General features: G+C 42.2%; 2 protein-coding genes and 1 long non-coding RNA gene across 14 annotated transcripts in view; 1 reads left to right on the top strand and 2 right to left on the bottom strand.

Moving 5' to 3' along the window:
• Nucleotides 1-1,897, top strand: part of DAAM2 (dishevelled associated activator of morphogenesis 2) — a 199,286-nt gene extending 197,389 nt beyond the window's left edge. For all 9 annotated transcript variants that reach the window (XM_035323266.1, XM_035323270.1, XM_035323267.1 and 6 more), the window contains one exon: nucleotides 1-1,897. This exon is cut by the window's left edge and continues 4,177 nt beyond it. The gene's annotated coding sequence lies outside the window, so the exon portion shown is untranslated.
• Nucleotides 1,898-13,178: 11,281 nt separating this feature from the next.
• On the bottom strand, nucleotides 13,179-45,643 carry MOCS1 (molybdenum cofactor synthesis 1). Of its 4 annotated transcripts, none has more exons than XM_035321372.1 (11): nucleotides 45,491-45,643; nucleotides 39,329-39,461; nucleotides 38,521-38,688; nucleotides 32,144-32,308; nucleotides 27,274-27,335; nucleotides 25,883-25,994; nucleotides 25,448-25,560; nucleotides 24,671-24,781; nucleotides 22,192-22,312; nucleotides 20,706-20,753; nucleotides 13,179-16,954 (listed from the first exon to the last, which is right to left on the bottom strand). In XM_035321372.1, the coding sequence occupies exons 1-11, from the start codon at nucleotides 45,608-45,610 to the stop codon at nucleotides 16,083-16,085; spliced, it is 2,025 nt and encodes a 674-aa protein (XP_035177263.1). In that variant the 5' UTR covers nucleotides 45,611-45,643; the 3' UTR covers nucleotides 13,179-16,082. The 4 variants fall into 4 exon arrangements, with proteins under 4 accessions (XP_035177263.1, XP_035177264.1, XP_035177265.1 ...); XM_035321375.1 differs by having other exon boundaries at nucleotides 16,832-16,954; nucleotides 20,691-20,753; nucleotides 45,491-45,641; XM_035321373.1 differs by lacking the exon at nucleotides 20,706-20,753.
• A 19,187-nt stretch (nucleotides 45,644-64,830) lies between these two features.
• The window catches only part of LOC118164749, a 14,139-nt gene continuing 7,290 nt past the window's right edge, over nucleotides 64,831-71,679 (bottom strand). The window contains exons 2-3 of the long non-coding RNA XR_004749650.1: nucleotides 70,718-70,840; nucleotides 64,831-65,394 (exon numbers count right to left, since the gene is read on the bottom strand). This is a non-coding gene — a long non-coding RNA (uncharacterized LOC118164749). The remainder of the gene's footprint in view (nucleotides 65,395-70,717; nucleotides 70,841-71,679) is intronic.

The following is a 71,679-nucleotide window of genomic DNA, read 5'->3' on the forward strand; positions in this document are numbered from 1 at the left end:
GGGAGAGAGACTCCCCACTAGAGAGACAACATGAGCATCCTTCAGAAGCTTTTCTGTAATGTGTTCACAGTGTCTGAGGAAGGGAAAGGAATCATGAGGGGCCCTGATGGAAGAATGTGGGGCAGGTGTTTCCATAATGGTCAGCCCCACTGGCTGAATCTTTCCTCTTTTTTAGGAAAGCTTGCACTCTGAGCTGGGTTGCATGGAGAAGCTTGTGTCAGGAGTTTCTTTGAGGGGAAAGGAAATCAGTTGTACAGTTGATGATGTACATGATATATGCAGTTTTGTTTCTGGGTTGGTTGTTTTGTTGTTTTGTTTTTTTCTTTTTTGTTTGGGGGTTAAATGATTTTTTTTTTTTAAAAAAAAAAAAAGGTTTTAGGAATCTCTAAGGGGAACCTGTAAATCTGACACCTCTATTTATTTTGCCTTATTTTAGTTTGCTATGTTTGTATGTATACACTGCATTACAGCAAAGACTATTGAGACCATGTCAGGGCATTACACCAGCGAGACAGCCGGCGTGGCTATTCGGTAGCGAGCTGAGGCAGGTGAGGGGCTGTGTGTGAGCAGCCTTGGTGTGGGAAGGGATGGAAGGAAAAAATTCCCTTTTGCTTTCATTGTAATCACTCTGCCCCAGTGATACTTGACCTGGGAAAGCCTGGCTTTTAAAGCATGTGGTGGGTTGGATAGATGTGCAAAAGTTGTTTATGCCCTGTAACTTTTCACCAGAGTAAACATGTTGGTGGGACAAACTGGGACAATTCTCCTCCCTCAGAGCTAAGATTTCTTCCCATCTTCAAAGACAAGAAAGAAGGATTTTTGCTACTTCCTCACTCAACTCCTCTATTCCACCTCCTAAGATTATCCAGGTAAATATTTTTTTTGGCAGATTAAGTCTCTAGCAATCAGTACATGTTTAGTGATGGCTCCTTGGCTTCGGTACTGGACTTGGGAGATTTCTGGTTGCCTCCCATCCACAGAGTTAGCCATCATTGGCCACCTTTACTTCTGTTATTAAAGGATGAAGAAGCCAACCTAGGTACCACAATTTGGCTAACTAAAAATGCAGACTTTATATGTATATATTAAAGCTATCTGCTACTCTAAGGAGTAGTTTTGATGACCAGGGTCTCCTAAAGCTGCCCAGATTATGCTCACTATGCCTGCTGAGAAGGGTGCCATTAGTTTAGAAAGGTGTTATGGCACCTCATTTCTAAAGAGGGTCTGGATCAATAGATCTTTCAATCCAGAGTCTTCTGTTACTGGTGTTAATGTAGAATAGCTCCAGGATACCCAGTACAAGTTGCTCTGTGTTTACACCAGCATAATTCATAGCAGCATCTGGATCAAAACTCCCCTTTAAACAGTTTTGGCTGTTCACAAGATGTTCCACAGAGCCTGTGAAGGGCTTTTTCAAAAGTCCTTTCAGCTGTCCACTGCTAGGAGCTCTCACTCAGCTCATCTAGAAAAGCCTCTGTGACATGCCATTCACATCCTACCCCTCCTTCCCCATCTTTACGCTTGCCCCTAAAAAGGCTCTTTAGAAGCCTTCACAGTTTTAGGTTGTAAAGGGACATGAGATACTACACTGAACACTTCTCCCTTCCAAACCATCTCCATCTTCAGACACCCTCCACTCCTGCGAGCCTGCTCAGCTTGAAACTTGCAGGTCATTTTGGGAAGTTCCCCTGCCTGCTGAGCTGGAAAGTACAGTGCTGCTTACTGAGTGGGAGGCTGCTTGCTGCTGTAATGCCTTGGCGTATCCTCATTTCTTAGTCAGTTTAAGACTATAAGTGAATTAAATGTACAAATCCTGTAGTGTCCTTTTTATCTGTATCTTTTTATAAGAATATACTGTAATACTAAAAAAAAAAAAAAAAAAAAAAAGCAAAAAAAATTAAAGATATATTGCCCCCTCTGTGTCTCAGTAATTTCTTTGTACTTGCATTTTCTCTGTTTTTGTTGGAAAGTCTTAAAGGTAAGTTGGAGTCTGGGTACACTTTTTTTTTGCTTAGCTCTGGGTCTTTCTCTTTGGTCAAGAGCTTGTAGCTCTTCAGGTGATGAAGGTGCTGCAGAGCCGGTGAGAAACTTCACAGGTTGTTCTGGCAACAAGGTGGAACAACATAGGCAACACTGGGATTCACACACACACACACACACACACACACACAAAAAGGCTGCTATCTAACAGCTCATAATCCACAGGTGGACACGCTAGTACACCAGCAGGCAAGGCTGCAGGGCTGTCCATAAGCTCACTGCAAGAGTGTGACTGAGAGGAGGAGAGGACAGCTTCAAAGGTAAGAGTTAAATAAGAAAAGAAGCCAGGAGAGCCAACATCAGACCTAAAGCTGTCAGAGATGTGGGAGGTGAGGGGGGAGAGGAGTTAGTTGCAGAACAGCAGGGCAAGCAGGAGGCACATAAGAGCTAGGGCTATTTTGTGTGCACTTGCGTCCACCAAGGCTAATGTTTTAACTGTGAGCTCCGGTGAGGCTGGTGCCTAGTTTTGATGGGGGGCCTCTCTGGCTGAGCAGCATACTCCTGCAGTGCGTGGCTTCCAGGGACCTCAAATAAAGCCCCTGCTCTTAGTTCTGGCTCTCAGATGGGAAGGGCCATGGCAATGAGCAAAAGCAATTGGAATAATTGCTTGCACAAGCTGAGGGCCAATGGGCAGCAGGTGGGGACTCTGAGTGCTGTGTGGGAAGGCTCTTGTTTTGTATTTGTTGAAAGGACTCTCTATTTGAGTAAGGCTTTGCTTTGAGTCTTTGCTACAAGGTTCTTGTTTTACAGATGCAAAGGTAGAGGCAAAGAGATGTTTCTGAAATCCATGCAGGATGTGAGTGGCAGAGAGAGGATTTGCCTGCAGAGATTTGCCTGTCTCCTTTCCTTGTCTAGAAGCTGAGTTGTGGTAAAGGAGGCCAGATCATTGCTTTTCCTCTTCTTGGAGGTCAAGCCCAGCAGCATTTGCATTCTGCTTTGAGCAAGCAGAGACGTGTCCTACTGGAATTATAGGAAAAAGATTTTTCTTTCTTTAATATTTTGACTGGTTTTGGAGCCTGCAGCAAGGGTCTGCTGTTCTGCTCTACAGGATGACTCTCCCACAGAAACCTTGTCAGTCTTGTAAACCTCATTTGGCTTTTCCTGTCCTTGTCATCGCTGCACAGAAGCAAGGTAAGTGCCTCCTGACTTTTTTTCTGAGCAAAGCTAGCATCAGGGTTTAGCTGCCGTGAGTGAGTGGCAGTAAGGAGTATAAGGGGAGCTCTTCTCCCTTGGTGGGAAAAGTCTGAGGATCTATTATTCATTGGTTTCCCCTTTCTTTAACCTTTGGCTTCTCTTTAAACAAAGATGACTGTTATCTCTGCTGTAGCAGATAGGGAATTTTCTGTTAGAAATCTGCTTGGCATTTTGGGAACTGGTTTCTATTGCTTGAAAACAAAATAATGAAAAACTTTGGCCCCCTGCTTCCCTTCCTCCTAGAGCCCAGAAGGTTTTCAAGGTTGTTGTACTAGCTTTTGTTTGTTTATTTCATGTTTATGTAGCTAATGGGCTTCTTTCTGTTGCCTCTGAGACATAGCTGCTGTTTATCTCTACTTTGGTCAGACTCTCACCAGGAGGGACGGTCCTTTTGTCTGTCTTTCTTTTTCCCTGTCTTCTTCTGACTTTTTTCTGTGCTTCTTGATATTTTTTTTGTTTGTTGGGGGGGGCGGGGGCCCCCAAGTCTGCTCTTCTGTATGACCACCAGCCTGTCAGACTGAATTTTCATATGAGATAGTAATGAAAGGATGCATTAAGAAGGCAAAATGCCTTGCTCACATGTGCTTTGATAAGGGAATGAAGCAGAGGAGGAATAAACAAGGGTAGGATATCAGTTTGGCATACCTGGTTTTAATCTGTTTCTTTTAGTCTGTATGTTTCTGGTGCTTTAATATACACACGTGCACATATATATGTGTGTTCTGCCTGTGTAAGGATTTTAGCTTCTTAAGTAGAAGGGGAAGTACCTGAACCTGGTTTTGGAGGACTATTTGTGTAGCAAGACCCCTAGAAAAGCCCTGGTCTTTCATGCTTGTGTTCTGGTGAAGCTGCAGATGGATCTTACTGTGCTGCTGACATGTGTTGGTATCAGCTCTGGTGCCAGAAAAGTGCCTGGCAGCCTAGCCCCACAGAGCACAGAGCTGTGCCACATGGCTTGTCCATGTTTCAAGGCCAACCTTGAACAAGGAGATTTGTGCTAAAACACGTCTCCCACCCCAGGGCCACTTTCTGGTGTTTTCTGTCTTCTTCAGAAAGTGTTGTTTTAATTTGTCTTTACTTTAGTAAATCAAGATACAATCTTGTATCAAAGCAGAATCCAGGCCTCAAAATGACCTAGTAACAGAAATACCAACCTTATTTCTGGTGCCTCTTTGAAAGAAATAATCCTCCTTGAAAGCAAACACAACTAGGATTCTTTCAAAGGGCTAACTTTTGCTTTTTTAAGGACAAATATTTGTCCTCTCCCCTCTTTCTTCCTATGCTTAATTAATGAGGAGGAGCATACTGGTTCAAAAGGGGGAAGAAAAAAAAGCCCAAAGCCCAACCCTGTCCAGCCATGATCAAAGCATGAAAAATCACATGAATGTGGTGAGCTTACTCACCACAGTAAGTGGTGAGCTCGCTTACTGCCTCTCCCAGGGGTTTCCCACTGCCTGTGGTCACTTGGGGCGAGGGCAGGGGTGCCAGGTGCCCCCAGCCTGCCCAAGGGCGCAGCTCCATGCCCACCCTCAGTGCTTTGGGCCAGGGCAGCAATATGTCTCTGCAAGGCTGGGGCTTAAAAGGTATTTACCCAGATACAAATCTGGTGCATGCCATTGCTTGTAAGGCCCACATGGAGTGCCTATTCCTTGAGATACTGTGATGGGTAGCTACTAGTATCTATACTAGTGGCTGTAGACTCCCCTCTTTGTGTGTGTGTGGTTTTAATGGTAGAACTTAAAATGAGCACTTAAATGTGCTGTTTCCATTGTCCTTCCAGGCCAGTCTTTCTTCTCACTTGGTTTTGTAGAACTTTTGTGTGAGTTGGAGGTACCGAGGCAGGCCCTGAAGGCTGTTAATGCAAATCCAAGCAGAGGTCCTGCAGCTGTTGGGCTGTACCTGCAGGCCCGCTTTCACTGGGGTACCCATGGCACCTGGGCCGAAGGCCTGCCTCTGGGCTATAAAGCTGGGGTTACTCAGGGCAGAGCATGTCAGGGTGACTGTGCCACCTGGGCCCGCACATCTGCCTGTGAAGTGGAGGCAGAAGTCGCTGACAGATCATGCTCCTGACAGCACTGTGGTGTGTTGCCTCTGGTACCTGTGCTCTTGTCTTCAGAGATGGCTCGGGTACTTGCTTGGTGGTGGAGATGGGGGTGAGAGAAATCTTCCCTGTCTCCTCACTGTGTCTGCTGAAAGGATTGGTAGGTTTCATGCTGGTCCTGACTTTCTTCCCCTTCACACCAGCCACTGCCTTAGGTTATGGTAACCACAGGCACAAAGAGGGTTTGTGGTGTCCTGGGGGCTTTCCTCTGGGGAGAGTTGCTGCATTTTTCTACCACAGCAGCATCAAACCCTTGGGGTCACAGCTCAAATGCTGGGCTTAAGTTAATGTGGGATCCCAGGGAATGCTTTTTGCCCACTTTATTTTAGATGTGGCGTACTGTAGTGTTGAGGCAAGTCCTTGCAGTGCTCATAAAAGCAGAATGTGTCTGTAGTTACATTAGCTAGAAAAATAACAACCAGAAAATGGAGGAGGAAAAAGTAGGAAGAGGACATCATAACTTATTGAACTGTGCAAGATGTGGAAGAAGGCATTTGTCAGGCTGAAATGTCTGTCAGTGGTATCTATAGTGTCAGGTCTACTGTGTTATATAGCAAGGCCTTTGCCAGTTGTCTGCCATCATGGTGATACAGTGGAAGCAGTTATGAGGGGTTACCATGGTACCTCAGGATTTTAACTGGACAAGAGTTTCCTCAGGTTAACATGGACTCTATTTGTTTTCCCAGGCAAGTCTGGATCTGCTCTTATGTTGATTAACACCCAAAGGTAGTTCTTTTTGGCAGGGTTTTCCTTTCTGCTGGGCTCCCAAACAGGATAACAACTGTTCAGTGCCATGCCTTGTTCTGCCGTAAGCAACCTCTCTGCTCCTGGTGCTCCTTGACATTGGAGCCTTCTTCACCTCCCTTTTGTCTTCTTTGTCACTATGGCCCTTTGCTACTTGCCTCAGGAGGATTTGCTGCCCTTGCTCTGTGACAGTAGTAACTGCTGGAGGTTGGGCTCTGGTTAGAGCCCCTTGCAGAAGATAATCCCTGGTATGAACCTTCTTGCACATGAAATTTGGCTCTCTTAAAATAATGATAACAAATTGTCTTCCCTTCTTCTGGTCTCTGGAATGAAAGCTTGTCCTTTAGCGGAGAGGAAGCTACTTCTGCAGCTGGAGAGCTGAAGCTGCCTCTGGGGCCAGTGGGGACACGTGGCCTTTCACCACAGAAGCAGCACCAGAGCTGAGGCAATATGATGTCGGGACCAAGCTGGCTGTGGCCTTGGGGATCTTGTGCCAGCTCCTGGGGTGTCAGTGCTGGGCTGCATCAGCAGGCATGTCTTGGACTTGCACCAGGGTCAAAGGGGGAGACGTAAGCTTGATCTCAGCTTTGGGACTTGTCCTTGTGAGGCGGCTGCCAGTTGCTGATCTGTTCCTGATTAACCCTCTCCCAGGGGATGCTGATTGGCACATCCCAAACCCAAAATGGGATGGGAGGAGAAAGGGGCTAAATCAGATATTGAAACAATCTTAGTCTTTAATTTTTAACCCAGGCTGGCATCCTAATCAAGACAAGAAGACAGAAGGAGTTTGGACAGGGATCAGTAGTGATGACACTGCTGCACAGAGCAGAACCAGTATAATTATGGGCGAGTGGACATAATCATACAAATAGCTGAGCTCTGATGAGGAGTAGGCTTTCCTGATAACCTCTTGCAGGAGTGGTGGCCGGTTGTCTTCTTTCTTACTCCTTCCAGTACTTCCCATTAGCTCTGCAAGGAGCTTTACCAGTGCTAAATGCCTGTGCCTTTTGCAGCCACTGAAATGGGACCTGGGTTGTTGCCAGTGCAGGTGGATTTTTCTCCTTGGGAGGCAAAGAGCTGAAATCTTCACTAAACAATTGGAAGAAACTGAGGAGCAGAAGCCACATCTGCTAAAAGCAACCATGTTAACTTGATAGCAAGTATTAACTTCTCCAGATATGTCAGATATGAGGAAGGTCTGCAGATCTGATCATGGGTGCTCACTGCCAAGTGCATGGAGCAATGGGAAGGTTGGATTAGTGTCCCCATCTGCAAACAATAATTTGAGTGACTTAGCAAGCACAATGTGTTGGTCTGGCCCAAAGCCCTGTGGTCAGGTCCTCCTGGGTTGCAGTCCAGGCCTGTAGCAGTAGGACAGTCCTCTTCTTCCTGCCTTGGTCCCAGCAAGCTATGTGGGATGCCAGGGACCATTTCCCTGCTCCCTGCCTGTGCCCAGGACAGGACATGGTGCTTGGGCCATGAGGGAACTCTGTGCACGTGGAGGTCAGTGGCTCCATGGGCACCCCAGCATTGCCAGCACTTCCACCATTCCCCTCCCTTGCTCTTTGGCTTCCACCAGCCATCCCTGTCTCTCCCATTGCTGGTTCTGGGCCTGAATTAGGCTTCTCTGCCCTTGCTCTGGGTGGGCCCCCTGGCACAGAGCGGTGAGGTTTGGGGCCGAACCTCACAGAGCTGCCCCTGCCATCCCAGCAGCTTTGCTTCCCAAATGCCTCTGAGCTGCTCCCAGCCCTGATGGGTGCGGGGGCTCAACTGGAGACCAGCCGCTCCTTCAGAGAGCTGCAGCCACGTGTATGTGTGGAGACATCTTGTCTGAGGGGTGAGGCTAAATGTAGGCCACAGTAAAACCCCTGAACAGAAGCTCCAGCACCAGCTGCTCTGACAGGCCCAAGTACTCGTTTCCCAGTTGAGCTCCTCGCTGATGTGTGCACAGCCTCTGTGGACGTGTGTCTGCAGGGGAACAGGTGCCAAAAGTGTGTCTGCAGGGGAAATTCTTGCTGGTGCCAGGCCAGGGTGGAGGAACACTTGGGCTCTGCGCTCTTCCCTTCTATAAATGGTTACGCTTAAAACAGGTTTCTTAACTTAGGTTACAGCAGTGAGGGATGGAGGAGCTTTGCTGTAAAGAGGGAGCTACCAGCGACCCATGAACTGGAGGAAGATCCTGGCTAGATGGGGTAGGATTTGGGGATCAGGAATGTGGCCTGTTCCCACAAATCATTAAAGGACTTCTCCTGGCCATGCTCGGACTTGTGTCAGATGTCTGGCGGGATGTCCGCTGTCCTGTGGCAGAGCGAGAGGTGAAGGGAGTGAACTGCTGCGACTAAGACCTTATCCCACACCGCAGGACGTGGTGACACCCTTGCTCTTGTGTGAGGTGCTTGATCCAAGCCTGGATCCCCTGGGAGATGCCTCACTCTTGGCTGAGGGCATGGGGAGATCTTGTCGAGCTCAGTGAGGGGGGGGAGGCCGGGACGTGGGGAGCCCTGCTCCCGCTGCTGGTGAAGCACAGGAGTGCTCGCTCGCCTGCTCCAGCCAGCTGGGTTTAATTTTAGAAACACAGTGCTATCTTGGGGCATCTTTTTCCACGGAATGCAAGTCTTTAAGTAAATAAATAACAGCTTTGTCGAGGTGGAATGACGGCCCATAACCGCACTGCAAAACACGCACCGAGCGAGTCGAGCCCTATTTCTCTTGCATGTGGAACTACTTTGTGCAGATACAGTGGCTGCATTGCCTCCCTCCCCTACTTCGACCCCCTCCTGAGCTGGCCATGTGCATTGATTAAAAAGAAATAAAAACACCTTGAAATACCAGCCTCGGAGAAGTGGAAATGAAAATGCCTCCAGCTGCTGGGGTTCAGCTAGAGTTCTCTGGAGTAGGTTTGCAACAGCAATGGATTACCAGCGACCGGCTAAGTGTTACTGTCCATGCCTTTGCTGCATCTAGGACATCCCAGAAGGATGTGCTCCAAGGCATCCTCAGTAAGCCTTGGGGGAAATAGCAGGCTATAAAGATGAATGCAAGAAACTTGTGTTTAAATACCCCTCCCAGTCTGGCTGGCCAAGAGCCTTCTGCATGCAGTTGTGTTGCTTATGGCCGAGTGTCCTGGGTGTGTCTGTCAAAGCTCACTTGCTGGCTGGAAAATCCTGTTAAAGCCATTTTACCAGAGCAAGAGCCCATTTGCACTCTCAGGTCCAGCAGCTCTGAGGTGCCTGCATGGCATCTGTTACGTAAGCTGCCTATAACCCTGTTGCCCTGAATCTGCAGGGAGAGTTCTTGGGCTCCCAGTCTGAGCAAGATCTTACTCTGATGGCCTTCCTCTGACGCACCTAAAATCTGCAAGATAGAACAAATGGTGTCAAAATTACCCAGACTGCTGGCTACCAGCTTTGTTGTGGATTTCTTCCCACTGCATGCTGCTGCTGCTGGGACAATTCGGTGGCAGAGCCGACAGGATGCTGTGCTTTTAAGGAAATTAGGTCAGGAGCACCCATCTTGGGTGCATTAGGAGTTGGCAGCAGCACTTTGGGTGCCTCCTCAAAGCCAAAGGGGTGGCTAGACTGTGCCTAATCGCAGAGGTATGAGTGAGCTCTGGCAACAGTCTTTGTAGCGATCGGGTTTGAAATTGGCGTCTGTGGCTTGGAACAAGTTTTATGTAGCATCCTCTTGTCATATGCAGGCAAGGATGCTTGAAGAGGTTTTGCTCTGCCCCTTCCAGCGTAAGAAGACAAGTATATCTTGTCCTTCTTATCCCCTCAGCAGGAGCGTTTCTGTACAAAACTGATAGGTTTTGTGTGTTCAGGTTTAGTATGTGAATTCACTACGGGGCCTGGGGGCTGCTGGCTGCCCCTTGGCTGAGGTGGTGGCTTCCCTTCCCTGAGGGCTGCCAGGACAGGGAGGATTTTCCACAGACTGCTCTGCCTGCTCCTCCTCACGGCTGCTCTGCAAACTGCCTGGTTAAGCCAACTCCTCTCCTCCTCAGCCCGTGGCTCCCACTGATATCACAAGTTTGGGGAGATTGATTTATTTATTTATTCCAAACCCTAGTGAAGGCCCTTTGCTAAGGGGCCAGGCGAGCTCTGCCCGTGTTCCCTGTAAGGCGGGGATCACGGCAGCCCTGGCAGCAGCCTGTGTTTCCACTGAACCCAATTAAGATTCGGTCTTGGCAGGATGGAGCCTTCTGAGCTGCCAGCTGCAATAGGAGGGATGAGGCTTCAAGGGCAGCAGAAACGATTCCCTCCCCTCGGCTCCGCTTATTTCTTGGATCTGGGCTGAGGATGGCCCCAGGAGCTGATCTGCAGAAGCCAAATGAGCCGCACGGAGCTAAAACATTTCCATTCAGCGTCAGGCCTGGGGTGGGGAAGCACAGAGGCTGTGGGTGGCAGCCGGGGAGGTGGCTGGAGGGGAGGGAGGATGCAGCCCCACGCGCTGCCCCGGGACAGCCGCAATTACAGCTCAGCTGCAACTTTGCACATGGGGAGACTCTCAAGTGCTGGAATGATCCCGTTAATTAACCAGGGTGTTCCTTAAGGACTCAGAAAGTGGTGGTAATGAGAGGGCAGAGCTGAAACCCCTCTCTCCCAGGCCCTCGGGAGCAGATGCTACCTGGTAGCAGGCTGCGCAGCTCCGCTGCTGGCGATGGAGCTGTGCCACGACTTGCACCAGCTCCTAACTGGCCTAGGGCACTATTAACGGAGCAGCTGTGTATCTGCTGGCATACGTTTTTTTTCCAAGCATAATATTAACACAACTTTACAGTTGCCCGGCCCTTTTGCTGTCTCCCTCTCTTCCTCCCCTGCCTCCTGTCACTCGGGCACGCTTTGCAGCCAAGCTGCCCTTCCCGGTGGAACCAGAAACCTTGCTTTTGCTGGCCTTGTGTCTTTTCGGGTGTGTACCCTGGAAGTGTCATGGTATAGAGGAGAGAAGTTTGAGACTGAGTCTGTGTGGGAACAGCTTAGCAGAAGGATGGAGATTTTCTGGTTTTGAGCAGGCTGTCCAGAATTTGAGGATAAGCTCCATGCTCTCTTCTGCTGAGGCTATTGAAGAAGCAATTGTATCTGTAAGAGTTGTTGCTTGGGGAAGCCCAAGTTAGCAATACAAGGTGAAGCTTGGCAGCAGCAAGATGGAGCAGAAGTTGTGTGCGTGGCACTGGGGAGAGCCGCAGCCATTGGGCAGGGCCATCATCAGGCAAGCTGCCTTTGCAGTCGGGCTGTGAAAGTAGAGCTGAGCAGCGCTTGGTTTGTCACACAGCTCTGCTCCGAGCGAGCATCCAAGGGCATCCAGCCCTTCCAGTAAACTTGTACTCGGCCCTGCTCAACCACTGCAATTTTGGGTACTTTCTCCTCATCAAAGGAGCAAGTAGGATGAGTACAAAATTAAATGTGCTAAACCCAAGGCTTTCTAAACCCAGCAATGGCAGCATGGAGGGGGAGGACGGTAGAGCTGGCTGGATTTGTGTCTCGGCTACTGCTGCATAGGCTTGTGACCACAATGAAAATGTGTTCTTATTATGACAGCCTGCACTGAGCTCACCCAAAGCCCTTCAGGCCCAGCTTGTGAAAAAGGGTTCAGCCACTCCACCCTGTGCCTTTCCAGGGAGTGTGCCAGATGTGTCAGGGGTTGCCATCATCAGATCACTTGATTTTTGAGACACATTTTGAGGCCTTAGCATGAAGTCTCAAAAAACAAACAAACAAAAAAAAACCCTGCTTAGCCCATTGCATCCAGCAACTCCCGTTTTCACCTTTGCTGAAATGCTAAGCTACTCTTGGAACAAGGCTGTAATAAATGGAGGGAAGTAAACTGTTTCTATTTAACTAATTAGCAGTCCTAGGTCCTGGCCAAAGCACACACACGAAGTTACAGGCATTTTTAAGCTGTAACACGCCTGCATAACTCTTGCTGAGGCAGCCAGGAGCCACAAATGAGCTACGGGCCAAGGAGGGGGTGGGATGTGGGGCCAGATTCTGTTCAGTCAAACCCTGTGTAAAGCTAAGTAACTTCAGGGACTTAGGAAGAATTACTGCAGGTCACCAGTGGTTTAAAATAGCTAAAATTTTGTCCCCATTTTAGTGTTCAGCTGTTGTTATTTTTAGGGTTTGGTTTGAGTGGTTCCTGTTCTGAAAAAAGGTCCTTTTCTAAGGTATTTCGGGCCATGCCTTCCTTCTATTCCCTGCTCTTCTTCCCCCGGCACTTCTCTGAAAGCACTGCTCCCTTTGATACAGCAAATGTCTTCATGAATTCTCAGTGACCAGCTTCTGCTGGCTTCCCTTTTAGTCTTTGCATCCAGTGTTTCCAGGGCAGTCTAAGGGCGGGGTGGCTAGCCTCAGGATGTGGCCATGAAGGAAGATGCAGGCTGGATTGGCAGTGAATTGACAATAAAACACAAATAGGAAATTAGCTGGGACAAGAGACAGTTTTCTGGAGAAAAAGACAAATGGTGCCTTGTAAGGGCTGCCACGATCAGCGACGCTTCTTGGTGTTCCAGCTGGGTTTGGTGTGTACAGTGGTAGTGATGCTGTTGGTGCTCTTAGGGCATCTTCCAGGAGAAGGATGTGGTGGGCTCATGCTTTACCTCATTTCTTTTGATTAAAGTGTCAAAATTCTGGTTCCAAATTAGGAAACACTTCCTAGAAAGCGGGGTGTAGAGCTTTGTGCTATGGTTCCAGGACCTGCAGCATTTTGGGGCCATTTCAGTCTGCAGTTGCTCAGGCTAAGAGGGAGGGCACTGGAGGTGCCAGTTCCTTACATGACTGCAGCACAAAGTAGCGCTGTTTTATGCATCCACTGACTCAGGACAGGCAAGTGGGAGAAGCTGGATTAAAGATGAGAGATGATAAATTATGATGCTAAACCTACAGGATTACTCAACTTAAGAAGGGCCAGATAGAGCTGAATTTCATTCAACAACAAAAATGAAACAGCAAGAGATCAGTCAAGATAACTTACTACTGTAGGGAAGCTACTAATTGCTGCCTAATCATGGCAGCTTATAAGGTCTGTCTTGGTGCTCATCCTCAGTTATTTATAGAAGCTTATGGATTAAAACAAATGTTCCTTTGAATGAAAAACGCATTCACACTCACATGGAACAATTACAACTAGTATTTATTAAAAACAGTGGACAAAAAAAAGCAAGCCTCCAAAAAGTATTCAACATCTTATACCATTGCCCACCCAGCACCACCAAGACATACAGTGCTACCACCTCATTTCTCTTACAAAATATTGTGTTGACTTATGCTGGCTTCATTATCTATAAATGTGCATAGTTTCAAGACTTTATAGTATAACATGAGCATAAAATGGCACCACAGTTTGTTTGTCCGAAGCTTCCAGTCACTCACAACCCAAGAAAGTATGTAGTGAAGTGTGCGTAAGTAGTGGGATGTGCGTGGCAGTCATGCGTGCGCTTTGTAGGGCCTTAAGTCCTTTTGTGTGAGCTTTACAGCATGACAGCAGCAAACTTCTCAGAAGCTGAAGAATCATGCCCCGAAGCCTCATCTTATCACCACTGAGTTGCCTAGTTTCCTTTTAGTTCTCCAGACTAGCTGGAGGCTGGGTGAAGGCAGGGAGGGCAGGGTGTGTTGTGCGTCGTGGGGGTTAGTGCAGTGCCTGCGTGAGGCAGCACCTCAGCAGGTTCCAGACTTGCTTCCTTTTCCAGGGGCTTTGCTTCTGTGCTGAACAAGGGAAGCTGTTGTGCACAGCAGCTCTGCTGATGAGCGCTGTCTCTCCTGGCTGCAGGGTGAGCTGAAATGCTTGGTGCAGCTGGGCTGTGTGCCCTGCAGGGGAAGCCTCCGCAGTGCCCCAGTGAGGCAGGCAGGAAGGTAGGTGCGTGCTGCAGAAGATGACACCTCGCAGAAGGTGGCACGGTGCCTTGGCTGTAGGCAGCCTGAAGTTCTCCACTCAGCCCCTTCATACAACCTGAGAGCTGTGTGTTCCTCGATGCAGTCATAGGGAAGTTGAAGTGTTCTTTCTTCCAATTACTACTTTATAGTCTCCTTCATCAGCTCAAGCCAGTCTGGGTTTCTTGCTCCTTCGTAACCTAGAAGGCAACTGGCTTTTGTATTGTTCTTCAGTTGAGCTTCAGCTAGCAGAGATACCTGGCAATCTCCTCAAAAGCAAGCATGGTTTAGCCTCTTTGGGAGCAAGGACCTGCAGCTTCTTGCCTGGCTTGGTGCCACACAGTGAGATAACTCACTACTATCTCCCGTACAATGCTAAGTTGACTTATTGTTGATTTACAGACAGATCAGTGACACTGATGGAATCAGGACTACAATACTGAATTGTAGGCATACAAATGGTTATGGAGTTGGGCACCTCTCTTATCAGGCTTCCCAGACTGTCTCCTTTTCTGAGCTTGCTCAGCAGCAGCTGTAGCTACTGTGTGCACCTTACTTCAGTAACAATGGAAAAGAATCAATCTGCAATGGGCAGAGCTCCTTCTGTGTTAACTACTGTATGAGATTTGTAGTGCACAAGTAAATACATTTGTAAGGTAACCTATTGCCTCCTCAGCCTAAACCTGTGCTTACTTTAAGTGAGCAGGGTGTGCGTGACTGGTTATGTGCTTTCCTGATGCTCACATTTTAACCTTATTACATGAGAAGCAACTACTTGCCATGTTGAAGACACTTTTACAGTAACCTCTTTAACTTAGAGTTGTCTTTGTGTGCGTATTGAAAGGGAACACCCTGAATCATCTGGGAGATCACGTTAGCCATAAGCACTAAGAAACAAGTAAAACAAGGTTAAAAACATCCTCCTCTTCAGTGCATTTAAGTTAATGTTTTAAAAGGATCCATCAGTATTAACAAAACAATGCTGATTAATATCTAGGATAGTCAATTATCAAAGCTAGAGCTACATGGTATCTCCCCTCCCAGCTATGTAACATGGGGCTGCTTAAATGCTCAAAGGCCAGAAGATTTCATGAAAGCAAGTTAAAAAAAATCATGCAGGAAAACTCTCCAGGTGGGGCAACAGCATCTCTCCTGCTCTTCCAAGCAAGTGGCTACTGGTCTCAGTCTTGGTTTCAGCTGTCAGGACCATGCAGCTTGCTGGCTGCTAGGAGCTGTGTTGGAAGAAGGAAAAAGTGAAACCTTCTGGGGCTTGGTGCAACAGCTTTGTCTAAAGTTAGGGTGAGCTGACACCTACTTCCATGCTTGGTGTAATTAAGCCATCAAGCACGCAGACACAGCACCTCCATGTATTTGAGCACTAAGGTCAAAATGCTGCAATATGCTTCCAACACTGCAAAAATTAGCTTTCAGCTCAGCAAAATAATTCTTCTAACACCAGCAACCCTCTGTTTTACATCATTTCACAGCATTCAAGGCAGAGAGCTGGGCAGCTGCCCTCTTTTTTTTCTTCTGAAACTGACAGGTGGGTATTTCCCAACTGTGGGCAAGGGAAGCAATAGCAATGCAAAGGGATGGGAGCTGCCTCTCTGACCCTGGCTGTTCCACAGCTATAGTTTCTGCTGCGTGGTAGGGTCCCAGAGCTATTTTCTTCTTACTAGCACTATCTAAATTCAATTAGGGGGGATGGAGGCACAGACAGACAGAAACAACTCTGAAATCCTAATCCTTGACTGAAAAATAGTTGTCAAATAACAGGACTTTCAGCACTTCCTTCGTTTCCAGAGCTCACAGTTGCATGGCGTGATGACAGCAGCTGTGAATATTTCACAGCATGAAGAAAAAGAAACCCTCTGTGGTATAACTAGGAAGCTTTGTTCAAGCTCACGGTAAGGACACTGAAATGGAACTACTGGCTGAGTGGAGAAGTCTGTCCTCTAAAAAACACACATCCTTAACAGCTGGGGTAAGTGGTTCCTCTGTTCACTCAGCAGTAAGGTGACAGAGTTGTGTGGTATACCTGCTGAGGTCTCCAAGCCTACCACAGCTGAGTGGCATTGGTTCTGTGAGTGGCTGTGTGTGAGCAGTGGTTACCTGGAGGGCTGGAGGTGTCTGGATATGCTCTATGCCCTTGAGAAGTCTCCCCTCTGCCCACCTGTCTTACTGAGCAACTTCACCTCCTCAATCACGATGTCGTGAGTAACTGCTTTGCACATGTCGTACACAGTCAGGGCAGCCAGGCTGGCAGCTGTCAGGGCTTCCATCTCCACGCCCGTCTTCCCCCAGGTCTGGCAGGAGCAGTGGATCACCACTGCGCACCGGGCCTCATCCAGGCTCAGAGACACCTCCACATGGCTGAGAGGGATGTTGTGACACAACGGGATCAACTGACTGGTCAGTTTGGCTCCCTGAATTCCCGCAATCTGGGCTACTGCCAGCACATCCCCTTTCTTCATCTGGTTCTGCCTCACCATCCCAAATGCCTTCTCACCCAGGCGGACAACAGCACCAGCAACAGCCCTTCTTCTAGAATCTGGCTTCCCTCCAACATCTACCATGGTGGCCCGTCCTTCCTCATCAGTGTGAGTCAAGCTATCCGAGGCATGAGGGACCTTGGAGCAAGATGCTGAATCCCTGGTACAGAATTCAGATCCTGGACTTGCCTCTTGGAGCTGACAGTCCACAGAAACTTGGCCAACAGGAGAAGCCTCAAGGCACTTCGTGTCAAATGTGGAGCTCGGGTCCTTCTGGAAGACACAGAAGCCTCTCAGCTGGGTTTGCAGAATTCCTGTCCTTCTGTAGCACTGTTGCTCTGGGTGAGATACGGGCAGGATAAGCTGTCCTGAAAGTTTATTTTTCATTAATGCTTTTCCCATTTGTTTGGATAAACTTGCTCTCAAAGTTGGCCAATGGCTAGCTGTGTGGCCCCACTGTTTTGAATTTGGGGGATGCTGCAGGGCATCTTGGAGTAGTGGGAGTGACAGCAATGCAAGCTCTGAAAAAGAAGAGAAAATAACATGAGGCTGTATTACTAACCAGGAAGCTAAGTTAAGTCTGCAATAGCTGAGAACCCTGTCAGAGCACTGCCTGGGCCTTCCTGCATTACAGAAACCTGAAGAAGCCTGCAACCATTCATTTTTCTCTCCTTTCTTACCAGTGCACCAAAATTTGCTGTTTTGTTAACACAAACCCCAGGACTTAAAACACCTATTTCATGGTTCCTGACAAGAGGAAACAACTTGCTTTCAAAAAGCATCAACACTTCCTGAGAAACAGCAGCCAAGAAAGCTTAGAAGAATGTAGTCCTAAAGATAAGCAAGTCACGGCATCTCATTTGAGACTCTCCCAGTTCCAGTCTTCTTGTGAAAGCTTGGCATTGTAAGTACAAAACTCTATCCCCCAGGTTCTCGGTTCTTCCTTTCCAAACACCTTCTCCCAGCACAGGCAGATACTTTTCCTGCTTCCTTCTTCTGCAGAGAAGGGTCACAGCACTGCTTGAGGACAGCAGGGACCAGAAGCACCATCTGCAACTGCACCATCTACAGCTCACGGGGTGGCTCTGTGATGGGAACCTTCCTTACTACTGCCAGCTCTGACTGCATTAATGACAGCTGAAGTTTAAGCACTGGAAAATTCACACTCCCCTCATTGACAGATTTTAAATCTACTCAAGAGCTATGTTCCAAGTTGAGCTGGCGTAGCTCCCAGCTGGCAGAGAGGTAGTAAGTCCTCCTGCCCTTTTCACCATTTAATCCCTTGGTTTTGGCATTTGCACAGGGATTAATGCCAAGCATCAAGACAGAAGAAGTCTTTCATATGAAAGAAGTGATCTGTAAAGGAAATACAGAGAAAGCAGTATAGAGGTAAGTGGCTAAGCCCTAGTTTCTCAGCCTTGCTGAGAACCTTCCTTCTCTTCTCCTTGAGCTCCTGTTCTCTCTGCTCTATGGTGAGAAATTTGGAGCACCTTGCTGAATTACCTCTATTGCCCAGACCTACAGCTATTGCCTTGGACTGTCCATATTGCAATAACAATGTGGGCAACGCACCAGCTGTATTCCTCACCTCTTTAGTTTCAAAAAAACGTGTTAGTCCCAGACACTGCCATAGCAAGAGAGTGATGCACTTAGCATCTTCCTCAACTAGAGTACCTTCCAACTGTTGATCTGAAGATGCCAATTATTGAAGTTTAATCAATCATTTTATATAGTTTCTGGCTGTGATTAAAGCATATTTACATTCAGGCAAAGGCACTTTCAGGCCCACAGCTGATGGCCCACCCACCACAATTAAGATTCTTGCAAGTGTAGTGGTAATGTGTTTACCCTCAGAGGAACGGGTTAAGTAACCATGAATGTTTTCAATGCAACGCTGCTCTGCTGTAGAACAGAAAGCTGTGCGTATTGTTCTTTTCTTTCCCTTTATATACAGCAGAGGCTAATCTGAATATTCCTTTAAGAAGCCAGGAACTCAAAGTACTCTGTTCTTCTGGTTTCCATGATTGGCTTCAAAGCGAAACTCCTGCAGAGTACCTTGTCTCCAGGAGAAGCTGGACTGCGAAGGCAGATAAGTACCTAGTTCCACAGGCTAGGCACAAAGCCATGGGACTAGGGAGGAAAGAAGTAAAGTTTGCTCAAGTAGAGTAGGAAGTAAAAACACAGCAATAGAGAGCAATGCATGCAAGACACTTGTTTTTCCTAACAACCTACCTTTTCTTTGTTTCTTTCTCTGTTTTCTTTGTTTCTACAGCAGTAGAAATAGTTTCAGTTGTATAATACAACCGTATGCATCTGACAAACTGCCTGTCGTTGTATCTGACTAATGCACATCAAAGTTAAGTGTGTTAGATTCCAGCTAGCACCATGTCAAGGGTGGGGGAAAAAATCCAGGAGATACTTAGAGATGAACTTCCTGTAACTGAAGCAAACCTGTGAGAAGAACAACCTGCTGAAAGGACTAGTTCAGTGAAGGGAAATACGACACAAACCACATTACAGCAAAAAAAAAGGCCAATTGCAGTGCAGGGAAGAAGTCAGCTTTGGCTTACTGGGACTAGCAAAACCAATCAGTGATTTCCACAGTGTTCATTAAGTTTCTTTAAATGAATTCCATACTCCCCCCACTGACTACTTGCATGCCAGCATTATTTGAAGTTTGTAAGTAATTCAAAACACCATTAGGAAATCTCCTACTGATTCCCCAGGCGGCACAGTGAGAGAGCCTCTGCTCATCTCCAGTTATGGACTCTGCACCACTGATGCAGAGACTGCCAGCAGTTAGTCTCAAAGGGGCATGGAACAGCTGGGGAGGACCAAGACAGGCTCTTTCCTATTGTATGTTAGACAAAGAATACTTTTCAAGAGGCACTTACATAGGTCTGATTTCTACATACCCAAACATTGCTATAAATGTTAATGTTGGAGTGTGTTTTTTCAAAATTTTGTTTCAAAAGCATCTTGTAAAATGATGTGGGTTCCAGTCTACTGTCAGAAATTTAATCTAGTATTTTCTATCATCTTTAAAAAAATAAAGGTTTTCCTCTTGCAACAAGTGAGTATACATTTTAAACAATAGTTCCTCTTTCCCCTTTACTTGGAAGAATGTATTTTCTGAAAAAAGCAACAGAAGTAAAAGGACTAGGGTCTTGCTTTAAAAGACAAGTTATTACAACTCTTGTAACAGAGACCTGCCCATTAATGTATGTTACCCTTCCCAGCACGCTGACTTGTTTTAAAAGCTGTGTTTTTAGCTCCACAGTGGCTAACTTGCTTCACAACATCAATGGGAAGATGAGAGTTTGGGTTTGAAATGTAATGTTTCTCTCTCTCCAACCCTTACTGCATTTTTTCCTTCAACTGATTAAAAAAACAAACACCAGAACAATATCCAATATGTCTCACAGAGCTAGCCCTCACAAGCATTTCAGTCTTCTGAAGATGACAGGTATTTGCAAAGACATAGTACAAAATAGAGAAAAGTTGGCACACAAGAGGCAGAAACACAGTGAAGGGTATTTGCTAAATCTGTAAGAGAATCCTCTTTAGTGCTACTTCAGTCATGGACAGAGCTTGAAGCAGAAGGGACAGTCAGCAAACATCTTTGCTAGACCTAACAAGGGGGGGAAAAAAAAGCTCTTTCCCCCAGGGCTGGTGACACAGCAGATACTACAGTTTAAGAAGTTATGCTTTGAGCCCTTGCAACATTTCAAAATAAAGAAACTGCAGTTTCCAGACTCCACAGTAAAGAAGCAGGGAGATAAGAAAACTCACATTTTTGTCATGTCTCTGCTTCTACATAATGTGATCAAAGTTGAGTTTCTTAATTCAGCAATAAAAGTAAGCCCTGCATCCTTTATGTTCATATTGCAATCTGGTAAATTTCATAAAGCTCACCCCAAACTGCCCTACTAGTTATTATATTATTGTTGTTAAGTACAAAGGAAGCAGACAGGAAATAGGGAGCTATTTCCCTTTGGAAAAAGTAATGCACTTTCAAAACTAGAGAACACAAACTGTGCTGTCAGTCAGAAGATCATATAAGGCTTGGTAGGGGGACACAAAACCTTTCCTTCTTTTCAACTTCAGCTTAATTTTAACCATAACTGAATTTTAAGAAACCCATTTCTCTGCCTAAACCTAAAGCAGAACTATACACAAGTTAGACTCAAAAGCCCAATCCACTCTGCTCCCCCAAAGACATAAACCAAACAAAATCATGGTATGTTTATTACGTACTGATTTGTCACCCACCAATCAGGATCATTGGACGGTTTTTCATCTGGGAAATGTTAAACATGCCTAGAAATAAAATAAGGAACACATAAAAATCCTAGCTTTTTAGGGTTTAATTCATGCATCTGGTTTATATATTTAGTTTTCTGCTCTTCACAGTGCAACCTGCACGCTAGGAAAACCAAAGCTCAATAAAGATCAAGGGAACTGTGGGAGGAAGAATCCAGCATGATACTTAAAAACATAACTGCAACAGTCTCCAAGCATCCAGCTGCTATGTATCTATCTTACTGTAGAACCTTTTCAGAGAAAGGTTTTTCATAATCTGAATTACAGTCTACCTAGCACAGAATCCAAACAACTCAGGACTACCTTATTTCTGAACAAGTTCATTATATTTGCTCTAGGGGTAAGCTGTTAACAGTGTTCCTGTTCAAAGAGGTCTAATCGCAAAAGGCCACAAGGATAATACTGAGATTAACACAAGTTAATCTCTTAAGGAAGAAGTTAATCTTTCTTAAGGAAGAAAGAAAGTGTCAGATAAACATTGCTGATGGCCAAAAAGCCTTTACCAGATGGGAGAACACTCCCCCCTCCTTCTCAAATCAGAAATTCAAAAATGAATGGTCTGAAAAGAAAGGACTCAATCCTTTGAAGGCACTATTTTACCCGGGTAAGAGCAACCCATTTTGCAAGCAAATCTATACTTGGGCTTACAGACTTCTTTTAAATTTGTTTGACATGTAACTACCAAAAAAGCAAAAACACCTGCTACTAACCTGGCAAAACTTGCAAGAGAAAAAAAAAAGGGCCAAAGCATTTTTTTTTTTTTTTTTAAAGTAGACTACTCCATGGTCATGAAGCCAGTTCATGTGCAAGAGGTCAGACTTCCCAGCTGCAGCCAGTTACCAGAACATGTTTAGTCTCAGAGGTTACTGAAATATAGTTATATGGTATGGATGTGACTGCATCATCATGGACCTCGGATCATTACCTTATACAGAGCACTAGAGTGGCTACACAGTTCTGGATACTCAAAAAAGAACTTACCACTTCTAGAAAGTAGTTGAACTGACAACTCAGTTTAACTTTAGTACTTATTTTACAGAATGCTAGCATTTGGAAAAGAGGCATCCAGTACAACTCCATCCATTTCTGCTTAGCTTTGCTGTCGTGATCATTAGCAGTGGTATTTGCATCTCTTTGAAGACAAAAATCAGTCTGAAAGACTGCTAGACAGTCTGGGTTCCAGGTCTTGTGGAAGGTCAGGAAATCCAAAACTGGCATCCAAATTTTGGAGTTAATTGTATGACTGGTAAAGAACCAGCTTTCTAGCAGAAAACACTCTTTTATCAGATGGGAAAATTCCTTCCTTAACTAATGCAGCCCCATTCAAGAACCTTTTCCTTCCCTCTTTTTTTTCTGGAAATTCAACACATCCCACTGCAGTAGGACACTGTTTGCCCTGGTCACTGCCATTATTTCTCCAATACAGCAAACATACCAGCATGCTGTTTCTTCTTCCTGCCCACTGCTGCTCCAATGATTTCAACCAACTCTTCCTGCGAGGCACCCGACCGTAGGTGATCTCTCAAGGACACTTCTGAACTCCCAAAAAGGCACACCTGCAATCAACCCACGGAAACAAAAGAGAAGTGAGAAAAATTAAAATAAGCAGTCTGCCTGCAACACATAAAGTTTAGGTCAATGATAGGAGATATTTCTGTGAAGTAGCAAGTCTCTGTTCAGCTACATAGCCGCAGCCTACCACAACACCATCTTACTGCACAGTCTCCTACAGCTGTCAGGCTCTGAAGGTGACACCATAACACCGTTGTAAAGGTTGGCGTTCTGGCTGGTAGGTAAGCAAAGAGAGCCAGAGCAGCTCTCCATGGTCAGCTTTAAGGGAAGGCACAGCCCAGTGATTATTTGTGGCTAAGGACAGCATGAGCTGAACCCAAAAACCAACCATTTCACCTTTAGTAGGACTACGTGTAACTGCCACTTGGTAACATAAAGCAGTGGTTTACTATGCTACCGAATAAGTAATTCAATTCCAGTAGGATCAACACAGTGAGATTAGGAAAGCTTATGCTAGCAAGTCAGCACAGTACTCTGCTAACATTGTAATGCTGTGAAAGTACTCATCCCTTTCACTAGTCTGATACTGGGGAAAGAAGCCATGGGTACATGAATAAATAATGAATAAATAATAAAATAATAAATAAATAAATAAATGAATAAATAACAGCTAAATAATGAAGCCAACAACCATATCCTTCTTGGATTCAGATTGTAGATGCTGAGCACTTTCTGAACACATGTCCATACTGATCCTAATGCTAAACCATGAGTCACTTTGGGGATTCAGGTTTTAATTACAGCAGTAGTTTTAAAGCAGAGCAATATAAATGTGTCTTCTGTAACTTTTAAGATGTGACTGCATCATCAGAACCTTGTGTCATTACCCTCTACAGAGCACTAGAAAAGTGACTACACATTTTTGCTCAATAATTGGTCTTGAATCAATATATCATACCCTCAGAGAGGTGGAAGGCAAAAAAAGGGCAACTTAACTGGAAATTTAAATGGGAATTATGAATCCCTTAACATCACTCACCTGTTGCTTAAGAGTCTCTTTTTGGGGGTGAAGCAGTCTAGTAAAAGTTTTTTGAGCTCTTCACCTGAGACAACTTGTTTATTTTAAGGAAGTGGGACAGAGAAGCATATATTTCATGTATAAAACCATTCCAATAAGTCTTACTGAAGTGAACTAGCAAGTTAAAAATAAAAAGTGTGACAGAAATCTGAACCAGTAACCCACTGAGAAGCATGGCTACCCTTCAGAGTCACGCTTGACTACACAAGCCTGAATTCCTCAAGAAGGAGAATCTACTGACACAATCCTATCTAAAATAGAAAGTGAGCTTTTATTAAATTTCGTTCTTTCTCTCCTTTAATCGAGCAGATTTCATGCTGGCAAATGCCAGTATTATTCAGCAGAGCACTTCTTTGACTATCAACTCTAATAGTCTGGCTCCAGTTTATAGGATAGCTGCTCTCTTTTCCCTGCTGTCTCTCCAGACCTCATCAGCCCACTTTCACATACAAACCTCCTTCTAGCTCTATTTTTAGGGCTCTGTTGCTCTCTGCCATACAGCTAAGGTTCAATTCTATTATTACTGCATGCCATCTTTTACAAGTATTTCCCGGTTACCTCAAAGTAAAGAGTTTTGAAGAGGTCTAGTCTATTGAAGAAAAAGCTTTATGGAGATTTTCTTTCTCTCTCTCCATGTCCACACATAGACAGCCTGAAAGGTTTACATAACCTAAGCTCATTGGGCCTTCAGGCTGCCTCAGTCATCTGACATTAGACAGCGGCACAGCTGTTGTCAATATCAGGTGACAATGTTGAAGTGCCAATTTTTAATTGAAAACTTTAATTTTTCCCCAGAAACTGCCAGTTTTAACGTGGCAGGAAATGGTTATCCCTCCCCTTTCTACAGCCGCTGAGCAAATGTACAGCCTGCTCTTGAATGAGAAGAGTTCCAAGATGATGTTTGGTGAAACAGGACAGGATCCTTGGCAACACAAAATCCAAGCCCTAACAGCTGCTTGGATCTTTACTCTTCTCTCTTAAGTGGGAAATCATCTGCTTGTCACATGTTTAAGATGATTTTGAATCAAAGATTTAAATAAATGTTTATATTTACTGGCCTTGAAACCAATGTTTTACAACTGAAGTTAGCTATGTTAGCAAAACAGAGAAACCAGAAATCGTGATGTAACATTTCCCTAACAGCCCAGGAAACTTGAACAGAAACACATACTGCAACAAACCAAAGGACAGATAAGCTGGAGTTAGAAAGGAAAGATGCTTAATTATTACCAGCTACCTTACATCCCAGATACTTTTGAGGGAAAAATTTCAATGCCAGTCTAGCTTCATGAAAGCAAAAAGAAAACTATGTTTCACCACCAACCTTTAGGTTCCCATCTGCTGTTATCCTCAGCCGATTGCAGGATCCACAGAAGTGCTCTGACATGGAAGTGATAAAGCTGATTTGTCCCTGGAAACGTGGCACCTTATAACTCTAAAGAAATACAGAGGAGAAAAAAAAAAGTTTACATTAGACTCATTTTTAAAAGCTCCATGTGCCTAAAGACCAGAATACACTTTATGGTCTCTAAGGTCACGCAAGACAGAAAAACAAAGTCAGCTTTGTCAGGAGTTCCAGTCTATTCTGCCCTTGCCTTTCACCTGGAAATTCACAAACTTTTTAAGTTTGCTCTTGTAGTTATCAACGGGTAGGTGATGCTAGAATGTATCTCCTGTCCGAGTAAGAATATCCAGATTCACACAGGCTAGAAATTTCCAGTGTGACAGCGCACACTCCAAAACAATGTTATTTCACTGAACAACTGGTTCATCAGGCTTATTAATGTTTATTCAGACACAGAGACTGCCAGAAGTTTCAAAAGCTGTGAATACAGGATATAATCCTGCCATTCTTTATATCTGTCCAAGGCATCTAGTGAGCTCATTGTGTTTTTAAAGGTAAAGATTATAACCAGTGCTTTAAGTAAGAGCCAAACCACATGCCACCAAAATCCCATCAAAATCCCGCAATTACTACACTCATTTTTTTTTAAAAATAATAAAAAAAACTTTGCTTGTCAAATATAATTGCTGAACTTGTCAGAATTCAGTAATGTGGGGCAGGGAGAGGGGAAAGAGTGGGGGTGCATATGTTCTTTACCTTGGCTGTGCTGGAAGCTTCACAGGGCAATTTCTCCAACTCAGGCCATCGCTGTTTAATTGTATCAAGCATTTCTTTGTAGCTCACCATCTTCTTGAAGTTCCACTTATTGCCTAGAATTAACAAAACCAGCGTAACTTCAGATTGTGGATTTTATTTTAATTAGAACAGAACCACCTTTACATTTCTCCACAACTCTCAGTTTTCACTGTAGGCATCCCAGTCCCAAGTAATCCTGCTACTAATCCCCAACATACCCAGGGAGGACTCATAAGCTGTAAAAGAAACAACATAAAACTTACGGCAATTCCTAGTTCCCCAAAGGAGCTCATCAAAACTTCTGGAGATGAGCCCAAGAAGTAAACAGCCCCAAGCAAATTCACATATACCCATGGCACACCACATGCCACAAAGAATCTGAGAAGGATTGTTTACCATCAAAGGGCATGTATTCTATGAACCGCACATCCAGGGGAAGATCCTTTGTGAACTCCACAAAGCCCAGCAGTTCATCCTCATTGAAGCCTCGCATCACCACACAATTTACCTGCAGGAAAGGCAGACACCTGAAATTAGTGAGCAGAGTACGACTTCCTTACCTTTTACAGGAAGTTCTGTAGTCCTTGCAGGACACAAGGTAGATAGAAAGAACAATTTATTTTGAAAGAGAAGATGATGAGAGAAGTTGGCAGGACTGAAATGGTATAGGCAATTGTTTCTGTCAAACTCACTTTTAAGTTATTGCATCCAACCTAACAATTTTTGCCATGTCAGTTAAAGCTACCTTACAGAGACTGTCTTGGCCATCCAAGGCATGACAGTTTTGCTGTCTACAATGACACCTTCACTCCCCAGTCCTACATTGTACAGCTTCTGCAAAAGCACTGGCCTGGGAGCTTCTACAGCACTCTTTTCGGCAGACCACAGGCAAATGCCCCAGACCAGCATAAATTCACAGAGCACTCCACATTCATAGGCTGCAGGGCAACTAGCTATGCCACCGTCCAAAGGGAGGTTAAAATTGAGCTTTCTTCACTACCTTCATAAACAATCATAGAATTATAAAGGTTGGAAAAGACCTCCAAGATCATCAAGAGCCTCAGGTTCTCTCCACTTTAGCTGAAGAACAACAGATAATTGAATTTACTAAAACACTCCTCTGTTAGCGAGGCAGACAAGTGTAGAATGCCATAACTCTTACAGTCTTGCGGGAAAAGCCCGCAACCTAGTTTCATTTCAAGTGTTTTTCATAGCTCTATAGCCTAAACCACTTACACACGTTTGATCTTACAAAACACTGGTGAAACAGAAGGGAACCACAGCTGCAGAACTGCAAGCGCCTGAGTTAGGTGAAGTTTCACATCACAGCTAAGCAGCTCTACCTGCACCCCCAAAGCAGAACTCCCTTTGCCTGTCTCTCACGCTGGCACTCATCAGAGTCTGTTGTGAGCAGCTGAAGGAGATAAACCAGGAGAAAATTAATGTCTTTCTGCAGGGCTGTTTTCTGCCTGTTAACTCCCTTGGCAAAGTTCACAGCTGGGTCAGACAAATGCCAACTCAACAGCGGGGGTAGGAGGAGGTAAGCACAGAGTAGGACCACCCTGGAGCCTGCAGCTAGGCAGTCAATGGGCTTTGTGGCAGCGTGAACCCATATCCTCAGCTGCCTCAGATAATCTGAATTTCCCCATCACCTCGTGATGTGATTCTTCAGAATGACCAAAAATTAATCAGAGAGGTGGGAACAAATTCCTCATCAGGTGAGCTGTAACTTTTATCACAAGTTACAGTAAAACAACAGTTCCAGAGTAAATAAGCTTTGCCTTTACCTTAACAGGACGGTAGCCAAGTTCAGTAGCTTTGTGGATTCCTTCCATTACCTTGTGAAAGCCTAAGATATAGAAGGGATAAAATCATTTTTCTTGTATAAAAACAGAACACAACAGAAGGTAGAGGACAAAAGGATGACAAATAAAAAACAATCCAATTCAGAATGTATGGCTTTAAAAGTAAGAAGAGCTGCAAGTAAAGAGACTTTTTAGATAAGCACTCTCCCTCCCCTAAAGGCTGCCAGTGTTACTGTGGTCAAGTCAGTGAGACTGATTTTTTTAACTAGTAATTTGTGTCAAAAATATTTGGATGCTTTTTTGCATCTTTGGACATCCATATATCATTAACATATGACTCTCCAGTTCCCCATACTTCAGCTTTGCCTTGTATTATGTCCTTCTTAAAGGGAGTGGCAAACATTTGTGAATTGCCTCCAGATGCAACAAAGAAAGAATACTAAATTCATGTTTATTTGATAATAATAGCACATGTGTCTTTGCTAAAAGAAGAGAATCTCACTGGTCTAAATCAGATACTTACAGCGTTGCTAAGTGAATTTTAAAGGATCTTTCTAAAAGTGCACATGGGGAGGAGCAGAGTTAGGAACAAACAAAAGTCCCCCAGTCCCTCTTCATCCCTACCTACAGATGAAATTGGCTTCCCAAAGCTACTTATGATCCTTTAGAGTTCACAAGCAGCGTTTTACAGGATCATCATTTTATGACTACTTTGAACACGTGGATTTGGTGACCACAATGGGGGGGGGCATTGGTCAGAGCATTTAGGAAAGCAACTTAGTCGGCCTTTGACCCTTGAAGACAAATTAAATATGTCAAAAGCTGCAGTGACTTCAAGGAATGAAGTGCCCAGACTCACACTACCCTTTAGCATGGTCTATACCTGTCAACTGCTCCCAGACATGGTGATAGAGTTAATTAAGAGCAAGTACTTTCTCCACCTGCATGCACCTCCTAAACAGGGAAGAAAAAAGAAAGGAGGTATGCAATTTCAAGATTCCAAAGGCCTTTAGGGAAACCTCTTAATCACCTCATTCAAACCACACCTTCTGTCAACTTTAAAGTTAAGACCTTTCATTGAGATATCACTTTAAGATTTGACATATCGCTCCTTCCCTGCCACACTCACCAGCTGGCAGAGAAACAAGGTGATAGTAGCAAGAATGAAATAGAAAGCTACTGACCATTGGGTATGTTTCTGATGAGTAGATGTGCACAGCTGCTAGTATTGTGTTTGTGAACATCTCTCCTAACCAGTTATGTACTTGACTAAGCACCCTCCCTCTTTTGCACCCCAACCTCAGGTGACAAACCACTGTATGAGACTGAGCAACTCCTCCCACAGCTGTAGCCTCCAACAGCAAATATACTAGCAAAAGGGCAATATCTTTCAGAAGTTTGTGCTGATAATCCCTGTGCTGTTGCTATTCATACCTTTTTCTGGGTAGGTCCATCACCCTTCTTTCCCTATCTCTTATCTAGTGGAAACTCAGGTTCTCTACTGAGAAGAACACAGCTTCAATAAAAATAGCTCACTTAATAATATTCTGTGCATACGTGATACTGGACGTGTTCCAGATGAGAACAAAAAGGAGAGACACGTAGCTTTCACTTAACTGCTTCCTGGTTGGTAAAGATATTATCAAGCACAGACACAGGAAAACGGAAAATGCTAACTATTGTACAAACAGGTCACAATGCTACTCCTGGCTGCAAAAAGAGAGGTGAAAAGCAAGGAGGGGACAGTAAAGTAACTATTGCAAACAACTGTTTGAAGTTATAACTTGTCACCCTTCTCCATCACCTACGTGTTTTGCATGCACCCAGGAAGTTTGCAGCACTGGTGGTAGCTTTCCTTCCAATTAAACAAGCTTATGGGCTGAACATGGCACGAGAGCTGACACATTGCTCTAAGTGCATCCCAGAGCCACGAATGGGATCAAAAAGCTCTGCAACAGCTCACAAAACCCTACGTGCAACTTCAGGATTGCAGAAAGGTGAGATTGAAATCAACTAAAAAGGACAGAAAGCAATCACTAGTGAGCATCAAAAACAAAACAGAAAACCCCAAACAAGTAGGCATGTAAAGGTATGGAAGAAGATTACAGCTGGCAATGCATCCAAATTAATGTTCTAACCAGTTCAGTCTCTTACCTCTTACTACTCTAGCACAAAAATGCTGTTTATAACATCTGTCAAAAGCCTCTACCAAAAAAAAAGAAGTTATTTTGATTACTTTGATTAACAAAACTTACGAGCTTGTTTCCACTAAAAGATTTAGGGAGCAGGGTAATTATTTAAAATAAAAATTTGATAGAGTAATAAATAAATCTGTAACTGCATTTCATATTTTAAAGTTAACTGTTTTCTATTTTTCTTTACGGAAAGCTGTTAGGAGTTTATTTGTATTGCCATAAAGTACTTGTTGAAGCTTCCTTTCTAGTTCAAAATCCTTATGTGGTAATGGAACTGCAAACAGAATAAATCAAAAATATTTCAATACATGAGAGCAGAAATGAATACTAGATGTCACTGTGTCAGGAAAGATTGTCCAGACACAGAAAAATTCTCAACATTTTATTTTACAGTTCAAAATTACAACCCATCCCCTGCTCCAGCCAATAAAAATTTTCCGTATTTTCACCTTTTCAGATTTCTTCTGAAAGCATACCCTTAGCCAACTTTAGCACAGTTACGGTGCTTGTAAGCAGGATTCTGCAGAGATTCTTCACCACATCTAGAACTATCCCATGTGGGACAACACCTCCCAGCATTTCATCCTTGCAGGAACAAGGGATTCAAGCCAATGTTTAATGATCCAATTACAGTAAAATATTATTTCATTTTCTTTGTACTGAACAAGAAGAGGGGACAGGATGTGAAGCAGGTTAGACCGGCTTCATGCAGTGCCAAATATTTTTCAATTGTTCATCTCTTGGAATGCAGTAGATAGGGAATAGTAGAAATATTATGGTCCTCTAATTTGCTTTCACTCATCAGTGATCTCTCTGATCATCTCACAGCTGTTCTCTATACCCCAACCATCTGGGAATAAAAGCAGGTGTAATGCAGGTCACCTGCATTAAAGATACAAAATCAAAACCCTAGAATGAGTTTCCAGAGGAGCAGAAAAAAATTATTTCAAGTTTCTTGAGTTCCTGGGTATCTCCACTTAGATGAAACCTTTGCCTTCCGCAGAAATTACCAGACTGTTGGAGTCTATGACCAGGAATCCCTCTCACCTTAATACAGCTATATCCTGAAGCCTCTGGAACTGCCACACGAGACAGGGTAGCACAGTACGGCAGACGCTTTATTCTCTGCTCATTCCATACTTGGAAATCTCCTATTAAATAAAAACCCTCAAAAACAATTAAAAATATTTTTTACATAATTTCAGCCCTTAACAAAAGGAAAAAAATATATAAAACCACTCAGCATTGCTATTTTTTTAACCTGATCTTGATAAAAAAAAATCTGGAGTCTTTATTTTTCCTCTTTAAAAAATACTGACTCCAAAGTTTCCCTGTTCATTCTCTATGCTATTTATGTGAGCAATTTCACTCTTTGTGGTTAAAGTCCTTTTTTTCTTTAAAGAGGGGAAGAAGAGAACATTTATATATGTAGGTATTTGCCACTGCAGTAGCAATGCGGGGCTGTTTCCAGTGAATGTCACAAATCAGGTAACATTCAAATGCAGAGAGCAGAAGAAAAGAGCACAGTCAACACCTGCTTGTGATTAGATACTCCCAGATATTTCTCTGCATGCCAATTATGCCATGGTGTCATGGCAATCACATTAATAAAACAGCCTAAGCTGGAAGGATACTGTTCCGGTCAGATTTGTGACAGGAACAGATTTCTGCACCGTGAAGTAGAAACCTGAAGAAGCACTCTCAGAGAGACTGTAGACAAGAAGCCCTTTCTACACCTGTCAGCAGAAATTCAATTTGATAGCGGAGTGATTCTGTGAAGTGTTGAAATTACTTCTCACAGCATCCCAGATTTGTTCAGCTCTTGCCACACACTTAGCTTAGGTTGTTGCACCATCTAGTGGCTACCTGGAAGTTTTGCCTGAATTACAAGTTCACAGACTGACAAAAGTTACCTTACTACACAGAAGCAGAATGATACAAGACCGTATCAGTTTTAGGCAGGAAGGAAGCCCAAATATCTATGCTGAACTTCATGAGGAACTTTAGGATTCATTTAAACAAGAATGGGTAACACTGGACACATCTAAGCATTTTTGAAACTGTGTTTGGGATTACTAGCTCAATTAGAGAGGAATTACAAAGCTAGCATCCCTCCTCAAATGAACTCAGGCAGTTTATTTTAGTTCTATTAAAATGTAGGGCTGTAGGGAACACCACTAATCACAAATGAAACCACAGCTGGCACTTCCCAGACGTAACTTTCAGAAACTGCTGCTATTTGTGACAAAGAATTTAATTTTTGTGGCATATTATTAGTCCTTGGCTGCTATAGTGGGAAAACCTGCTCTTTGAACAGTGTTAAAGAACAGTGGCATGAGACCAGCACAAGATTTGCAGAGTCCTCTTAATTTCCATTACTGTTACTCAGCCAGTTACTGGCAGCTGCAGGCACAGTCCCACTGCCTGTGAGTGAGCTGACCCTCTCCTCCCCTACCAGCTCTGACTGAAGAGGTTCTGCCTCTCTAAGGATCGCAGAAACAAAGTCGCCATCAAAATTGCTCATGGAGGTTGTTTTCCCTAGCCTCAAAATGATAGTAACTCATTTCTTTCCCAAAACAACTGAATGTGAAAGACATACCAAGCAACTCACATTACTGCAAGTGTTAACAACATTGCCTTAGGTGACAAGCCTGTACCTTTCCTCCGGACAATGAACTCATATTTAGCTGGGACCAAAGTATCCAGGCTAATGTTAACGGCATTCACGCCTGCCTCCTTCAGTCGGGGCAGCAGTCTGGCTAAGTTGATCCCGTTGGTTGTGATGGCAATGGTTTTCAGCCCTTCCAGCTTGTTCAGTTGACCTAGGAAAACAAAACAAAAAGGAAAATAAAAGGAACACTTTAGCAGAAGTATTAACTCAACTGTAAGATACATGGAAAAATCCAAAAGATTTATGAAACAGAAGAACTCACTGAGGGTGTGTGGAAACCATGGACACCAGCATTTCAGCCTTCTTTCAGCTGTGCTGGTTTAAGAGACCCATTTTAACACAAACCCATTTCAGAAGGTATAAACGACAGCAGTTGGTTGCAAGCAAAACTGGTTATAAAGAACGTTGAAAACACACACTAATTTTGTTCTGTTTCTTAAACAGCTACTTCAGTGACAGAAGGCTTCTGATCTTTTTTTTTTTTTACCACTTTTTCTTCAATCTAGCCCTGCAATCTGAATTCTGTGCTCTGTAATAATAATAATAATAAGCCATCTCTTTCACACCTGACACCTGCAACTAGCTGCATTTACGTAGCAACATTTATCCTGTTATGCTTCAGAAAAAAACAGTCCTAACCTACAGGTAGCTGCCAACAGTTGTGACTTTAAACTGCCAGGAGAAATAGCACGTATAGTCCCAACCAGACAGAAAAAGTCAGCACATCAGACCATTACAGAGAATTTGTAACGCCCAGTGTACAGAAGCACTTGACAGCTGAAATCTTTCCATTACCCACAAAAGCACCCCAGCCAACTGAAGAGGGCTAATGCAAGACACTCAAAACAAAACCAAACCACATAAGAAACAGTTAATAGCATGAGATTTAAAAATAGCTGCCTCCTCATAAACTAGATGAGGAAATCCTCAGCATATCAGATTTCCAGAAGGCAGCCTTTCAAACCCCCAGTTATCAGTACAAGAACTAATAGGAAAAAAAAATCCTAAACCTCATAAACCACTCACGGAAGCATACCCAAAGCAAAGTCATTTTCTTTCCTTATTTTCCCTCCCCCCTTCTCTCATAGCTCCAACTCTAATTACATGAAAAATATTTTAAGAACCCTTATTCTTAGGGCAGCTTTAGTTACAACACAAATATTTCATAGTCCCTTCTTCACTGCCTATTTTACCTCTATTTGTCCATGCTGATAAGGGTTTTACTTCTGCTTTATTTCATTTCCCAGCTGCTCTCAAAAATATTCAGCCTACGCTTGACCCAGAACTCTGGAATGGGACAAGCAGGATGACACCAAGGATGCTGAAGTTTACAGCAGCAGCATTTTGCATCATGATTAAGAGCCCTGTACAGATATTTGGAGCCTAACACCGTAACATAAGAGCAGTCTTTACTGAGAACCAATTTTTTTTTCTGGCATTCTTCTACTCACCCCGCAAAATCCTCCCCACTGACCAAGAATAACCTTCTCCTGGAGGATAAGTGCTCTTGGCCAAAGTTTGCAAAAAAATCATTTAATACTAGCTAACATTAGCAACCTTGTCTTTTAGACAGCAGAGGACATGAACACCACTACTTTTATTTACAGCCTCAGAACACACAAAATCCTTACATTTCTAAGAGAGAGAAAAAACAAGCTGCCCTACAGGCTTCACTGCTAGAAAAGTAAAATGCATACAGGCATAGAATAAAACAGCATGCTGCGGCCTTAAAATGAAAAAAAAAAAAAAAAAAAAAAAAAAAAAGCACAAGCTCTTTAGGTCACTTAGTGCAGGCAGCAGCAGCTCTCATCAATGCATTTTCTTCCTCCCAGGCCTGGACGAGATACAGGATGAGGCACTGAAAATACACTAATATGCAGAACCATCTGTAGTAATTTGGATAGAACCCAACTATGAGAAACTGGAGATGGAGACTTAGCACTATGACCAACAGGTTGAAATGAACCAGTCAGTACACTGTTTAGGCAAGTGGAACATCTGCAGATGCTTTTTTCTTGTCGTTGTTGACCTCGAATCTCAAAACGGATTAAAGAGATTTCCTAATTTTGTAACTCACCTTTTACCTGTTTAAGTCCGGTTGCTGAGTGCTTTAGCAACAATCAGCATAAGCAGATGCAATTGATAAAACTATCAAGTAGAACAGGAAACAGAACAGATGCTATAATTCAATAGCATGAAGATAAAAACTTATTTGTGCAGCTCAAGCCATCAAGTAAAGCTTTTTACATTTACATTTTTGGTTAAATCAGAAGCATCTCCTTAAATACATGAGTTTCTTTTATATTCTCCTCCAGCAGTTTATTCAATTATATTTCTCTTGACTGAGCCCAGAGAAGGTATTTTTATCTCCTAATACGTGCATTAACAAATGTACCCTGCACAGCTTCACTCTGGAAATATGTATGCTGCTATAAAAAGCCCGCCCTGGAAAATGATTTTGTCAGTGGAGAGGTGCACTTCTCAGACGATAATAAACAGCGATTGCAGGTTAAGCCCAGCACTAATTTAAGTTTAGAGTACCCCAGGGGAGATGGATTCCATATTGCATTATCAGCCGCTTCAGAAAAGCCTCAAATGAACGTGCATGGTTCTGGCAGTCACTAGGAGGTGACAGGGCTTTCAGCAAGCGTTAGCTGCTGAGTCAGAGCTTATGAATGTGCACGCAGTAAAAGGTGACTTGCAATACTCTAAAGGAATTGTAGACGGCCTCTCAATGGCCTCGTCTCCTACAGTACCTTCAAATCACTTTTGCTCATTGAAACAACAGCAACAAAAAGCTTGAGTCTGAGAATTAGGAAAATATGGTAGTAATAACCTAGCATTAATATTCATGAGCTTTACTGGTGTTCCACAGATCATTTATGGCTAAGAGAGATGCTTGCTGAGAACAAACCTAGCTTAAATCTCAACACAATTCACCACCTGAGGCATTGTAGTTAGCTTCCATAAACCATCTGCAACATCAGACATGGCTGGGACTTAAGTATCCAAACTCTAAGAAACATTAGAAACAAGTCAGTAACACAATTTTGAAACCTTCAGTTTTTACAGTCTAATGTATGCTTTTGGGCAATAAACCTGTGAGTCTTAGAAAGGCTGTTTTAGCTATCTTATTTCACGTTTATATGTATATGGAATATTGTAATACAGAGCTAAAAGTAAATCATTTGAGATCTGAACACCCATTTTAATTAAAATTTAAATAGAGTCAAATGGTCAGGGATTTTGCTACTACAACCTTATCATGACTATTGTTTTTACCCATTCTGGGATTCTAAAACTGATGTTCTACTAGTTTGAAGAACATTTTCCTATACGACACGATAATAAATGAACAGCACAGTAAGCATTTACTAACCATTTTTTCCCAATATCGTTGGCAATCAGATTTTCAAAAATGTCATAATTTGACATTATTTACTAGGTAAACTGCTTCCATACAAGAGCACTGAGGCTGGAGTTAGAGGACCATCACTTATGGCAAATGCTAGCAGTTTTCAAAGAGCTTCTAGGAAGAGCAATTCATTTACTCCAACATACAATTAACAGCGTAGAATATTTTGCACATCTTGGCACTCCAACAAAAAAGAAATGTAGGTCAGAGCCACAAAAAGCCACGAACAGACTTGCACGTGCCAGAACTGAATTCTATATACTGATTTTATCAGCAAGCTTGTTGAAGTCAGAAAGACCTGACCGGGGTAATGACACCTTAACAATGGAGACGTATTTCAAAGAGTAATAAAACAAACAAACAAAAAATAGTCCCGCAAGGGCAAGTTGACATTAAACAAGGAATTAATAGAGTGGTTGGAACTATGGGCATTACAGCACAGCAACATGAAAATTAATAGCACCACCCCAGGTTCTATTAACAGTTTCAATCTCAGACTGTTTCAGAAAACCTGAACTCAAATTCTTGACAATAAAGTCTTTGGATCTTAAGCCCAGCAGTTTCTTCCTATGTAACCACAAGTAGGCTTTTCAAAGTACAGTAGAACTGTGTAATCCACTACAGTTTGTATTTCAGACTAAATACTGAATTCAAAGACACTCATGGAATCACTAGATAAACAAAGCAGAACTTCTGATTGTGCCTCAGCTTCCTTCTACGTCAGCCAAGATTTTCCTACTAGCCTGTTAAAGGAACCACAAGTCCTGAAATTCCGCTAGTACTGATTATGCACAATTTTTGCTTCTTCAATTCTTGCCCAAGAACCGGAAAACACAAAGTACAGAGACTTTGCAGTTTTAGGCCTGCAGCAGTAACTCATTTAAGGAATGTACCGCCATTAAGGAATGTACTGCCTTCTAGAGAAGCACAGCTCTTGCCACTTGGGCACAGGATGGATCAAACATTTTTGTTTGTTGCTTGCAGTACACTGTGACAACCACGGGTTACAAAATAAGGCGTTTATTTCTTGAGATACTATTACAAAGCAGAGATCTTCAGCGTTTGAGATGCCCACTTCTGGTACAGTTTTGTAATGATCTTGTGACAATATGGCTTCAATAAAACTGCATTCTCCAAATCTTGCAGGAAACATTTTTGGAATTGTTTTGCCTCAGTGAATTTTCCCCTAGCTGTTACATGTGATCTATTCAGTTTTGACAACTTTCTCTTGATCCCAAACGTGCGCCACAGTACACAGTTGTAGAAGAGAATAAGTGTATACAGACTTTATTTTCTAAGTTTTTAACATGGCTGAGAAAAAACAGCCAGGCTAATATAAATTCATTACAAAATGAACTAATGCAACAGTACAATCATCTTAACATCCATTACCTTTACCTCAAGATGACTACTTTCATCTATTAGTAAAATGACTACTATGATTCTGTCAGAATTCAACTGTGAACAAGAACACAGGCAGAATAATTAAAGTCCAGTGATTCAAAAAGATCTGTCTCCCTCCTTTAGCCATAAAAATAAGTCTTTGAAAATGCTATCACTGCACTAAAATAAAACAAGCTTTTGACCGTTCCAATATCAATGGTTCAGAACTGTAGCAATGACAGAATTATTTTGCATCCAACTGGCTACTCAACGTCCACCTTTAACATTGAAGTGGTAGTGCTGAGCATAAAAAGCCATCAGCTACTGCTGATAAATCAAAAAGGTACAAGTACTAGCGAAGAAAACTGCACTAAATAGACAATGGTATTGATTTCAATTCGTTTTCATGCCAACATTCTACATCCAGCTAAAGAAGATTTATTAAATTTTTTAAGTCTGCTCCCCTTTTGGCTAGAAAATGATGGCTAAAAATAATTATACCTTTTATTGCAAGAAACACAAGCACCATACTTCTTAAAAGGCACACAACTCTCAATCCTAAATACAAATAAATTATCATGCATGGGTTAAATACCCAAGAGGATGCTATTCCACAGAGTTCCAAAAAGGTGAAGTTAGTACAGGTTTGGAACTCCTCACAACCGAGATTCAAGCAGAGCTCACGCCAGCTCACTCCAGCTGTGCTTTTCCCAGCTCTGTATACTACACTGCTCTGAACAAAACATGGCAGGAACAGAGACCAACTACTGCATGCAGCAAAGTCCAGTCTATCAGCAGGAACTCTACACTTCTCAAGACCTTCACATTCTGTATTAACCCCTCCTTATCTTCAGCACTTACAGGAGTACACTTCCAGAAACAGAAGTTCCACGGCCTACAATATGGCGAAGCACACCTACCATCAGAGCTGTAATCTAATATATTACTACTACACCAAGCTGTTGTAATGTCCATAATATACAAAACTTCGTACAAGTTATAAAGAAACTAGCTCGAGATAAAAGCTGACGCAGTCAATCAACACTACGTAAATCAAAAGGAGATAGACTTCAAAAGGTTTATCTGCTAATTTATCTTCCATTGAAGCATACATTCTTAAACTATAAAAGCACAGACCTTCCTGCCATTACTGACTAAACACAGATGAACAGGTGACATTGAACAAACAAACAGAAACCTGTTTTGTCTTGTAGTTTCTAAAAAAGTATCACCTCTTCTTCCTCCATCAGGACCTGGTCAAATCAGTTCTAGATTTTGCACCCCTATGCTGCATAACTGCAAGGTGTTCTAACAGATGTTGAATATGAAGGCAATGCATAAGTTCAACTGTTACATTATGAAGTGACAAGTTCTATCTAAGCAAAAGAGCAGAACTGGATGTTTTCTAATGGGAGCTACCTTACATTTCCCAGTGTTGGGAAAAAGCACCACCAATTCACATATGCTCTTCAGGTTGTGGGACTATATTAGTAGGTATTTATAGGCATATAAGCAGACAAATATATAGCAAGCCACTCTGAAATACAGCTTATTTATTAACTCACCTACAATATCAACCACATCGGGTCGGATAAGTGGCTCTCCTCCTGTCAGTCGGATCTTCTCTACACCTTCTTTCACAAACAGTCTGGCTAGGGTGATTATCTCCTGAGCAGTAAGTAGCTCTGATTTTGGAGTTAGCTGGACACCTTCCTCTGGCATACAATACTGACCTGAAAGAAAGAATGCAGAATACATGAACCAAAATATTCAAGAGCAGTCAGTCTAACACTGATATGCAAAACGCACAAAGTGCAACTGCCTGTAGCAGATGTCATCTGACTCTGCCTTTCCTAAATACAGATAAGACCATACATCAAATCTTACAAGCAATTTCCTTGTTTCAAAAGAAAACCCGAGACTCATTTGATGGGTCTTTAAATTAAAATAGAACCACTTCAAAGGAAAAGCTGACCTTATTTCTATCTTACCTGCATTCAAACAGACACCAATCTGACCTGGCAAAAATGGGAATATTGCTGCAGACTTTGTCAATGTAATTGTGGGACTGTCTAGGTATAAGCTCTCATGCTTATCTCATACTTTAGATATGGTATACAAACAGCCATGAACACTATCATCCAAACCATGCCAAGTCTGACGAAAGACCTGCCTTTGGCAGATCCTGAGTCTTGCTCCTGCTTCCCCATCCTATCAGCAGTTCAGCCCTGAATTGATTTCTAATTATCATACCATTGTTTTGCCAAGATGAGAAATACAACATATGGCTAACACAGCAGTAATTCTTGGCATTTGCACAATGTTTCTATCTACTGGTGCCTAAGAGCTTTATGCAAAAAAGCAGACACTTACACCTGAGGTTGCATTTCTCTGTCAAAGAAATTCGCAAATAGTTGTGCTGACGCCCAAAGCTGTCTGTCAAAAAAGCAGAGAAGGGAGCAGCATGTTCCAGTAGAAAACGTCCTCTTCCTGAGCTTTCCAGTTCCTGGAAAGAAAATAAGATAGATCTAAACATTTGAATAGCTATCCTTATTACAAACTTGATGTATAAATATTAACTTTGAACTCAAATGATAATTATTATCCCATTCCTTCCTCTCCTCAGTCAGGACAGCAATACAAGAAAAAAAAATAAAAATGTTTTCTCTTCATGGCCAAACCCAGACATTTAGGGACTAATTTTCACACCCTACTTAATTCCATGGACTAGTACTACAAATTTTCCCTGTACATTTTAAGATATAGCCACTTTGCCACAGGTGCTTTAGGCTTGTTGTGCAGAATAGAAGGCAGCTTTGCTTTGTCTCTTTGCTAGCTAGAGCCAATGATACAAGAACCCTGCTGGAAGGAACCACCTTCACTGTGACCTTGTTAATCACACACAAAAACAAACAAACAAACAAAACCAAGCAAAAACACTGAATAGCTAGCCAAGAAAATCAGTGGAAAGCCAAAGGATTCCTGGAAGTACAGTGAGCTTCATCTCCAGTGACAAAGCACCCATCAAACCATTTTTGGATACAGTGGTTTTTAAAAAGTTAAGAAAAAATATAAACGTGAAGGTAAAAAATTCAGCCACAGAATTGCACCCCCAGTCAAAATCACACTTGCTAGTCTTGGTAAGCCGCAGTAGGTAAAGGGTTAAGTAAAGCTTTAACAGAAATCTAAAATGCAGAATGAAGAGCAGGACAAAATGACGCATCAGCTAGTATTGACACTGCTTAACTGAGCAAAACTCACAATTTCCATCTGGAGCAAAACAGACCTGTGAAATCTCCAACCATGCTAAAATTGGCAATATGGGACAACGCCAAGGGACTGGGCAGAAACAAACACAGCCGTGGCCATCACCTCCCTGGCTCTGGTCATCATCAGTAGCAACCACAGGAAGTTCATCCTGCAGAGTGTTCAGAAATAGCCCAAATAGTCAGCTATAGCGTTAAATAACCCAGGTAACTTCCCTCAAAATATTTTATTATGAAAGCATTTCTATGAGTCGGGGTGGGTGGAAGGCAGAGGATAGCCATGGTGAGCACACAGGCCAGTCAGCAAAGGTCACCTGGGGAGAAGGCCCAAGTTCAGCCTCCAGCAGCTGAAGCAATGTTGACTCCAGCTGAGCCAACACCACGGTTGCTGCTGACCTTAGTAGCATAAGGAGTGTTTCTTGGCAGCACAATCATCCCACCAGCCTTTAAACAATTTACTACACTTCTCGATCCAAATGGGTTTGTGGTTAGATAAGAAGATCTCTAAGAGTAACTTTGGTCATGGAAGGGCTACAGAAGATAAAGGAGACACAAAGTGGCTGATCGCAGAGCCCAGAAAGCATCTGCTCAACCCTGATAAAACAGCGGTCCTAGTTTCCAAGTAATTGCTCTTCTGCCAGAAGAAAAATCTCCTTCAGTTTCTGTTTCTCAACAACCACAACGAGAGACCTCCAAGTGGTGAAAACCAGTCCTCCACAGGCCCGGCCTTCCCTCCTCAGCAGAACCCAAGATGTCAGCGACAAGAGCTGCAAAAATCGATCAACCCTCAGGCACGCACACTGCTCATATGTTCGTACCCTAGGATGTACGCACACGGTGGCAGGTGAACAGGAATCTTTTCACATGTGCACAGGCAGAACAATTCATGGTTTTTAATCTCACTGGGGAACTGCTGCAGCCTGGGCACCTGGGATTATTTGCAAGTTCTCTACTGCTCTGCTTTCCCCAGGAAATCAAAAGCTGGCAACTTTGTTAGAAATGCTGGTTCTTCTGTACTTAGTCTGAAAATTTCTGAGAATACAAGCTGTAAAAAAGCCCTGCTAAATATTCAGACTTCAACTCTAGTTGTTCTCCAATTAGAAATCTCAACCCTGAACAGACTAAACCTGAGGACATTTTAAATACTGGCAATCTCAAAAATCATAACACAAAAGTATTTTCATTGAAACCCACAATACAGCATTTCCTTTGAAAACCACACTGCTTTATGGCCAGGTTGGATTTCTGATGTTCTGCTTCCTATCACTTTAGAAAGGTGACCATATTCGAGGGGGAAAGCACTCATGCTTATTAAGAGTTTAGTCCTTCTTGTAGGAGTACTCCTCCCTTCTTTCTTTTAGTCACTCATTTTTCCACCTTCTGCACGATCAAGCTTCCTTACCTACAGCACTTGAAGGCAGAAGAGTGTCAACCTCCTGCTTCTCTGTTTTAGAGTGAGAACTACAGGCAAGAACAGAAGTGACACGCTGTCCTTTGCAAGGACAGGGAAACTAGTGAATTTATAAAATGGATGCCAAAACAGCATACTTTCTTTTCAAAGACAATAATGTGCTTAAAGTAATTTCCTATTTTCATGAAGAAACTTTCAATGGCGTGGGATGCAGGAAGCAATGGTTCCTTCCGTTCCTGGGTCTGCCATCTACGTGGGTGGCTGGGTGGTTGCTACAGACAAGAAAACTAAAGTGAAAGGACTTACATGCGGAATAACACAGACCTTCAGTAATTACTCTGAAGTTTACCTTCAAGAAGCAGTATTTAAAGAACAGGCACTCACCAGGCAGCTGGTGTTAATATTCCTTACAGTTCCTGTTGGAAATAACAACTTTTCTCTCTTGCTGCACGATACTTGCAAAACGGGAATGGTTAAAAACAAAAGTTTTACGGAGCTACTGGAACTTCTTTCCGTAAGCTTCCCGTCATATACAGAGATGGGTTTGCCTGGGAGGAAAGAGCAACTAAGGATGGAATTTTTAAGCTGTTAGTACAGTTTTTGTCCAGTTTGATGTCAGCAAGGAGGAATTAGGAGACACCCATGATGAGTTCAGGAGTATCCAGGTGGAGCTCCAGCAGGAGCGGATCCCGTATTACCAAATCTGCCACTGTACCTAGAACTGACTCATGGCTTTTTAAATCAATTTCCTAGGGAAGACTAAATGTCAGAGGTGAAAACTCAGCTACTTTCCTGGTAACTCAAAGCAAGGATTAAGCTCACTCTGAGGCAGTTGAGTTAGTATGATTTTGTGAAGGGGTAAAATATGGTTAGCTGGACCTAGAGTCACTTGCAGCCTCTGACTGAGCCATCAGGGCACAGAAAAAGCAAAAGTTGCTGGCTACAGTTCCCAGGCTACAGGGAATGGGTTATTCAGTTCCCTAAAGTTGGGAAAGAAGGTGGTTGCAGCTATTCTAACATATCAATGTCCAACCACATAACTTTTTCACTTAAAAGGGATGGTTATAATCCCCCAGCCCCTAATTCCCTTCTCCACAGTTGACAGGAGACACTTCTGCACATAGAAGGAGTATACGCTGTCACAGTGTGCTACAACTGATCTAGGAAAAGGTAATTTCACTCTCTGGGCTGTCAATCCTATGTTCTAAACTAGTACTGAAAGAATGAGAGCTTAGATGACTGCACCTAGCAGCTATATTTTGACAAGCTGTCAGCCCTTCAGACCTGCCAATTCACCTGCAATTTCTAAAACTCTTCTAACAATGCAGCAAAATTGGAAGCTGCCACCAGAATTATTAGTAACCATTAGGACCACCGCAAACTGACAGAGACTGGAAAGTCTCAGTTAAACCCAAGGGCAAAGCAGTAGAACTTCACCTTTTTATCAAGCTGAAGATCAAGTACTTTCTCTAGCCTTCTACCTTCACCTTATCCCAGTGATATTTGTGCGCAAACAGCAATGCTTGCAAACATTTCTTTTGGACAGACCTCATGGAGCACCAGAACCTATGCACTTACATCAGCGTTAGCATGGCTCCTGCTGCCAAACCCTGCTGGCCCTTTCAGCCTGTGGTCCTGCTGGTCTGTGCATCACCGCTGTCCACTCAGTATAATGCCTCATGCTCTGGGACAGCATCACAGAGACAACTCAGCAAAAGCTCTTCTGTTTCATGCCTCACCTTTAACGTTTTGGGTAGGGAAGCAGTGGCAGAGTGTCCCTGTTCAACCTGGAAATTATACAACCACAGAGGCTGAAATGGGTCTAAGTAGGTCAAGTGCCAGAATGAGGTCTGAGCTGAAAAGTCCAAGACAAATGTTTTTCTGATGGCTCCGCAGCTGCTGCACAACAGTCGGCCTTAAACAACATGCTTCAGTTCTGGCTCCTGGCACAGAAAGCGCTGCTTGCAGACTTTGACCAGCTACCCACAAAATGGAGCTCCAGGACACAGACAGTTTCAGGCACGACTGGCCAAGAAGAAAGGCCATATCAGGTCCTCTCTAGGCAAGCTGGGCTCGTCCCTTTATCCCAGAGGTGAAGACTTCATTGAGATCACAGAAAATTTCAGTTAACCATGTTTGAATTACATGATCTACATGAGCAGAAGCGGAAAAGAAGCTTCATTGCAGGATGCCAAAGACAATTACTGGAAATTATACATCTACAAAGGGGTAAAAAAAAGAGGTGCTAATTTTCTTAATGTTATGTTACTGCTCTGAAGTCCCACTACCTTAAGAAACCTCTCTCTCTTTTTTTTTTTTTTTTCCTGTAAACTTCTAGCTTACAGTAAAGAAGTACAAATGCCATTTGGTTATTGTAGTGGAAAATACATAATCCTTTTTTTTTTTTTTTAATTGAATAATATCATTTGGGCATGTACCATCATATGTACGAGATGACAGGCTGGCATCAGACTTTCCATTGTTAATTGTGAATTACTCAAAAAAAACGCTTGTACACAGGCAAGCAAGCACTGAAAAGCAGCTCTCAGAGCGCGTGTTGCTACTTGGTGTTATCTGGTCTTAAAGAAGGGATTACACCCTGTACGACACGACAGTCACACCTCTAAGACTGACAACTGTATCATAAACACTAACAGGCTCAAACATGTGGACTAACCAGTCCAATAATCATCTCAAGTTTTTCTTTTTATTTCTAAACAATTTACAAACAACTTTGTAGATAGGTATCACAACATAGTTAGGAAGTTTGCACAGTCTTTGCTTTTGCATTGGCTTGGTTCTCGTGCCCTGCAGGGTACCAGCAAGTGCTCCAGCACACTCGTCACAGTTGCTGTGCCGCACGCACAAACCTCCCAACCACTTCCATGCCTCCAGCCACTGTGGCTTTCCGCCCCAAAGGAAACAGGGGTTTCAGAGCTGGGCATCGTAATCAAGCTCTTCCAGAAGAACTCCTGGCTGTTATGCTAGAGCTACTTGATTTATTGAAAGTAATTAAAAGTAATTCTGATCGGAACTTACTAAAATATATGCAGTTTAAGGAAAAATAAAAAGAAAAAGAAACTCGTGTCGCTTTCTAGATTACTGAGCCAAGTAAGAGTTCAACAAAGCATTGTACAAACCTGTTTGATTTTCGGTAGATAACTAAACAGTAGCGAACGCATTCAGGTCTGGTGACACAAAGACTGTTGCTGGTACCTTTAGCTTATTTTGTGCTTGTTAAAGCCAGCCATGGAGTCACAAGGAAAAATAAAATAAATCAATAAGTGCCATCTGGGATCAGTCTGGATGTCGTGCTCTGTTCCTGCTAGACAGCTGTGCCTTTCTGCGGAGCTCTTCCCCTTGCATTTGGGCACCAGGAGACCAAACTGATCCGAGGGACCTGCAGCGGGGCTGGGGGCGCAGAACCGGCCACCTCTGCGGACTGCATGGCACGGCTCGCGGGACCGCTCAGACCCCAGCCCCGAGCGCTGCCGGAGCACTGAACTCGGATCTGGGCAAAGCAAATGCCACCGTGCAACCTCTCCCCTGGTCAGGACAGCGCGCAGCCCTGGTGCGCTGCAGGAGGCTGAAATGTCACCCTCACACGGAGCAGGGGCACGCAGCCACGGGTGGCCAAGCTTCGCCGGCTGCCCCCCCAGGTGGCACGCTCCATTAATTCCTACCACCCCAAATGACTCAGCACGGGTCTGGCAGCCCGCTGCGGGACGAGACGGGGCTCCAGCTGCCCCCACCCGTTATCACACCGCCACCCCGCACCCTTTCGGGCAGCCCCCAGCCTCCGCACCGGGAGAGCCTTCCCCTACCTGCCCCGCAGCCCTCGTCCGTCCCCCCCCTCACCTGAGCCGTGCCGGTGGGAGCCCTGACGGGCGCCCCGGTGCTGCAGGCGCGTCCCGGGGCCGCCCCGAGCGCCCCCCGCAGGAGCGCGGAGCCCCCGCGCCGCCCCCACGCCGCCGCCATGCGGCCACCGCCGCCGCTCGGGGGGCACCGGCACGGCACCGGCCTCCCGCCATCACGTGGGCGGCGGGGAGCGGCCGCCCCGTGCCGCGCTGCACGCCGGGGGTTGTAGTTCGCTGCCCTCGGCGGGGGCGAGGGGGGGATGGCGGTCGGCCATCCCTGAAGACGAGTGTCGTGACAGTGACAGAGAAACAGCAAAATCCAGTTATCGGTGAAACACAGAAATCCAGCCATCAACAGCTGGAGAGCACTCCCAGTGAAAACACAGCCCTCCACCTCAGTCCTGCCTGAGTCTTGAGGAAATTGTGTGAGGCGTGATCAAAAGGTGGAACTTCTGTTTAGTTTCACGGGGCTTAAGCAGAATACCTTGGTTTTCCAGCCTGATACGCTTTGCCCCACACGCCCAGCCTTTCACAGGCCGGGGGGCTCATGCAGAAGCATCCCAAGGCCTGCCATCCCCGTCTTGGGATGGGACGGCAGGTACCAACTGCCCGTGCTCTGCAATGCGCGGCCTCACCGTACCAGGCCGCACCTGAGACAGTTGTTCTGAACTTGTTTCTCTCCTGAAAGGAGGACTTATTCCCCCAAAGTGTCCCCTAATTGTGTCACTTACAGTTGCAGAAAACACGTTTCCATATATTACTTTTATTGCTCTTAACATTGAAACTTCACAGTTCTTGAATTACTACAGCAGCTTAAAGTACAACTCATGCCTTTATACACCATGCTGCTTTTATGTTTACTCTTCCAGTTTAAATCATTTCGTTTTTCATTACCAAATTACTGTCTTGAGGGTATTTGCTCATGCAACTAATGGTTACAAAAGCATTAACAATTCTTTGCTGAGATGTGGATGAGAAATCCTGCATTCAGTAACCACAGTCTTAATCCTTCAGCACTTCACCTGTACCGTACTTGATGCGTGAATAACTGGGCCCTGTAATTGCTTGTATCGGCCATTATTTCAAGATGTAGCTATACGTATTGGTACAGATTCAAATCTTTACTCATTTTATACTTAAATCCTTGCTTTGTATCATAATGCCACCTTCTAATTCATCCTTTAGTATTCAGACTTTAGACTTTGTTCAGTTACTGGACTGAATGGAAGCTAACAGGAAGACATTAAGTTTCAACTCATTTAAACTTTTATTTTATTTTATTTTATTTAAAGCTGAGCCATCCGAGACGAAATACAGACTTGAATGACATGGTGTGAACAAATACCTATTATGAAACCACTCTCGCTGGAATGAGTCAAGGTAACACATACACAAAGCAAAACAATAGAGAAGATAATAAGGCAAATACTGGTTTTAATTACAAATTTCAAAAGATAAGAAGCAAGCTTGATGGTTACATTTACAGTAGCTTTATGAAGCGTCACCTTTCCCTGTATAACAGAAATAACTGTAATTAAAGGATTTCCTGAATTTAATTAAACAGCAAGTGATGATGACGGCTGAAATATAAAAAAGAATTTAGCTTTATATTAAACGGCATAATTGTTCAATTAAGTGAGCGTTTCAATTGCAAAAAAAAAGTTTAACAAAGCGTAAAGTGAATAAAGACCAAAATTCATTACAACACCTCAGGAAGAGACAAAAATTATAATTTGCTTAACCAGCATTAAAAAATCCATGGGATCCCTGGCATCATTCTCCCTTCCTTGAATGTTTTTACCCACAATGAAGGGACTGGTTCTATAGTTATTTTAGTTTATTTAAAGACTATATAAAGCCTGACTTACATTTGTAATCTAAGTGAATATGGTGGGGCTGAGCATACCAGGAGAGTTAAGAAATGAAATGTCTTTGCATACTTGAAGCCTTGTATTTTTCCAGTTTTTTTATACCATACAAATATAGGCATATCTCAGTAAACCAGCATAAAACTAGCTTTTACAACTCCAAAGGCAACCTCTCACTCTCAGAACTAGCTACTGTTGCTTGACAGAAACATTTGCCCAGAATTAAACAAAACTGTAAAATAAATTTAAGGAGCATCTGCATAAGAGAAGATTCCTTTGTAACTTTACTGGGATAAAGTCATGTCATAGGTCATGAAAAGTCAGTGGTTTTGCACATCTAAGACAGCAGCTGGAGGTTTGGTTTCTGTGCTTGTCTCAGCAGCTGTCTGAAGAACTAGTATTCTACGAAAAATTAAAGCTTTGAGGTTTGTATATTTAAGTCAAGATGCTGTGCAGTGGCATGCTCTTGCATTGTATACAAAGTTGTGTGTGATGTTCTAGCACGGCAAAATAATACTTATCTACATCTAACTGAAGAAAGCATTGTCACTTAGTGAAGCCCAAGGCAGTTTTAGGATCCACAGAAACTTGCCACTATTCTTTCAGCTGTCTTCCAGACATTTTGCAGACTTTCATTTATGTTTGGCAGAGAGTAATTCTGTAGTCCAAATTCCAAAGAATGCAATTGCTTGCCCTTCCTGCTGCCACTTTCTTTTTCTGTCTTACATGGAGCCTTGAGCCTTGAGCCTTGATTACCCATGTCTTATTTAGCTGTTTTTAGATTTTGCTGAATTTATGCTTAATGCCTTCCAGGTCTAATTCAGCACTGTTGCACATTCAGAGATTAACTAGCTTTTCTTAAGACACTCTGCACTGTGCTATTCATAAAAGTCAGTTTGCTGTCCAAGAAGCGTTACACCCACCCTGGCAATGAAAGGGCAGAGTCCAGTCCATGTTCCAGTGTTCACTGTGAGAGTATTCGGGAACAAAATAGAAATATAAAGTGCTGGACTACTCTGATGCTTCAAATAAGGACAAAGTTTTAAATATTTGCTAATAATGAAATAGTAATAAAAAAATGAAGGAGAAAGCATAGCATGCGAGCTGATGGAGCTGTCATACTGAATCACAATTGCATTGCTGTCCAAACTAGGCACTCATTAAGAGTTTCACAACACCTTATGAAACTTTGGGCATAGAGCCTGAAAAAAAAAACAAGGCAAGGTGGAAGATGTGATCTTGTCCGCACATGAGGCTGGAACAGAGCCAGGGCTTGTGTTGGGGCTACAGTTAGAACAGGTTACAAGAATGCCTAGTCTAGAGCAAGCCTAGGGGAAGCAACCATGGCTGGCTTCCTGCAAATTGAGAAGGAAATAACTGGAATTTGAAAATTCAACTCTGATTATTTTTTCTATATGTTGCAAGAGCAGAATGTCACCCCTCTTTGCGTCTGTTATTAATAAGCAACATAGGCATTTGTTTAAAGAAAATACCACTAGGATAGAGATTCACTGTTAGACATCAGGGCATACATGAAGGACTGGCTTAAGACATCTCACAGTTGTTCATGAGCTTCATAGCATTCTTCATTTCAAAGCACACCACTGCATGAATATTCTTATCTGCAGTTGAGAAATCCTAGGTTGCTGACAAAGCAGAAGCTTCAGTTGTAGTTTGCTTTTCTCTTAGAAAGAGGCATGACAGTCTTCCTGGTGTTTATTCCTGGTAGCTGACACGGAGTAACATCCACAGTTCTCTACGACATACTGCTGCCATGGAATTAACAAGGATATGTCAAAAACAGAGAGGTGGTAGTTAAAAATAGGCATTTTATAAATACTCATGAGAACACTGCCACCTGTTGTGGAGTTCCTAGATAAGATGTCAATTAATATTTGTACATGCATCAGTGCTAACAAATGCAGAAGTCAACAAAACCAGCCACTCTGCTCACACTGAGGAACATTGTTGTGGAACCAGCCATGTTGGTTAGAAAACAGGTGTCAATCCTGCCTTCTTCTATCCCCCTTTTTATTTTGTGTGCTGGAGAAACCCTCTCTTCCCTCATCTTTATTGCCCCTCCTTCTTTGCTGTATTTTCTTTGATGTCTTCATTTTTTTCTACTCACAACAATAGCAAAAGAAAGAGTGTTAATTTAACACTCCTCAACTCATAAAGATGAACATTTCAGCATTCCCTATTTGACTGAGAAAGCAGTATTTAATGTTCATGGGCTGTAGGATACCAGCAAATCCAACTGATCATACATGATAAACCTAAGTCTGTATTTACCTTTACACTGCTATGCTACAGAAAGAGAATCAAGAAATGCGTAAAAAGCCAAGAGGGTGTTATCAGTAGAAAAAGGGGGAAAGGGAGGGAGGAAAAATGAAGGAAGGAAGGAGGGGAGAGAGAAAAGTTGAAAGGGAGGGAGGAAAGCAAGGAAGGAAAGAAGGAAGGAAGGGTAAATATTTTTGCTGTGAGTTTGACTTTTTAAATTTCTGTATGACTATTCTCTTCTCCCTTGGTTTCTTCCTTTACATGAAATGCTATCATCAAGCATTCAGCATGACACAACTGAGGAATAGGAGCACTTTTAGACCTCCTGTTCTATATCTTATTTATTTATTTATTTATAAATCTGGAGCAAGACTGCAGAGTTCCACCCTTTACACAAAGTTCCTGATAAGCAGGTCATTTATGGGCTGACCACAGCTTTGCTGGTCTAACTGGATGCTTATCATGTTTAAACCCTGAGAAATGTAAAATAAATAAATAAATACAGTGACACAGAACAACCCCACCAAATAAGGTTGACACAGATATAACCAAAGGGAAGTTTGGACAGAGTCAAATCCTGACTCAACTTTACTTTTGGGGGGCTACCTCAGGTAGCTCCAGTTCTACCTCTTTTCCAATATGGGTGTTAGTCCTTGTGTTTGAAACAGCTGTTTGGTTAGCTGGAATTCTGATCGTGTGAAATATGATGGGTGTTTTCCACAACATTTGCTTTGAAGCAAGAATGATCATTAGTAACAAGGAAAACTCTTCTTCATATCCCAACAAAACAGCCAGCAAGAACAAAAACTTTTTTTTTTTTTTTTTTTTTTTTTTTTTTTGTGCTGAGTTTGAGGCCTCTTGGAAATCAATTTGGTTCCTCCTAAATTCTAATGTCTACCTGCCCTGTAACTTTCACGATAACACAGTAGCATCTACCTAGGAAAGGATTTATTTTCTGCCTATTTTTTGCTAAAGAAGCAAATTTCCAGCCTGTTAAGCATCCCCTCAAGGTAAGTTAAACTGTAGCAAACAGCATACTGAGAAAGTTAATTCATATCCAAAGGGCTTTGTCAAGTTAGAAAGTTGCAATGCAAAAACTGGAACAAAATAAAATAAAACTAAATAATAAAAACATCAGGGCATCTTTGTGGGCTGGTGGCATTATTGTTTTGTTGGTGTTTATATCAAAGATTATATTTTTGCAGATACAGTAAGTCATTTCCCTATTTAGCTTTCCACAGATATTTCTCTCTGTCATTTCATATCCCCTAGATGCTACGGTCCTGTTCAGTTCTTGCAAATCACAATAAAGAACTGTGATTAAGCAAACAGAATCTCACTGAATATTTCCCTCTCACATCTTTGGCTATCATCTTATAAAAAAAAAAGAAAAAAAAAAAAAGACAGGAAGGAGCTGTTTGCAGATTCACTCCTCTTCTTATTTCTTCTTCTCCCAAAGGTTTCTGTACTGCTAGTTTATAAGCTGCATATCCAGAACAAGTCAAAATGTGACAATGTTTTGGGAAAGCTTTCTTTCAGATTTTTATTTTTATTTTTTTTAATTGGTTTGTCTCTTTGATGAAGGAAAAGGAGGCCTGAGATGTTGTCTTTAGAGAAGAGAATTTGGTTCCTGCTACTCACCTTCACATTAGTGACTACAAAATCTATTAGGTTCCCTTGAGCCTTCAGAGATCACTACGCAAACAATGGCAGCCAGTCTAACCTCAGCGAAGCCATCAGGCCAGAGGTTTCAGAAGTTATAACACCTATGCCCAGTGTATTTGGGAGGTCAAAGCCTGTATTTTCTGTAGTAGCTGCTCTTCAGAAGCTTTTCATTCACTGCAGTGATAATTGCTCAGACCTGGCTAACCACTGGGCCTCTGAAATACTCCACTGTGGGGAAGTGAGAATGAGTTATTTATTCCACAGGAAGGATGCACTTAAAGCATTTTATTAGCTTTGTATTTCCTTGTAGCCAGTGATGTATTCATTAGGACTTCAGCCCTGAAAATTTGATCTCCTGACCCCTTTATTTCAGCTTCAAACCCTGTGGGTGTAAAGTTAAAAACAAAACAAAACAAACAAACAAATAAGAAAATTAATTATAAAACTTGGAAGTAGAACAAGCTGGTTTGATGATGACCTGAATGGACTCTTGTTTACTGGAAAGTCTGTCCATCTTAGACAGTGGAATGTCTTTTTTAAAAATTTCTTCTGTCTTTTCTGTTGAGCTTGGCAGCTTTGCCTGTTTTCAAAATCTGGAAAGATCAGTGCACTAAAGCCTCTTTTGGCACTATAAATTTGAGTCAAAGAGGTTTTGTGTTGCTGCTGTTTACAAGCTTATTTCTTCTTCTGGCCAAAGAAAATAACTTTATCTTGATGAAGACTTCCTTTTCCAAAAGGCATCCAACGATGCTCGGCAGTCAGTCCACATCTTGCCGTCGTGAATCGATACACACAGCATTCGGGCGATACCCTTGAGGAAGGCTGAGCATTTCACTCAAATGCAGCATGATATAAAAGAGAGGAAAAGAAGGATGAAATAAGGACATAGCAGAGGAGTGAGGCTAAGATACTTGATTTTAGTATTTACCTTAGGTTTCTGATACAGCTGAAAATGACACCTACATTTTAGAAGCCAAATAACCTTTAAACCCAAGCAACTGTAACTTTCTACAAGGACTTTGCATCTTTTCAGTTAAGATGTGTAAGTGCTCCGTAAGATTCCAGCATGCTTTTACAAAACATATTTTCCTCCACATAATTGCAGCTCTCTCTGTAGTGAAACTCAGTACCTTTTGAAAAACAGTCAGATTTCTTAAAACAGGAGGGAAAGAGGTAAAAGACCATCAACCTGAAGGTTCAGAGGGACTTGGAACTGACAAAAAAAAACAGCTACTGCTTTGTAGTTTCAGATGTCCACTGCTGCGAATCCACACCCTATTGGGTAATAGTAGTTCCCTCTATTTTCTTTTCCCCAGCCTTGAAATTTAATAACAGGAATGTAGGCTATTCCCCTTCACAGCCAATCCCGAAGTTAAAGTTGCAAAATCAGGTAGCTAGGGAAATAAATAGCCCTGGTTTTGGCATTCATCTCTGCATACTCTGGGTTCATTCCCTTACATAAGCGTTCCTTCTCAAAGTTTATTTGCTTCATTATTGCTTCCACTCTCTTAAATTCCTCCCTCAACTTCTGCTCACCTTCTCCACCACCCACCCTCTTTTCTAGCCCTTATTTCCAACCCCTTCACCTTTACCTTCCATCCCTCCTATCTGCCCTCTGTGCATCTGAGATGGGGCAGTGAGGGAAATGTATTTCCCCACAAGAATTTATCAGTCAGCAGAAATAGATGCTCACAGTTACAGGGAGGGAAAACAAACAAACAAACAAAAAGCCAACCAACCAAACAAACAAACAAAAAAAGCAAATATTCCTAGGGCAGCCTTTGCTAGAAACCTTGCTGTCTGTAAGCTCAGATGTTCCCGTATTTCACAGGTTAGGACCTCTAATTGTAATACTGAGATGTCTCTCTGTGGTCACCAGGACAAGTGAGGTGTCTTCAAACTGATTTTTTCCTCTGCGTGCAGTCCTGCCTCTGGGAGAAGAGATTATTTACAACCTCATTACCTGTAATTTCCAAAGGCTGTACTTGCAACATTAATCCCAACCTGGGAGTGATTTGACTCTCCCCATACCTTTCTTTGGCAAGAATTTGTACTCCCATCCCAGTGACAGTTAATAACTTTGTAGCCACAAGGACTGATAACTAAACAAAATAACTTCCTTTCATGGTTCCCCCTCCAATTGTCTAAGGAACATTGATTTAATCTCTCTGTTTAAATCCTCACATTTATTTAATTATAGTAACCTAATTTATTTTACATTCATTCACTTATGAGAGCTTCATTATAGACTTTTTCTTTGGACTTTGGCAAAGTTAGGGAGGGCAGGAAGCCTGCACAGTTGAGATTCCTTCTCCAGTAATGGATTTTGAATCAGAGGTGACTTTGGGACAAATACGAAAGCAACTCTGAGCCTCATTTAGTGGCAGTCCAGAGAAAGTCCTTTTGCAGTTTACACATCTTAGGGAGGATAACTGTCTTTAAAAGCAGCTTGCGGTGTCAGCCACGTTCCCGGGGGATAACTCCACTCTTTTCACGCTGGACACACTACCTGTAGTGCGCAGCACAGCAGGGCAGGACCCTGCGGAGCTGAAGCTAACAGAGCACGTAGAGTTACATGCTGCATAGGTGCCAGATCTGCAGAGGTGCCAGATCTGCAGAGGTGCCAGCTCAGCTGAAGGGAAGCTCAGACATAGCGCCACTGCATCTGCACCCAGAGATCATTTGTGTGGGTGCAGCAAGGCGCTGGTGAAGTTGTGCTGCTTCTGGAGCTTCTGCTTTCCTGCTAGTACAGAAACATTAGCTCTCTGCTGGTTGGGCACTGCTGATGTGGTTTTGGAAAGAATGTCAAGACAGCTGAAGCAAAACTGAATAACAGAGTCCTCATTAAGGATGTGAAATAAGCATGCCTTTTCACTTTTACTGCCAGTGCTCTTTTTCTGCCTTCTCCCATCACTGTAGTCTGGTAGCTGGGATCCTGCAGCCCCTGGCTCACAGTGCAGCTGCCACTCTCTACCTGTGCCAGCGTTTCATTTATTCTGAAACACCTCAGGGGCAGGAAGAAGTAGCATTGCAGTAAAACTGCCACAGCACATTGACACCAAACCCTTTTACCTATCACAGACCCAGGGTGCATCCTAAAACTTCACTGCTCAAACAGCTAAATATGCTTGTGTGCAGGGTAGGGAACAAAATGCAGGTATCCAAACTCCTAATTTTTCTGAATTAGGATGTATTTACCATTGTGTAGGTATTTGGCCACATTGTGGGAAGACTGAAAGACACTGACCTCTTTGGTTGGTAGTGGCAGCACACAGAACCTGTGGTTGAACAGAAGGATATAAATTAGCACACAGGAAAAGCTACAAAAATCCTGTCACAGGCAGATCATACTAGAGTGCTTATGCTAATGCATCAGCAGAGACAACACCTCTCCTGAAGAACTTAGTTCTGACTTGGCAAGAAGAGTGACAGAAGAAAGGCCAGGGAGCTGGGTAAGAGACATAAGAGAAGAAAATGAACCCCGATCCTGCAGGACCTGATGCCAGTCCACAAATTTCCACCCAGCTGGAGTGGCTCCACTTTCTGTAAACCATTAACTAATCGTGGGTCATGACAAAGAAATGTTCTGGAAACCTCAGTGCAGTTTGTTTGTGCTGTCAAAATATTTGACTAGCATCGAAAATCGTAATCTAGAACATAGCCGTAATAAAGCAATCCCTTTAATATGGTTAGTAAGCAAGGAAAAGCAAATCCCAATTAAACCTGTTTTACTTATTTTAGGACAAAACATAGCTGTAATATTAAATTAAACTTTCTAATCTCTGGCTCATTCTAATCTGTCATCTTTGGTCTGTAAATTTGAACTCCCTGAGAGTGTATTTGCTCTGTTTTTTTCCATACTAGTACTTTAAATATTGTATGTACAGATTTTTCTGCCATATATTTCCTTTCTTTTTACATATTTGCAAAAAAGTGCAAAATATAACAAAATAACATCAAGCTTTTTCTCAGAAATTTTCATTAAAAATTTAGACTTCAGGGAAATTTTGAGTGGAACATGTTCCCTTGGAAAAAAAGCAAGTTGGCAGCGAGTTTGTCTGCTGCTTCAGAAGAACTAAACTGTTTAACTGCTTACATTATTTGTTAATACAATTTATGCCTGGAGGGGGAAGAGAGAGTCCTTTAAATAGAAAATATAATCCAAGCAGTTGCTTCATCATTGGCTTTTGCCTTGTACACCAATTTGCAATCATCTTGCACTGGTAAATGACTGCATGAGTGAACAGGGCTACAGAGTGCTGAGCCCTTTGATCCAATTTTTCAACTAAATTGAAGAAAAAAGTTTGTCCTTGGATTAATAGGAAGGATATGCTCCTTGTCCTCCTAATTTATGTATGATTAGAATATTAACTCAGTCTAGAGGAAGTTTACAGAGACTTCACTCAGACTGAGAGTCTGGAGAATGAGAATGTGCAAAAAGTAATTCTTAAGCAAAAATATTGCAACGGAGGTAATGCCAAAACAAGAGCCACTGGCGTTTCAGACTCTCTCTGCTTATCTTCCTAAGTGGCTCAGAGTTACCACCATTAATAGAGTTTTATAATTCTGTTTTGCTGGCTGCTAGCACTTCTGTCTCTCTTTTTCTGGTAACAACTTTAATAATCACAGGGGTACTTGTCAGAGGGGAAAAAAAAAAAAAAAAGAAGGGAGAGGGGAAAACTGGCTAAAAAAAAAAATCCCTGTGAAACTTAATAGGACAGGAAGGGACTCTGAGGCTCAAGGTGAGTCCACTTGGAGATGGCCACATCACAAACTTGCATCTTTACTGTTGCTGAGAAACTGGTTTAGAGCCAAGGAGCTCTGATGGCTGTAAGCCTCTTCTAATATTTGACCTCCCAACATTATCCATAGTTTATTCACAAATTGGCCTCTGTCTGTATATACATCTTTGCCCCAATTTCCATTAATGTGTACCCCTTCTCAGAGCAGGTGAAAGAAACATACCTCTTTTAGATTCCTCTTATTAGATTTTCTGTAAGGGTAAACAGGGAAATGAAAAGCATTTCCCTGCACTTGTTCTGCCATAATTCATTTTGCTCTTGGGTGATTAAAGCTGTTCTTACAATTTTTTATGGTGCAGTGAGCCCAGTGAGCACTGCTCCTTTTTGGCCAAGTCATTCCTGGAGGCCCTCAGACACTTAACAGTGCTATAAACTCCCAGTGCTATTAGACATGGCACATACATTGTTCATTTTTCTACACAATCCAACACTCTGTTTGCTTCTTTCCAGTATTAAGAAAGAAGAAAATCCTTATCTTCATCTGCGTGGCTGCTTAGAGGTACCTTCTGGGATACATCATTGCAGCGGCTTAAATCTGAACTCTCCCTTATATATTAAAATTAATTATTTCTCAATACATTTGCTGGTGGAAATCTATTTCCTAATATGATCCCAGGGTGTGTTTTTCTTTTTGGATACTGTGTTACGTGTTGGTAATAGACAAGCCATGTACAAGCATGTAGCTGAGTAGTAAACATGGGATTTTCTGCCATTTCATTGCTAAGGAACAAGCAATAATTTATGTTGCATATGCACGACCTTCTGTTTTGTGCAACTTAATTTCATCTCATTTCTATTACTCATGGTAATCCAGTTTTTCCTGATATTCAATACTCCTCTGATTTACTAATGGCTGCAAAGTGTATGCAACAAATTTCATCAGAGCACCAGATTTCTGAGGTAACATCATTACTGGAAATACTTGACAGGAAAAGACTGAAGTCAAATCCTGAAGAGCTCTTCTAGTCATCTCTTTCCAGCCCTTCTTTTCCGGCAAAGTGTTCTTTGTCATTTTTAGGTAGTTCTTAACCAGCTTATCATTCCCTTCTGAGTCTAATCTCTCAGATTTAATTATTTGTCATTCAGCACCACTTTTTTAAAGCAAAACTTGTATAATTGCTTTTCTCTGCTCTAAAAAGGCATTTATTTTACCTAAGAGTATATTAAAATAGTCTATGAAATTCATGTTTCCTAAATTCAGTATATGTTTTATTTTGTTTTCCAGTACTTTCATACCATTAGAGAAAATTACAGAGGAAAAAATATAGTCCTGCATGCAGCTGAGGTCAAAGTAGTAGACCAGTTATTATCTGAATCACCCCACTACTCTGTTCTTAAATAGAAAATATAATATCCTATCCTCAAATCACATGGGACTATTTAAGACTAGATGGACTAGCTTTTTAAAAAACACTGCCACCAGACATGGGTCAGTTGTTTCCCTGTTCAGTGTGTACTTTGCATCTTTGTGCACTCCTTCATGTTAGTAGTCTTGCTCCATTGAAAGGGCAAAGCTACTTGCCTTTTCTTGTCTGCACTTTCTATGAGAACGTGTACATACAAAATAGACAAGGTATTATTTGCTATTTTCTCAGATATCAGTTATCTTCAGTCCATATCATCTCCATGCATAGAAGTATCATTTATTTCATTCATTAATTTTTATTTCTACAAACAAGCAACATTTCACCACTTATTTTGGAAACACTGTGAGATCTGACACACATTGATGTTTACCAACTAGTTTTGTTTTTCCACTTCTGAATATTCAAGTATAACTTCCCTTTTTTGGTCAAGGCTATCCTCATTCCCGATATTCTTGGGGAAGTGATTGCTAGCTTCAAAGCTCATCCTTAAAGATTCTTCCCCTTGACTGGGATGTAAATAACAGATGGGATTTTATCAGCCCAAGTGTAGCTGTGGTCTAGATGAGGGATACTCAAACTTATCAGAAGTGACCGTGCCATGTAAGATACTGCAGGAGTATCAAGCTCCTGTAACAAAAGGGAGCTAATAGCTTTTTTAATTCCCTGAGTAAATTCCTTCCTCCTTCCTTAGTTCGGGAAGAAATTATATTCCTTTTCAGTATTTTATATTCCTGTGCTGTAGCAAATTTCTTTTATCTCTGAAAGTTTGCCCTTTTAAACTAAGTAACTAAGGACTTTGATTTTAAATGAATACAGTAATGGGGAGTATAACCATTTTCTTTGGATTCTTTTGTAATATCCTTTCATACCAAAACCAAGGCTAAGCAACAGCAGTTATTAGTTAAGGGACTGGTGGAAAAAAAATAGATAAAATCTCTTGTTCATTGGATCAAGGAATGTCTAGGACAAACAGATGTTTTAATTTTTTTTTCTCATCCAATTTCTATGTGAGAAGCAGTATCCAACAGTATGACTGCATACTGTTGGATACTGCTTCTCACTACTGCAATACTACTTGCAATAGTAGTATGCTTCTCATACTACTGTTTGGTTGCATACTGTTGGATACTGCTTCTCACTACTGCAATACTACTGCAATACTACTGCAATAGTATGCTTTTCTTTTACCCTTGTGTCCTCTGGCACGCTAAGTTACCCAAACTGTATTTATTTTCTCACCTTTCCCTAAACTTTTATTGCATAGAACCACAGAATAGTTTGTGTTTGAAGGGACCTCTGGAGGTTATCTGGTCTATCCTCTGCTTCTTGGGTCCATGTCCTGTTGAGCTTTGAGAAGCAGCAAGTATAGAGCTTTCCAGACCCCTCTGGAATCCTGGTCCAATTAATTTCCCACATTTCTTTATAATCTTTTACATCATTAAAACACAGAGTTACTCTACTGCCTTTATCTTTCCTGAGCTGCATACAGCTAGCATGTGCTCCCTTTTAATCACTACTGCAGCAGGTTTCTATCATTTAGGATTGGACCTGGCATCATTTTCATTGTTTGGATTCCTTGTATGAATATGCAGATTCCATTATCTCTCCCTCACCCTCAGTGTCCTTATCTTGACTTAATCAGGAGTCTAAAGGCCTCCAAATTAAAGGTAAATACTTTTCAGAATTTAAGGATTGGAGCTAGATCATTTCCAGCTAGTAGCAGCATGTAAACAGCAGCGACATAAACCATCAAACAAGCATATGCACATGAATGCTCAGAATATTGTATAGCAGGACCTTTCCCTGGGAGAATCAGGACCCATTTATGGAGTGCTAACATGAGACTGCATCACACAGTACGGAATTATTATATATGAGGAACAGGAAATCAAGAACTCATCAACAGAAAGTGGAAGAAAAGGAAAGTGGCTGTTCCTGTTATTCTTTTCCGGATGGAGTTTACTTGGACTTTCTGTCTGCATTTTTATTGTGTGTGTGTGTGTGTGTACATACACGCACACAATAGCTTGCTTGCTTATTATCAGTTACCCCAACTTGCTTAGTCGGGAAGTGTGAGCTATTAGGAATAATGAATTCTGTCCCAAAACATTGCCATAAAATTCATTCTATACCATCTTGAAAGCCAGAAAGAACACATGACTTATTCAAAAGTTTTCTCCTCTTTTAATTTCTGGGAAATTTCAACAGCAGCTGGGAAGAGCTGTCAATGCAGTCGTGTTGGGAGGAGGATGCAATAACTTCACTAAGCTTTGGAAAAGCATTTGTGTATAGTGTGCAGTTAGATGTTGATTTCTGAATCCCATTAAGTTTCTACATCAGTAGAACTGATGAAATGCACGGCAGTCACCTCTCTGGTTAAAAGGGCTCGCCTTACTCTAGTGCAACAACAGCCTTGCTGTGCTTAATAAAAATCTTACAACTCTGGGTCACTGCATGGTTAATTGCTAACAGAAAACTTGCTTGGGGAGAAAGCATGCATATTTTGTTGTGTCTGTGGTAGTGGTCTTTGAGGACTGGAGCATGAGATTTAAGGTACTGGTGTTATGATCTCTTGCTTTTGCTTCCTTCAGCTTCCAAAATAAATCTTCTGAAGCACCAGAGACGGGTGAAGGAGCTGGCTGCATGCTGAGAAAGCACAGCTCCAACTGTACTAAAGCTATCATTTCAACTTCTCTGAAGGATCTTTGATAATAATATGGAAAGAAAAGCCTGTATTGTTCATAAATCTCTCCAAGTAATTTTTCACAATGTCCTAAGTGAATCCTGTATCCATATTATGAAGACAAAGGAAAGCTGACATGTCTAAAATGACATCTTTAAGAAAAAGAAAATCCCCAAACTATTCTCTGTACTCTAAAGCATGTACTCTTCCTTGAAGGCATTTTTCTGAACTCTTTTTGAGATGAACACTGACAAAGCAAAACCTCCACTTCCTGTTCTTTCACCAAATGTAATAATGTCCCCTGATACAATGATCACTCACTCATGAAGACCTTTCCATTACCACTCAGGCATCTTTTCTGACTGCAAGGCCACTGAGTGCATAAAAGACCAATTTTGTAAATGTCAAATTTTACTTCTTTTATGCCAGGTTTCTGGGAAACAAATAAAGAGCAATGAAGATCCTAATACATCTTGATGTGTGTCCAGTCTGTTTTGTGCAGTTGGCTAAATAACATGGTATTTGATTTTGTTTGGTGGCTGTACAAAGTGCCTCAGAAGAGAAAAAGAAGGAATATTGGTTTAGTTTAACATAGAAATTAATATCCATTTAAAGAAACTAGACAAAACACCATTTCCTATTAAGTAAAAATATTTCTTTTGGCTCCCTCAACTATTTCATTTCTGAGTTTACTTTTTCCTTTAAACTTGAATATTATAGTGCTTCACTTTATTTTTAAACAAAAATACATTTGTCATGTTTTTAAGAAGTTAGAGGAAAAAGACACCATTTGTGCAGCTTTGTATTTCTTACCCCTTTCTGGGAAATTGAAACTCTTTTCTAAATTTGATCCACAGAAACAAATACTTCCAATTTCCATAAAACAGCGTCGTTTGGTAGACTTGTTTGTTAATATGTTAAGGACAGCCATAATTCCTACTCAAAAATAATATTTTGTGTGCTTAGTTTTAGATTCCTAAATCTTGTTTCTGTTTGGCTTGGTACCACAATTTTGTAATTAAACATAAAACTTAAGCATGTGTTCTGATTCAGAAGGAAGAAATAATACAAGTTAGGAGCTTGGCTCAGATGAGCAGTTTTGCAATTTTTAGTGAGCCCTGGACAGCTGCATTCTCTCCACCAAGTCGTTGCACATAACTGAGCACTCACATTCCACTCTCTAACAGATCAATGACAAGCCAGCACTTGCAGAAGACCTGGGAAAGGTCTGGGCAACCATAGGTCAGACCACAAGCAAATTTGTAGGAATCTTTGCTTATTCAACCCCTCTGTGTTTTGTGCTAGCTGTATTAAAGCTGGCAGCCAAATTGAAAGATAATTCTTAAAGTGTAAAAATTAAAACTAATTTATCAAACAAAAATCAAGTGTTTGCAGCTAGATGGTGCCATAGCCTTATGCAAGCCCAACAAAATCTTCGATGCTGTGTAAGAGGACTTGAGCTTTACATGTGATATTGTACAAAAGCTGGCTATGATCTGAGTCAGAAAGTGCTTCAGAGAGTCTATTATGCCATCTCTAGTGCTGCAGAAATAGTGGGTACTTCAGAATTCTTCCCTGTCCTACGAAACCCCCAAGGCAAATGAGAATCACTGCAAGATCCCCCCGTGCAGCAGCAGAATTAGTGTAATAATGGAGAATTTCTGTACCAGAAGAGAGATGTTTCCTGACATGCTTAAGTTCTGTACGAGCTCTTCTTCAAGTTAATTCACACAAGTGCTAGATGTGAAATGAGATCTGCCAGAAACACACAGCAGATCATCTTGCTTGGAGTGGAGTTGAATATTATGAAATCGTAAGAGAGATTATGTGCACTGAACATTTGTGTTAACGCTTGTGGTGTTATTGTGCACATGGAAGAACGTGCTCTATTGACACCCTCCTGAATATCATATATAAATTTTATTATTTTTCCTGAATAGTTATGCATTTCTTTCAGTTACTTTTCCTCAACTCCCCTAACTCCTCAGGAAGAGTATGAATTTTGTCAAGAAACTCCCACAGAAATCTAATGTGGCTGGGGAAACTGCAAGCTAAATACATTTATAAATACTATTTTCCAAAGAGATTGATTTGATACTGCTCTGGAGAGAACCATTTTAGTTGGAACTCTTCTGTGCTTTCTAACAACTTAAATTTTAAGGTCATCTCCTAATTTTTAGATTACGACATAGCACAGTATAAATGACATTGAGTACAAAAGCATCATTACTACATGAATGCATTTAATAGAGCACTGGAATCATATGGCTCACCAGCTTGAACTTAATGGCAAAATGCAAAGAGAAGCAATGCAATCGTTAAAGGCAGAGTTCAGTTGACCTAGGTGATGTTCTTCATCTCTAATTTTAGTCACTCAGAAGCTAAAGGCTGACTTTGGCTAGACACAAATTTTCTGTTTGTATTTAATAAGGGAAAATTCAAAGGCATTCCAGAGGAAAATTCAATCTCTCCTCTTACAGCTGTTCAGTAAATCTCTCCTTTTCTGCCCTGATTGAAATCTCTTTGCTCACTTGACAAAGTATGCAGGTTTTGCATTTAGATGAAGACTGACTGTGAAGAGGTATGGCTCTGTTCTCCTGTGTGCCCTAGGAAGATGTGGTGTCAGGGTAGTACGTAGGCCCTTGACAGCCTCTGTGTTTTTATTACTGTTAAGACTTTCAGGTAATACACTACTTCCAGTTTTTGTAGCTTCCTGTTGATCACACCATTTTAAAGACAGGCACATCATTTCATAGGTCTTAAATAACAGAACATCCCTGGCTATAAGTAGATCTTATAACACTCAGCTTTCAGTTATCTTGAATCTCTTCATACACCCCATGCGTCCCTCTCGAAGTCAGGCTTTTTCTCTATTGTTCTAGAGCTCGCTGCAGCTCATGTGGTCACACGGCCCCTTTGGGAACTATGCACAACCATACCCGGCGTAGGATTCCATCTGAATTGAGACTGAAATTCAGATGAGTTTCAACGAGCTACAGAGACCAGCTGCCTTCAGGCACTGCCTAAATATTATACTCCTATTTGGGGGCCACTAAGGAAGGATTCTTAGTGACTAAACTTAAATTCATGTGCATACTTTAATAAATCCCTGTCAGAGTAGACGTGTACCTAGGCTGGCCTGAAAGTCCACAACACAGATGAGAGCAAGAGGGCCTGCTCAAGGCCCTAGCAGTGAACTCCAGGCATGCTCTGAACAGTCCAGATACATCTGGAAAACTAAAATCAGCAGAGAGCAAAATAATCACTTATATAAGAGGTTAAAAGGCAGAGGAGAATAGTTTTAGCTTTATAAGCCCTTTTAAGCAAAATAATGAGCATTCATATGCATAAGAGAGCAATCATGGGGCAACAGAAGCCCTAAGGGCAACAGAACATTGCTGGCTACATGTAAAGCTTACAAAATTTAGCCTTCAGTTTCAAGGGGATTGAAATCACTGAATGGATTAAAATCTGGGACTTCCCCCTGCTCTAGAAGGGTCTCACAACCCAATTTCTTAGCTAGGTTTCCCTTCCACTAATTTATGTTTTACAGTCCCCCTGTGATGGAGAGATATGTTCCTTCATTCCCTTTGTAATTCTTCTACCTTCCTCCCTGCTCTTGAGTCACCATGGCACGTAGAACCATATCATCATAGGAAAAACAATCTCACCACAGGTGATCCATTTCTTAGTGTTCAGTACACTCTTTACACTTCAATAAGTACAAGCTGTATATCTTGCAGCAAGAGGGCTATTGTATTTATTCTGTGCTCTTTATTTGTGCCATGATTATATAGTTCTTTCTTGTACTGACATTTGCAGTGAAAATGTGTACAGAGGAATTGTATGGAAAAATGTTACCTACTACTTATCTGTGCTGTGTCTTGTTTAGTTTTATGCCTTTACCAGTCAAAACTTCCTGAATGTAAAAAACCCAAAATTACTAATGCCATTAGAAAATCCATTATTCTTATCACAGGGAACATGAGGTAGACAGGATAGCGATAGGAATGAGGAAGGTTTCTATTAGTGCTTCTCCTAATCACACTTGCAAGCTATATGTGACAATCAGGTGCTTGGCTGCCTCTCAGTGAAGGCCAAACAGGTTTATTTTACCCAGCCTCAGTAGAAGTTGTTCACACCAACCTGAGAACACAGCCCTTCATGTCGGATACACATCTGTGGGCTGCTGCAGGCTGCCGGCCTCTCTTTTCCATGGAAACTCCATGAAGACAGCCTCAAGCACAGCCAGAGCACTCCAGAGGCATGCGGGCATCCTGCCAGGCCAACTTGTGCCAGCGTCCATCTTTGAGGCGGCAGGCTGATGAAACAGAACGGTGAATAGGGCAAGTACTGAGCCCGCACTGAAGCCTCTTTGTCACTGTGGCATCAGTGTGGCCACAGTTATTCATCAGAGGACCATGCTGTAGCATTCAGCAGCACTGTTTTTCCACTGCTGTCACACAGATGCTGGGGCAGATGGGTGGGTCACTGGTTAGGCCTGGTCTCATAACGCAGAGCTTCACACAGGCATTTGCCAGCTGGTTTGGAAGAGTTTTAGCTATACAAGTAGAGCTGTCAATAAAAAGTAAGTCAATTTAGGTTGCTCAAGAACAAATAGGCTATGAGGGCTATTATTTCTCTCTATTTTCTTTTCTTTTATTTTCTTTTTTTTTTTTTTTAAGATCTGGAAAATGATATTAATTTTAATTCATTTTTAGCAGAGCTGGCCAAATGCACTAAGTTTTAGTGCAAGAGTAGGCAATACCAAGTTTCCTGCTGCAGTGCAAATGGTTGGGTTATCTGTAAATATCAGAAAGCCCTCAGAGCTAATATAAAGATGCCAGGCACAAGTTACACCATTTTTTTATAGTTAATCATCCAAACATTAATTGGAAATTAGATCCCTTAAGTATAAGAAAGTGCAGTCTGTATAACTGAATGCCAGGGATTTGTTTTCCTCTATGTAAAAGCTTCAGGACACAACATGTAACTCATCTTGCTCCACCCAGCATTTGGGAATGCTGCATACTTTGTAACATGAACAGAATTCAGACATAAGAATTTCTTTGCATCATGTCTTCTTTGCTGAAAACACACAGGCAGCTGTCAAGATGACCAAGAAACTGCTACAAAAATGTAACCCCCCCAGGCTGTATTTCCACACTGCAGGAATACAGTGAGAGCAGGCAGCATCCAGGTGTAGCACATGATGGCATACCTGTCATGTCCTCCTTTGCCTGCAATGACAAATATTTGAAGTCAGCAACAATGGAGGGAGGTTGAGAAGCAACAGAACAAATTTAGTAGAGGTGCCTACAAGCCAATGCTACTTTACAAGAGGAATCTTTTTTTTTTTTTTTTTTTTTTTTTTTTTTTCCTTGAGGTCCAGAACAGCTGAAATCAGCACAAACAGTACTGAAATGACCCAGTGGTTGGAGGCAGTGATACTCTGATGAGCAGTGTCATCAAAGCCACTTGATTTTGATCATAGATTTAAATCAATTCCTTATACAGAAAGGTTTTCTCATTTGTTGACTTCAGGGCTGACTACAGCAATGCTATAAAGACCTGAGAACAAAAAGCGTTTGTTGCAGGTTTTCAAATGAAATACTGAATGAAATAAGACACAGATCAATAAACTGGGTGTCATTTTTCCTTCAATATGCCAACAAAGCTCCACAAAAATAAGTTTTTTTTTTTTTTTTTTTTTTTTTTTTTTGGTGTGTAAACTAACAGAAGAAACCAACAAAACAAAGTAAAATTGCCCCAAATAAATATACATGTAAAACAACAACAACAACAAAAACCACGTAAAAACAGAAGTTGTTTGCATGATATGATTCATAAAGAGTGAAAATGGATTAATCTGTATGGACAGCCTCCTCTAAAATCTTCCTGGAGAAGCTGAAAATGTTTTTCTTCCTCCCTGGCACCTTTAGAGAGGCCATGAAGTTATTTCTCTTAAATAAATCTTCTGTATTTGCCATTCCAGCAGAACCCTGGGTTTCCAATGAACTGTGAAAACCTTCAAGGAATTTTACACACATTTTATAAACATTTTTAGAATTGCTTTCCATATATATTTTATTCATTGCAACTTTCTCTCTACTACCTTAGTGTAAGACCTTTCTCTACTGTTGTGTGAAAGCTGTATATTTCTGCCTCATGAGCTGAATAAAATTCCTAATTTTCTCTCCTGGCTTTTAATTTCTTGATCCTTCTATCTAATTTAAATTCATAAAGTACTTTGAGATCCCGTTTACATCAAAGACATTCTGCAGGATACCTCTGAATTGTGTTCCATTCATTCATCAAATACTCGCCCACTCCATTTGGAACACACATTACTGAGTTTCTCCTTCCTTTCAAAACACCAGGAATTAAAGAAAGAGAACCGGCTTTTTAAAGCCCAGATGTTTGCGTATTTTAAACAAGACACATCACATGATTTGGATGCTTTCTTCTGTTTATCAGAAAGGTTTGCATCAGCTGGAAATGAAAACATCAAGCTTCAATGAATTGAGTTGGTGATAAAAATTTTAAAAAGACATAGAAACCTTTCAAAGAGTAATAAATGATGTGACACTTATCTCGTATCATTTGAGTGACTGCACTATAAGTCTAACGTATTCTCTATGCCCAGGTCCTGATTAGAATTTTGTGCTAAAGAAAAAAAAGTCTAGTTTTAAATACTCTTTGCTTCCTCCAGCCCTTCCTCCCCCCTTCCTTCTCTTCAGACCACATGAAAGCCATTTCCAGCATCACATTTTTGTATGTGACCTTGCCTTCTGCCCCTACATGTGCATCATGTTATGTTAAATTCCCTGGGATCGGTACACCCTGGAAGTGCAATAACAAGTCAATGTTTTATTTATAAGTGTGGCAAATGCATATACCATTATATTATCTCAGCTAGGCTAGTTCATTTCACTTCACCTCATTTCCTATGTAACTTAAATTTTGTTTCTTTCTACCCTCCAATTTTGGCAGCTGCCTCTAATCACATTCTCTTTTGCTGTAATTCTCCTGTGGGCACATAGGAGTCCACAATAAGCTTATCAGGAGTGGTTGTTTAAAAGTAAAATACCATCAGTAAATGAGTGATAATAGGAACATAAACAAAGGAAGTGATCAGTGTGGCTTCAGCTCTGTACAGCACGGGGAAGTTAGCAAGTTATCCTTTACTGCATTTTCCATCTTGATCTTGCAGTGTGCTCTTTTTTCAGTCCAGGAATTTCTGTAATGGTTGTCTACTATGCCTCAGTTCTGATTTGTATTTTTCTGTTACATCTCTAATACATGTATAGCTCCTGTCATCTGACTGAAGCAATCCATAAGCTATTTTAACTTTCCCTTCCTGTAGAACAGAATTATCATCTCCATTTTAGAGGTGGGGAGTAAAAGAACATCCCTACAAACCTGGAGGCGAGGGGGAAGCAGGCTCGTGGGACCAAATACCTCGTTCACAGCCCTGTTTTATTCATAATGTAAACATGGGCTGTCAAGAAGGCAGTGCAAAGAATTTGCTGACATTTAAAAGAAAATGTTTTAGGGAGCTGCTGTCAGTAATGAGGTGATCAGTAAAAGAAACAGCGGAAATTAAAACTGAAAATAAAGACCTGCTACTAACCAGCCTTTTTGGTTTACTAGAAGAACGGTGCAAGGAATGACTAAATGACATGACAGAATGGGGTGGAAATAATCCCAATTTAGACAGAAAACAAGCAGTGCAAGGTAGAACACAATAGTTTGAATATGTAGAGGCAAGCTGTACGTTAATCATTAGAAGGGAGAGTACTCAGCTTTGGTCAGAAGTGGGCTATGTGATAGTTTCATACATAAATCTCAAGTTCCTTATTTCTATGGTAATGTACCTGATGTTTTCCGTGTTGTCTCTAGATGTCTGGCTGACACTTAGAAAGATACACACTAGAGAACACATTACATTTTTGAGTATTCTGGGACTTACTGTCAGCTGACTTAAAACTCCCCTGCCAAAGCACACTCTCACCTAACCAACACAACTCTAAATGAGCATCTGCGGAGTCACTTGCTGCATACTTACCTGGTGCTGTTATCTGTTATTGCAAAATTCAGGCTGGGAATGTATGATGAAATATATCAGCCTGGTGTCCCTAATCCACGTAATTTAAAGTAAAAATAAATTGAAAGAACGAAGCAGAGAAAATATTTTTAGCTGGATATCATTTATTCTGGTCTATACTAATCACTCCCTGCCTTTATTAATTAAGTGACTCATTTTTAACACTGTGTTGTTAAGCTCATGCTGGTTAATGCCCTGTGTGACCAGGATCTGGCTTGTGTTAGTCATTGAATCCCACTGTTCAAGAGTGACTGAAATTCAACAACATTCTCTTCCCACAACAAACACCTATTAATGTGTCCAAATACACAAGAAAAGAGGGAGCAAGCTTAATTCTGTTGCAAAATCAAAGAAGTCAATAGAATGACTCCTGAGAAAAAAACAGCATGCAACCAGAACAGGTTCCCAGAGGACTAACGATCATCATTCCCTCATCAGATCAAAGTCCCAAGGGTATATTGCATTGCTATTTGTTGACCTCCTCATCCAGATTCCTCTTCAGGGCAAGTACAGTGATATCAGTAAGATCTAGCACAAGTTGCAATGGTAGGAAGACAGGCTTACTGACTAACACACAGCAATTTGCAAAACTGTGTTAGACCATTGCACAAAGTTCATAAGACAAATTGCAAAGGCTTGAATGATCACACACATTTGAATCAGAAGAATTCACAGAATACCTTTTCAAAAGGTAAAGAAAGTATCCCCTATGCTTCCTATTATAGGCATCAAATCAGGAAGACATTTCATGAATGTTAAAAGGTTTTGTTTGCCTCACTGAAGCAAGTGGGCTTGCCAGAATACTTAAAACTGTATTTTGGTCAGGTTATTCCTGAATCAGATCTATTTCACCCACAACAACAGATAGATGCATGCTTTTGGCATTGTATTCTTGAATCCGCTTGTATATAAAAAAATTACCAAAAGCAACTTACTAAATAAAACACTTAAATGGATGTCCTTTTGTCTGCCCACAATGAAGTCATGATCACAGCTGAATATTTCATGGTGTACCATGACAAAAACAAACAAACACAAAAACTAAACAATCAAAAAAAGAAAAAAAAAAACTAAAAACAAAACCACAATACCAAACCAAAACCAGTATTGGCAGTATTCATTTATTCCAAAGCAAAACAGAAGACAACTACAGAGGTGGTATTTCCTTATTTGTGTATTAATGATTTAAATATGAATTTAGGTATAACTTGAAATATCTTGCATCTTTGTCTGTATCTTGAGATTAATGTGTCTATTCGAATAACACTCCTCTTACATCAGGCTGTACTGCTTATTGTTATATAAAAAAACATGGGATTCATCTTAGCATATCATGGGAGGTAGGATGGGGGAAGACATAGTGGAAAGTGTCTTCACACATCTAGATGATTGGCTCTTTTTGAACAACAGACAACACAAAAACATGACACTGACTGTGATGGTTTCGCTCGGGTGGGTGACCGAGCTCCACCACAACCGCTCTCTTACTCCCCCTCCTCAAAGAGGAACAGGGAGAAAATACGATGAAAGGGGCTCAAGGGTTGAGATAAGGACGAGGAGATCGTGCAGTAATTATTGTGATGGGAAAACAGACTCAGCATAGGGAGATAGTAAGATTTATTGCCTATTACGAACGAGCTAGAGAAGTGAGAAACAAAGCAAAGAAACCAAAAGCACCTTCCCCCCCCATCCACCCTCTTCCACCTCCTGCCCCCCGAGCGGCGCAGGGGAACGGGGGAATGGGGGTTATGGTCAGTCTATAGAAATTCTTCTCTGCCGCTCCTTCTTGGTCACTCTCGTCCCCTGTGCTGTGGGGTCCCACCCACGGGATGCAGTCCTTGCTGAACTGATCCAGCGTGGGCTTCCCACAGGCAGCAGCTCTTCAAGAACTGCTCCAGATATGGGTCCGTACCATGGGGTCCATCCCTCGGGAGCAAACTGCTCCAGCCTGGGTCCCCCACGGGCAGCAGCTCCTGCCAGGTCACCTGCTCCTGCATGGGCTCCTCTCCGTGGGCTGCAGGTCCGGCCCGGAATCTGCTCCGGCAGGGGTCTTCCACAGGCCGCAGTCTCCGTCAGTGCCGGGCCACCTGCTCCACCGTGGTCTCCTCCACGGGCTGCAGGGGGACAGCCTGCTTCACCATGGTCCTCACCACAGGCCGCAGGGGACTTCTGCTCCGGCGCCTGGAGCACCTCTCCCCCTCCTTCTTCACTGACCTTGGCACCTGCAAGGCTGTTCCTCACTCCTCTCACTCTCCCAGCTGCTGTGTGGCGCAGCGTTTTTTTCCCTGTCTTAAATCTGCTCTCACAGAGGCGCAAACAACATCACTTACTGGCTCAGTTCTGGTCAGCAGTGGGGCCCTTACCAAACATGGGGCAGCTTCTAGATCCTTCTCACAGAAGCCACCCCTATGGCCCCCTGCTACCAAAACCTTGCCACATAAACCCACTACACTGACCTTTCTCAATACACCACAAGAAGTAGGCTGAATTTTGTCCACAGTGGCAAAATCTCCTGTGTGAATGGGATACTTGCTCCTTGCACTTTTATGAACATTGTTCTGCTGATGACTCAAATCCAACTAGTAAACAGAAAACCACCATCAGCTTTGATAGAGAAGCTAAACCCTCCAAAATACTCTTCTGGAATAAAACAAACCCAATGCAATGCTCCAAAAGAATAGAAGACTGAAAACAAAGTCACATGCAAATGCACATCGATATTCAAATAAGGAATGAAAATACAAGTGAACATTTACAGTAAGAGAAGAGACAATCAAACAAGAAAACGGTATAGCTTAGTGAACAGGAGGCAAGGGAGGGACTGAAAAGATTTGACTCTAAGTTCCATGCAGTCACATATCAGAACAGGCTGTTGACTGACCTCAGGGGAATCATTGTTTTCCTACACCATTTGTAAAAATATTGATTCTCATCTGCTTTATGAAATGAGCTCTGCTTTGAAGAACAAGCCTCTGAAGGCTTCCACATAAATATAGGACTACTTGGCATAAACCAAGCTGCGAGTAGGATATGCACTACAACTAGAAATACCATACATGCACATTAAATAGAACTACGTGCTTGGAAGCAAGGTTAATAGCTAATACACTTGAATCTCCTATTCTTTCAAAAGACCAGCTAGCTGGAAACCCTTCTCAATTGTTTAGCTTCTCGTTTAAGCTACACATAAAGGCGATTCCACATCTCTGAACAGCCTGGTCTAGTGTTTCATTAGTCTGCCTGACAGAATGCAACTCCTTGTATGCAGCCCAAATGTCTTTGCTAAAAATAGTCAACTTTTCTCAATTTCCCTTGGTGTATATGTAGAGAATCTTTTATTTATTAGAAAGCTTATATCTCTCTTTACAATGCTTTTATAAATGATGAAAACAAATCCAAATCTTTGAAGAAATCCTCA

This window comes from Oxyura jamaicensis, chromosome 3 (genome assembly GCF_011077185.1).
Source record: "Oxyura jamaicensis isolate SHBP4307 breed ruddy duck chromosome 3, BPBGC_Ojam_1.0, whole genome shotgun sequence".
NCBI lineage: Eukaryota > Metazoa > Chordata > Aves > Anseriformes > Anatidae > Oxyura > Oxyura jamaicensis.

Coding starts and splice junctions, on each gene's coding strand:
- MOCS1 (XM_035321372.1), bottom strand. CDS start 45,610: ATGGCGGCGGCGTGGGGGCGGCGCGGGGGCTCCGCGCTCCTGCGGGGG. Junction 25,995..27,273: donor TTGGCTACCGTCCTGTTAAG/GTAAAGGCAAAG, acceptor CCTTTCCTGCAG/GTAAATTGTGTGGTGATGCG. Junction 25,561..25,882: donor AGAATACATGCCCTTTGATG/GTAAACAATCCT, acceptor TGTTAATTCTAG/GCAATAAGTGGAACTTCAAG.